The 72,089-nt window shown below is 45.5% G+C and overlaps 1 protein-coding gene and 1 long non-coding RNA gene across 2 annotated transcripts; one reads left to right on the top strand and one right to left on the bottom strand.

Moving 5' to 3' along the window:
- Positions 1 to 2,816: 2,816 nt before the first annotated feature.
- On the bottom strand, positions 2,817 to 21,200 carry LOC116971318. The gene is made up of 3 exons (XR_004411469.1): positions 21,191 to 21,200; positions 20,381 to 20,383; positions 2,817 to 2,865 (listed from the first exon to the last, which is right to left on the bottom strand). It is a non-coding gene; the product is annotated as an uncharacterized LOC116971318 (long non-coding RNA).
- Positions 21,201 to 33,890: 12,690 nt separating this feature from the next.
- Positions 33,891 to 58,709, top strand: LOC116971577. The gene is made up of 5 exons (XM_033018812.1): positions 33,891 to 34,146; positions 39,431 to 39,820; positions 48,373 to 48,741; positions 51,710 to 51,875; positions 58,628 to 58,709. The coding sequence occupies exons 1-5, from the start codon at positions 33,993 to 33,995 to the stop codon at positions 58,707 to 58,709; spliced, it is 1,161 nt and encodes a 386-aa protein (XP_032874703.1). The 5' UTR covers positions 33,891 to 33,992.
- Positions 58,710 to 72,089: the final 13,380 nt, after the last annotated feature.

Here is a 72,089-nt window from a genome sequence, read left to right on the forward strand (position 1 = left end):
CCTTGGCCCGCTCCACCAAGGTGTATAAAACATTTGACATAGTGGCGTTATTACAAAACCTACCATCAGTGGCGCTGTTTCCACGCTGCAGACTCCAACTCCCCTGTGTTTGACAGCGCTGGGTCCTAGTGCTAGGCCCCCCAACACTGTTAACCTCAGTGGCTGTTCCACTGGGTCTTCCCCATTCTCCTCAAACCATGTGACCCCAGCTCTTCCCCACCCACACTACAGTCCTCATACCCCCCCCACCCTCCCCCATGGTGTTGGATAGACTGATGGGACTGACGGCTGATAAATCCCCAGGGCCTGATGGTCTGCTGCCCAGGGGGTACTTAAGGAAGTGGCTCTAGAAATCGTGGATGTATTGGTGACAATTTTCCAATGTTAGATAGACTCAGGATCAGTTCCTGTGGATTGGAGGGTAGCTAATGTTATCCCACCTTTTAAGAAAGGCGGGAGAGAGAAAACAGGGAATTATAGACCAGTTAGCCTGACATCGATGGTGGGGAAGATGCTGGAGTCAATTATAAAAGATGAGATAGCCGAACATTTGGGTAGCAGTAACAGGATTGGTCCGAGTCAGCATGGATTTACGTAGGGGAAATCATGCTTAACTAATCTACTAGAATTTTTTGAAGATGTAACTGGGAAAATGGACAAGGGGGAGCCAGTGGATGTAGTGTACCTGGACTTTCAGAAAGCATTTGATAAGGTCCCACATAGGAGATTAGTGGGCAAAATTAGGGCACATGGTATTGGGGGTAGAGTGCTGACATGGTTAGAGAAGTGGTTGGCAGACAGGAAATAAAGAGTAGGGATTAACGGGTCCCTTTCACAATGGCAGGCAGTGTCTAGTGGGGTACCGCAAGGCTCGTTGCTGGGACCGCAGCTATTTACAATATACAGCAATGATTTGGATGAAGGGATTCAAAGTAACATTAGCAAATTTGCAGGTGACACAAAGCTGGGTGGCAGTGTGAACTGTGAGGAGGATGCTATGAGAATGCAGGGTAACTCGGACAGGTTGGGGGAGTGGGCAGATGCATGGCAGAAGAAGTTTAATGCGGATACATGTGAGGTTATCCACTTTGGTAGCAAAAACAGGGAGGCAGATTACTATCTAAATGGCATCAAGTTGGGAAAAGGGGCAGTACAACGGGATCTGGGGGTCCATGTACATCAGTCTACGAAAGTAAGCATGCAGGTACAGTAGGCAGTGAAGAAAGTGAATGGCATGTTGGCCTTTATAACAAGAGGAATCGAATATAGGAGCAAAGAGGTCCTTCTGCAGTTGTACAGAGCCCTAGTGAGACCATACCTGGAATATTATGTGCAGTTTTTGTCCCCTAATCTGAGGAATTACATTCTTGTTATTGAGGGAGTGCAACGTAGGTTGACAAGGTTAATTCCCGGTCTGGCAGGACTGTCATATGCTGAGCGAATGGAGCAGCTGGGCTTGTACACTCTGGAGTTTAGAAGGATGAGAGGGGATCTCATTGAAACATATAAGATTGTTAAGGGTTTGGACATGCTAGAGGCAGGAAACATGTTCCCGATGTTGGGGGAGTCCAGAACCAGTGGCCACAGTTTAAGAATAAGGAGTGAGCCATTTAGAACGGAGACGAGGAAACACTTTTTCTCACAAAGAGTGGTGAGTCTGTGGAATTCACTGCCTCAGAGGGCGGTGGAGGCAGGTTCTCTGCATGCTTTCAAGAGAGAGCTAGATAGGGCTCTTAAAAATAGTGGAGTCAGGGGATATGGGGAGAAGGCAGGAACGGGGTACTGATTGGGGATGATCAGCCATGATCACATTGAATGGCGGTGCTGGCTCGAAGGGCCGAATGGCCTACTCCTGCACCTATTGTCAATTGTCTATTGTCTACCCCCTGACCACCCACCACCCGCCCACCAGACATCGCCTCGGCCTCAGTCCACTCACCTGCCTTCCTCCGGCCCCAACCCCCATCCCTGCCGTGTGTTCACCATCCCCCCTGACCTCCCCCCTCAGATACTGAACGGTCTGTCCTCAGCAGAGGCCTCACCTTTGTCCCCTTCCATCCCCACCTCAATGAGTTCCACGCCCGCCGCGATTTGGAGCTCTTCTTCCGTCGCCTCCGCCTCACACCCTTCTTCCATGGGAATGAGTCCTCGCCCCCATTGATGATCCCTTTTCCCGTCTCCAACGGACCCCCTCCTCTTGGAACCCCCCCCTCATGGCCATCTTCCAGCTTTAGACCATTTTATTTTCCTTTTTAAATATTTTCATTATTTTATACAATTTTTTAACAAAACAGAACAAAACAAAAAAAGAGAAAGAAAATAAAAAAAATAAAATAAAAAAAAAAGACAACAGGAAAAAAATAAAATAAAAAGCCGCCAGACATAACAGTATTGGTGCAATCCACATGGTGCTACACAGTCAGGCATTGCAAGAGCAGAAGTAAAGGTCACAGGACTACATCACTGCAGATAATATGAAATTATGAAATTATTGGTCTTTGAGATGGTTGATAAATGTTCCCCAAACACTTAAAAAGTTGTTTGGTACCTTGGAGTTGTAGAAGCGTATCCTTTCCATCTGTATGATTATTATCATTTCATTGAGACATTTTTTGAAGCAAGGGGGTGTGGATGATTTCCAGTTTGTTAGGATCATTTTCTTGGCTGCCACCATACCAAGCATCAGTGCTTGTTGTTCTTCAGACGTGAAGTACAAAGAAGTCTCTGAGCATCCAAAAAGTGCCAGTTCTGGATCAGGGAGAATATCTTTTCCATAGACCCTGGAAAACCACTTAAATATTTCGGACCACTATCTTTGTATATGAGGACAGAGCCAGAAAATATGTGTTAAAGAACCATCTGCACCTTTGCATCTGTCACAAAAAGGAGAAATAGCTGGTAGATTCGATGTAATTTGGTCTTTGAGTAATAGAGTCTATGGATGACTTTAAACTGGATCAGTTTATACCTGACATTGATCGGACAAGTTTGGATTCTGGTCAGACCTTCATTCCAAATGTCGTCAGACACCTCGAAATTCAGCTCAGTAGACCAGGCTTCTTTCAGATCGTTAGTGGATACAGAGGTGGTAAATAGACGCACAAAGCGGGATATTAGAGTCCGGAGGAAGCTGCAGGAGCTCATAGAGTGGGCAACTGTCAGGCATGGTTTGAAAATTTGTATTTTGATCTTTAACATAGTGCCTAATTTGGAGATAGTGAAAAAAATGAGAGTTGGAAAGGTTAAATTTTGATTTCAGCTGATTAAACGAAGCAAACTTTTTGTCAATATATAGATCTCTGAGGGTTGCAAGGCCCTTGTCCCTCCAGACAGCAAACACCCCATCTGTCTGTGATGGCAAAAAGGAGTGGTTGTGACATATGGGGGTGTAAATAGAGACGTTTGACAATGTACTGAAACTTCTTATCTGATTTAAAATTCAAATAGAATTTCTTAAAATAAAGTTCTCACCAACCAACTTATGTGGGGATTCTGTTTTGGGAAAAAGCAAAGTACAGAGGGAGGAATTTTTCACTGCTGTGTTTTCAATGTTTGGCCACAAAGGGGCATTATTATTATTATTCAAAGGTTCATCTGGGAATCCCCATTGCCAGTAAATCAGAGCTCTAGCATTGGCTGCCCAATAGAAGTGCCTAAATATAGGAAGGCCCATGCCTCCCTCATTTTTTGGCTTTTGAAGATGTGCCTTTGATATACGGTGGGCTTTATAGCCCCAAATGAATGGAAGGATAATGGAGTCCAGTTTTTTTTTAAATGATGAAGTAAGAAAAATTGGAAGAATTTGGAATAAATATAAGAATCTAGGAAGAGACACCATCTTGATAACGTTAATACGCCTCACTATAGACAAGGGTAAAATCCTCCATTTCTCGTTGAATTTTCCCAGTTTTGCTAGCCCTGACACCCCCCCCCACCCCCCTATCAGACTGAAGAAGGGTTTCGGCCCGAAACGTCGCCTATTTCCTTCGCTCCATAGATGCTGCTGCACCCGCTGAGTTTCTCCAGCATTCTTGTGTACCTCCATTTCTCTATGTTCAGTTTTAACTTTGTAATCATATCAGCGTAGTTGAGTTTGAATATAAGTTTGGGGTTTAGGGGTATTTTGAGTCCTAGATATGTAAAATGGTCATATACTATCTTAAATGGTAGAGCCTCAAGAAAACCTGAATCTATATTGTCTGATAAAGGCATAAACTTGCTCTTACTCCAGTTGACTGTGTATCCAGAAAGCTTGCCAAATGATTTAATAAAATCTAACAAGGGAAGAACAGAGGCTTCTGGATAGGAGAGATATAATAATAATAATAATAATAATGCATTTTATTTGCTGGCGCCTTTCTGGACACCCAAGGACACCTTACAGGACATAAAATCACAATACATTTATCAATATTAAAATCAAGTTGATTAAAAACAAAAAACAAAAAATACACAAAACATTTTAAGTCATTAAAATCAGGGTGAACATGGTGGAAGTTATGTCGAGTATGCTAATCTAAACAGGTGTTTTGAGTTGTGATTTGAATTGATCGATAGTGTCCAGGTGACGGATGGGAGGTGGGAGAGTGTTCCAGAGACGTGGGGCAGAGCAGCTGAAGGCTCTGGCACCCATGGTGCTGAGTCTAAATGTGGGGACAGTTAAAATTGCAGCTGAGGAGGAACGAAGTGACCGGGAAGGAGTGTATGGTAGCAACAGGTCAGAGAGGTATTGGGGAGCAAGGTGGTGTAGGGCTTTGAAGGTCAGCAGTAAAATCTTGTAGTTAATCCGGTGGTGCACAGGGAGCCAGTGGAGCTGAGTGAGGATGGGTGTGATGTGGTCTGATGATCTGGTGCGGGTGATGATCCGGGCTGCAGAGTTCTGAATGCATTGGAGGCGATAAAGAAGTTTATTGGAGGTGCAAGTGAGGAGGGCGTTGCAGTAATCGATGCGGGATGTGACCAGAGCGTGGATGAGGACTTTTGTATTGTCTTTGGAGAGGGAGGGGCGGAGTCTGGAGATGTTGCGGAGGTGAAAGTATGCAGAGCGTGTGATATTGCTGATATGAGGGCCAAAGGAAAGTGTACTGTCCAGAATGACGCCGAGACTTTTGACATGGGAGGAGGTGGGTATGGGTGAGCCATCAACTGAAATGGTGAACGGGTGGGTTTTGGAGAGTGTGGACTTTGAGCCAATTATCATGATTTCTGTTTTATTTCCTTTGAGTTTTAGAAGGTTGAGTGACATCCAGTTGCTGATAGCTTGAAGACAGGTGGTGAGGGCAGTTGGGGGAAGGGAGGTGTTTGGTTTTGTGGAGATGTAAAGTTGTGTATCATCGGCGTAGCAGTGAAAATTGATTCCAAAATGACGGAGAATATTGCCAAGAGGTTGAATATAGATGATAAAAAGCAGTGGCCCCAGCACCGATCCCTGAGGAACACCATGGGTGACTGTGACAGTTGTGGATGTGACTTTATTTCCCTGGATGAACTGTTTTCTGTCGTGTAGATAGGACCTGAACCAAAGTAGTGCATTGTTGTTGATGCCGGTGGCAGATAGACGTTCCAGAAGAATTGGGTGGGAGATGGTGTCAAAGGCTGCTGTGAGGTCGAGGAGGATCAGGATGGATAAGTGGCCGGTGTCAGCTGCGAGAAGGAGATCATTTGTAATTTTTACCAAGGCTGTTTCAGTGCTGTGATTGTGGCGAAAACCGGACTGAAATGGTTCATAGAGGTTATTGTTTTGAAGGTGGACTTGAAGTTGTGTCGCTACTGTCCTTTCCAGAAGTTTAGTGATGAATGGGAGGTTGGAGATGGGGCGGTAGTTATTTGGATTGTTTGGATCAGAACCTGTTTTTTTTAGAATCGGGGTGACAGAAGCTGTTTTGAGAGATGTAGGGACAGTAGCAGTTGATAGGGAGGAGTTAATTATGGACGTTATGATGGGTGAGATAGGGGGCAGACAGGATTTAACCAGGACAGTAGGGATGGGATCAAGCAAGCAGGAGGAGTTCTTGGACTTGGTGATGAGTTTAGTTATTTCTTCGACTGTTGGAAGCTGGAAAGTAGATAGGGTGGAGAGTGGGGAGTCCAGTGTGGAAGTCCAGGGTGGGCTGTTGTGAGCAGAAGCTGAGAAAGAGTTCAATTGGTGATGAATGCTGGTGATTTTGGTACTGAAGAAGTCCAAAAACGTATTACACTGAGCAGTGGAGGTGAGGTGATTCGAGGTTTCAGGAGGCTTAAGTAGTTTGTTGACAGTGGAGAATTAAGTCCGAGTGTTATTTTCACTGTTGTTGATGATGTTGGAGTAGTAGGAGGATTTAGCAGCAGTCAGGGCATTTTTATATGAGAGAAGATGATCTGTATGCATTTGGTGGTGAATAGTTAGTCCAGTTTTCTTTGTAAGTCTCTCCAGACGCCAGCCCACCATTTTCATATGGCGGAGTTCAGGAGTGTACCACGGAGATGACCTGCTAAAAGAGACTGTACGGGTTTTCAGAGGAGCCAAGGAGTTTAATGAGTGGGATAAACATTCATTGTAGTGATCAACCAGGTTAGCAATGCAGAGTGGGGGGGAAGTAGGATGATGAGAGTTACTGATTAGTCTGTTGAGTTCCACTTGATTAATGTTTTTCACATTACGGAAGGATATGGTGCGCTTCAGATTGCGTTTAGGGAGTGGCAGATTAATATCAAAAAGGACAGTTTTATGGTCTGAAATGGGAAGCTCTGTAGATTTAAGATTGTATGGTGTCACTCCAGAGCAACAGACTAAATCTAAAATATGGCCTTTATTATGGGTTGGGAAATCAATGTACTGAGTGAGGCCAAAACTATCCAGAACAGAAATAAATCTTTAGTAAAGATGTCAGTATGTTTATCTAAATCAATATTGAAACCACCCATTAATATGACATTGGGACCCATGGCACATAGGTCAGATAAAATAGCAGTGAGTTCGCTAATAAAAACTGTAGAAGGCTTTGGAGGACGATAGATAGACACCATGAGGGTGGGTGTACACCCATGTAGTTGAGCAGTCAGGATTTCGAACGAGGATGGCTCTGTGACTGAGACTGATGTGATCTTGAGATTCTCGCGACGAGCAGTGCAAGACCCCCTCCTCTCCCGGAAGCGCAGGGTTTGCAGATGTAAACAAACTCAGGCTTGGTTGAGGTGGAGGTAATCATCAGGCTGTTGCCAAGTCTCAGTAAGACACAGAAAGTCAAGTTTTGAATCCGAAATGAAGTCCAAGATGAGAGGGGCTTTGTTGGAGAGAGATCTGACGTTGAAGAGTGCAAATTTGGATCCATTTGAGGGAACGGCGGGGTCAGCTAACAGAGGAGCTAACACACTGTGGTCAGCAGCTCGACCCGTGTTGTGTGGTTTCCGAGGACCTGTGGACCAAAAGGAGCTGATGGAGTTGGAGTTATTGTTGGAGAAGTTCCTGCGGGATCCACGGTGATTGTATCTTGGTCGATGGAGAATGTCTCGATGGCTGAGGAGGCAGGAAGGAAGCCCAGAGCGGAATCGACGCTGGTGGAGTTCTGCTGTCGAATAGGACAGCGTGGGGTGGCTGTCACTGCGGTGAAAAGCAGGACAATCCAAAGCAGCATTTTGCACGTCCACATCTTGCAGCTCCGGTGGTGCTGTGGGCTCGACTAAATCCGACAGCAGGCTGTGAGACGCCGGCTACCACAGCTGACACAGGTGCTATCAGCAGCAGCAGGGTAAGCCAAACGTGATGCCGAAAAGAATCAACAAATGCCACAGGGCAACGGCCGAGGATAATCAGTCCAACAAGTTCAAGAAAAAAATTTGGTCGAACAATAATAGTGCACACAGTTAGTAGGCTGTGTAAAATTAGCTAACAGACAAAACAGCAGCAGCAGGGTAAGCCAAACGTGATGTCGAAAAGAATCAACAAATGCCACAAGGGCAACGGCAGAGTATAATCAGTCCAACAATTTCAAGAAAAACATTTCGTAGAACAGTAATAGCGCACACAGTTAGTAGGCTGTGTAAAATTAGCTAACAGACAAAACAAAACAAAACAAAACAAAACAAAAAGTCCGGTGAGCAGCGGCAGCCAGCTGCGCCAGCGTTCACTCGACCGGAACCGGATATAGTAATGTGTCATTGGCGTAAAGCCCCACACGACTTTCCACGTTCCCCATCTTTATACCTCTGATGTTTGGGTGACTCCTGATACCTATTGCGAGGGGCTCCAGAGCAATATCAAAGAGTAAGGGGGACAGAGGATCTCCCTGTCTGACCCCACGTTGTAAGTCAAAAGGTCCAGATTTATCATTATTAGTGAGGATGGATGATGTCGGACAAAGATACACCATTTAGACCATTTTATTTTAAACTGCCGGCGGGACATCAACCGCCTCAACAGTATATAATACCATGTAATTCTGTGTTCAGGGAAGTGGAGAGAGGACAGCCAAGTGTCCGTGTTGCTGACTTGGCTGGGGCTTGTTTCCCTTGCCATCTCCGTCGGACGATAATTGGTAAAGTTTTGAATTGGTCTACCAAACTGCTTTGTGATTTGTCTGTTTCTTAAGACGTGAACCTGTTTGTTTAGTTATAAGTTAGCCTTTTTCAAGCAGATTTGATTCAGATTTGAATCAGGTTTTGCAATATAATTGTCAATAAGGAACAATTCCTTAAGAAATAGTTCCCAACGTGAAGCACATGTAAAAGCCACAGAAGCTATTTTGGAAAGTTACAGCGCTATCACTGATGCCCTCAATCATTTGTACTCCGATGTTAATGTGAAGGTGATACCAGGCTTCAAGCTAACAATCTTTTGCAGAAAATGGAAGAACTGGAATTTGTGTTTATGCTGCATTTTTGGACACGTCTGCTAGGTCATTTCCACAAGGTCAACAAAGCCATTCAGAAATCCAAACAAGTTATTGAGTACTTGTGCAAGTTTGTACAGTTCAGGATTTTGTACGCAAAATTAGAGAAGATTTTGATGAGCTTGAGCAACAAGCAAAGGCCACCTTGCCAGATGTTAATTCCAGAACTGTCACAGGGAGACAAAGAGTAATGGGGCTTTTTCACGGGGCGAGTTGACGCAAGATGTCACCAGAGTGAAGTGGTCGTGGTCCAGCACGAGTCTCGCACGATATAACGGGGGTAGATAAAGAGTTCCCACGGCACTCGGCATTTCTGTTATTTGTGCGAGTGACTTGTCCGTCTCCCGAGCTTTCGCGTTAAATCTTGAATGAACATCGTGAACTACACGTGACACAAATGATGTAACTTTTTTTTTCACACACTATAAATATCCTCCCTTGGTTGAATTGGCTCATTTGGAGACATGTTTTACTGTGTATGTGGGAGACACAGATGGACTGAGCACAGTACCTCGGTCTTACTGTGTGTGGGAGAGGGGGAGAAAGAGACGTACACTCACAGAGGCAGAGTCTCTCAGCCTGTGTAAGAGGGAGGGAGAGAGAGAGAGAGGCACACACAAGGTGGATGTGAAATCTCACCTGCCTGTTTCAGTGACAGACACCCGCTGCCAGTAAATGAAGACACCCCCATCTGTCTCCCCCTCCTCTCCCTGGACTATAATCTTTAAAAGGGACTTTAAAAGGGACTTTACTGAAAGGTTACGCATTTATCGACCACAGGCAGCATATCAGAAGGGTCTCGATATCTCTGGAGAAAAAGAATAGGTGGCGATTCGAATCGGAACCCTTCTTCAGACATCCTAATCGGAATTGAGTCTGAAGATGTGTCTCGTCCCGAAACATCAGCTATTTTTCTCCAGAGATGCTGCTTGACTCGCTGAGTTACTCCAGCGTTTTGTGTCTGCCTTCGGTTTAAACCAGCATGTGCAGTTCACTCCTTACACGGGTCTCTGGAGAACATTGATTGGTAGCGTTCCGGACCCTGCTTCGGAAAGGCATCGATCGCTAGTCGGCGAGGACTCCGAGCTGTATCTCTCAAAGAAGTACATGTGAAAAATTTCTCACGGACCATAAAAATGCGTAACCTTTCAGTAAAGTCCCTTTTAAAGTCCCTTTTAAAGATGAGTTATTTTCTTGAATCTCATTAACATAACTCATGAATAAGTTGATGTCCATATGCGGATGCAAATCTTTATTTTTATTTATTTTAAAAATTCAATCCCACAGAAGACAATTTTTACTCACCTTCTGTCCCCTCTGTCCAGCTTCCGGGTTCACCATTCGCAGGAGTTCCCACGGTACCCGCAAGAGTTATTACGGATATCGCACTGGCCACTATGTTCATACAATGTTGCAATGTTCAACCACAAGTGTACAAGTCACTCTTGGAGAAATTCAAACTTTCTTGAATTTTCTCCCGAGTGACCAAGATACACGATTACCTGCCGTTAGCGCTACGGTGGTCCACGGTGGTCCACGAATGCCGTACTGTTATCGCACGAGGTTCCCACGATGTTAAACTCTGGTTAACTCTTGCGTCAAGTCGCCCCGTGAAAAGGCCGCTTAAGGAAGTGGCAAGGAAATGATGGAAGTGCACTTGGTTCTGATGCTTTAGATAACTCTCTTCAAGAGATAAGTTTAGGAAAAAATCCTTTATCCCTATGCGAGATGCACTTGAAACCAATTTAAAAAGAAGAGATACTGTGTAAAGTGAAGTTGCACAACAGTTTTCCTTTCTTGCTAATCTGACTGCATCTAAGCAAGAAATTCAGCAAGGTGTTGAACTGTTGATGGAAGCATACCCAGAAGATGTTGACCTGAAACTTACTGATGAACTTTTGCACTTTCACTCGTACATGAGACAAAGCCATAGGCATACAGAAGAGCACTCTCTGTCTCATACAGACCTTTATCAAATAATATACAAGGAAACAATTCAGATGGCCTTCCCTAATGTGGAAGCAATCTTGCGGCTGTTTCTTAGCTTAATAGTCACCAACTGCTCGGGAGAGAGGTCTTTTTCAAGACTCAAAAGAATTAAAAATGAATTAAGGTCCACAATGTATCAAGAGAGGTTGTCTGCAATGAGCATTCTGTGCATTGAGAGTGACAAACTTAGACAAACAGATCTTGGTGAACTCCTGGATGATTTTGCTATGAAGAAGGCGAGAAAAAAACATTGTTACTCTTAGTGTATTTGTAGTTTCTATATTTCTTAATATTCAAGATTCAATTCAAGAGACACTTATTGTCACATGCATCAATTGGTGCAATGAAATTTGTGGGTCACCATCCGACGTCGGAACGGGAGAACATTCTCAGTGGCTTGGACTTCCACATCGGCCACTTCCTACCGGAGATTGAGCGGCTGAGCTGGGCGGAGATTCATGCTGGCGCCCCTCGGCAAAGGGATGTTGAAATCAGCGCGGCCCGAGGCTGGGAGCTCCGCAAACCACAGCTCCATGATGTTGAAGCAGCAGGCCCAACACGCCAGAGCTTCAAACGGCGATCCAGGTAAGTCATCGCACGCACCGCGGTGAATCCAACATGTATTTTAAAACCAACTGTTTAATGACAACATACAGTAGGATCTAAAAGTGTCACACTGTCACTGTCGGGTAGTCATGGTCCTCTAGTCGTGGGGGTGGGGGATTGGGAGGGGTGGGGGGGCCGCACAAGTGAAATAGCTTAGGGCCTCTCTTCATCTAAACCGGCACTGCCATCATGCCTCTTATTCTATAATGTGGACATGGTAAATTTAAAGTCAGTCAAAGTTATTCGTCACATGCACCAACTAAGGCACAGTGAAATGAATTTACCAGCAGCGATACAGTTGAAAAAAAGAGCACACAATACACAATAGAATTTAACACAAACATCCACCACAGCATTCTTCACTGTGGTGGAAGGCAACAAAATTCAGTCAGTCCTCCTCCCTTTGTTCATCCGTGGTCGGGGCCATAAAACCTCCGCAGTCGCCGCTACGGATGGCCGGATGTACAGGCCCTCTCGTTGGGATGATCAAAACACCGACGTCAGGACGGTCAAATACACTCCGCAGCTTGGAGTGCCGGAATCTGCCACTCTCCCACCGGAGACCACGGCTTCAAGATGTTATAAGCCGCAGGCCGGGGACCTTATCCAGCGTTCCCCGGCAAAGGATCCCAGACTCCGGTTGTAAGTCCACGCCATGCACGCGGCTAGAAGCTCCGCAGACCACAGCCCTCACGATGCCAAAGTCACCAGGCCAGCGATCGGACCACTCCGTTCTGTCAACCACCGGCAAGGGCTCACCCTGCTCCGCGATGGAAAAGTCCACGTTGCGTCCGCTGCTGAAGTTTTGGGCACGACTCCAGGAAAGGCCGCTTCAATCCAAGCTGTCAGGCCGTGAGAGGGGAGGCAGAGAAGCAACGTGGAAAAGTCACCTCTCCGTCGAGGAAGCGACTGAAAAACAGTTTCCCTCTTTCCCCACCCCCCCACCCCCCACACAAGATACACCGAGAGACACACAAAACAAACACTTAGACATACCAAAAAAAACAATAATGTCTCAATAACGAACATGCTGCTGGCAGGGCAGCCGACTCCCAGCGCCCCTAACCGCCCCTAAACGACGGTGGACCTGCAGACCCGCCCAGAAGGCCTGGATCGACCGCCTTGGATCGAGGACCCACGGGAACCCACCTGGAGGGCCGGTAAGCAGACCAGCTGTGGGAAGCAGCGCACGGACCCGGCGGGGGTGTGGGCCGTTGGAGGCCTTGCAACTGCCTGGAGCTCGGCTGGTCTGGGCACCGCTCCAAGAGGCCGAGCACGTGGACTGGATGCGGCCTGCAGAGGTGGAACAGCAGCGGAAGACACCATGGCAAAGCTTGGCCAGGCCGACCCTGCAACGCTGACAGGACAACAGACCGTCATGGTCAGGTCAAGATCCCTGCACTTACAACAACTTGAAAATGGCACCAAACTGGCGACTCTGTACACTGTATTGATGTACTACTGCTATACATTTGAGCTGCATCTGAGATGCTTATCTAATATGTATGCAAGTGCTTAAGTATAGTGATGCTTGTATTGAACTGTATACAAAAATGAATTTCGCTGTACCTCGGTACATGACAATTAAAGTACCACAAAGAGTGAGGATAATAATAATTTTACTTCGGAGTCACATGAGTGACTACGTGAAGACCCCGTCCAGCACGCATGCGCGACATAGCGTCTCACGCAGTGCACAGCGATGGACGGGAGTACGAGCTGTCTCACAACAATTTGAAAACGGACCTTCAGGTAAGCAAACTTACTCTGAGGACATGGTGTTTTGGAAACCTTGTTCTGTTTTAATTTTAAATAGGAACATGAACAGGGAAAACACCAAGGAAGGTCATTCCCGTCGGACTACAATGGACCAGGAGGGTTCCAGCAGTGGGGGGCGAACGGTGGCAGCTGGACCGCACACGCTGCGGTCCACAGTCACCAACAGCATTCCGAGCCGAGCCCATCGCCGCTAGCACAGCTCAAACAACCGCAGTGGGCTGGATGTAAGGCACAACGGAAGTCGGACCGGCTGGTTCACTCAGACGAGCCCGGCACGGTAGACTCACCGCCCGAGAGCGACAAAAGGTGACCGTTTCAAGCCTTATGGAAAGGCTCATGGAGCGAATGCTCCAGCGAGACTTGCTCCGGGTGATGGGGCAAGCTCGCCAAGGGAGCACAAACACTACCGCTCCAGTGCACAAGCACTGGCCATCGCATCTCCCTCAACAGAGGGGAGCGTTGGCGACCAGGACTGGGCTGGTCAAGAACAGGAGTCACTGGCTGAAGAAACCGGAAGTATGCTTGAGGTACATGATCAGGAAGAGCTGCTGGGTGTGGTGAACCGCTACGTGGCGACACCACGAGCGGGACGGCCGTTGCAGCCTAAACTGGTGGCCAGCTTATTACCTGTCCTTTAAACCTCTCCAAGACAGCTAGTCAATGAGGCGCTGGAACTTATTACGCCTCCCCAAAATTGCATTTGCTCAATGTGCCTGCCGTTACTGGGGGTACATTGAGCAGGGTATCAAAACCCAAAAACTTAAATTGCAAAAAATGTTGATACTTCTGACGTCGGCAGTCACTTCATATGCTCATTCCATGGACAGGGTTGACATGACAAAACACCCTGGCTCTACTGTGCAACACAGTATGTGATTAACAACCTCTGGAAGGAGGTCATAAGACCTGCCCTCAACCTCAAAAATTTGCAGGACTGTGTAGAACGCCGGTCTCAGAACCATAGATCCTGCTATTTGGCGAAGAATTACCAAAACAAGCCAAAAAATCTGGACGAAGAATCCAAGGCATTTGGCCTCATGAGGGCAGGACCTGGAACGAGCAAACCACGCAAACCCAGACGGCAGTACCTCTACCCAACCACCAGTAGGCGTCTACTTCATGATACTGGTGAAAGCTCGGGGGCCGCATACCATCCCCGCAAGTCTTTCGGGACAGGGCCCAGAACGGGCCCCATGGAAAATGCGCCACCACCCAACAGCACCACCAACAGACAAGGAACCAGAAACCGAAGAAATGAACACACCACCAAACAACAGTGCAGGTAGGTGGGTCTGGTTCCTACCATCACATAAAAGGTGGGGGGATTGTGCTAACAGGGGGGAGACAACACCTGTTTTTGGAAGCATGAAGATCTATCACACTTGGTAGTTATATACCAAAAAGTATTCAAGGATAAAAATTGAATTCATTCAAGAAAACTTGTCACCAGTTCAGCATGCACCCCAAAGGGGTTTTACCCTCTCACCAAAAAGAAAACATGAGGGACAAGCTGAACTGGAGAAGTTACATACAAAGGGATCATAGAGAAATCTAAACATGAACCTTTGGAATTCATATTAAATTTACTAAAACCATTTAAAAAAAGATGGTGAATGTCGCATCATCATTGACTTAACCACATTGAATACTTTCGTCAGGTATACACACTTTAATGGAAAGCATTTGTAACTGCCAAACAATGGATTTCCTAAGGATGCTTTATGGCAGGCATCGACTTAAAAGATGCATACTATTCAGTACCCATTCATAAAGATCATCGGAGATACCTAAAAATTTACCTGGATGGGGTAACTATGGCAGTACAAATTATTGACTAATGTGCTAACATGAGCCAAAACTGTTTACCAAGATATTAAAACCAGCCCTGACACTATTAAGGAAACATATTGTCATGGCATATCTCGATGATATTTTAATAACAGACAAACCATGGAATTAGCTAATTCAGCAGCATTAGCTACTAAAAACTATTTAACCTTGGGCTTTGTCATACATCCAGATAAATCTACGTTTACACCATCCACAACTATGGACTATCTGGTATTCACAATTAACTCAGTCCACGCGTCTATAACATTGCCAAAAGAAAAGTCAGCAGAATTGGCACAAACCTGTAACAAATTAATGGTTAACAATCGACCAACCATTCGACAAGTGGCAAGAGTAATTGGGAAATTAGTAGCAGCATTACCAGCTACCTAGCTTGAACCTTTGCATTAGAGCAAAGGTGCTAGCGTTTTAAACAACATGCATGTCACTTTGACTGAACCATGAAATTGCCTATTTCAGACTTATAATGATGGAAAGAGAACATTTGGCATTGTTCCAGTCCCATCATTTATCAATAACCCATATCCAGAACTGGTGGTAGATGGACTAATCTACAAGTTCAAAAGTTCACCATTTGCATGTTCGTTTACAATTTGACAATACCACAGTGGTGGCCTATATTAACCACATGGGCGGGATAAAATCGATATCATGTGATAATTTGATCAACACAATCTGGTAATGGTGTGTCGACAAACATATTTGGCTATCAGCAACTTACCTACCAGGTAAGCTAAATACTGTGGCAGACATGTTAAACCCCAAAGTATTTGCTGAAATTACAAAGCAATATGGAACACCAGATATCGATTTCTTTGCATCCTGACTGAATCACCACGTACCGATGTATGTCGCTTGGGAACCAGACCTTGAGGCAGTGGCGATGGATACATTTTCGCTGAACTGGGGGGAATTAATCTCTATGTTTTTCCCCCCTTTTCTGCCTCATCAGTCAGGTACTACGCAAAATACAGATGAACTTTGCTTCGGGCTTTTTGGTAGTACCCGACTGGCCTACAGCCATGGTTCCCAGTGGTCCTTGACAGGGTCATTGAAACCCATGACCATTCTCAGCGGACCAGATCTACTGATCCACCCTGTATCAGGTGAAAGTCACCCATGCCATGACAGAATAAGCCTACTGGGTTGCAGATTCCAAAAAGACCTTTTGATGGACCTGGGATTGTCAAATAGGACCATGGATACGATGACAGCATCTCACCGACTTTCCACCAAGAAACAATATCTCTCCAGTATTAGAAAAAGGGAAACATACTGCTCGAGAACAGAGACAACCTACTAATGAACCACCATATCTATGTACCGGAGTTCCTGGCCAGCCTTCACCACGATGTAGGTCTGAACTATAGCACTATCAAATGTGCTAGAAGTGCACTGTCAGTCTATCTAAGACAGGCACCAAGGGAAACAGGCCATAGGGTCTCATCCACTGGAGGCCAAATTAATGAGAGGTACCTTCTATTCATAACCCCCTAGACCTAGATATACCAATATCTGGGATGTCAGCGTTGTCCTGACATACCTAAGGGATGGCCACCAGCCAGATCCCTTACTCTGAAAACAGCGACCCTGTATACGGCCATGCTGATGGCTTAGTCTCAGCATAAGGGTCCATTCCTTTTACCTACTCAGACTGGACAATATGGTCGTAACATCAGACCAAATAACATTCACCATTCAGGAGCTGGTAAAACAGATTAGACCAGGAACTTCTGGACTCATTATGGAATTCCGGGCGTACCCACATGAACCCCGTTATGTGTCATGACTCACCTTCTACAATATATCAACGCAACCTAAAATTCCCGAGGGAGACAGAAAGCACGGTGGGTCAGTCACAAAAAAGCCACTGGGTCAGGGTACCGAGCCAACCCATCTCTAGATGGCTCAAACAGGTATTGGGAGCTGCTGGAGTGGATACCGATATTTACACATCTCACTCCACCAGGGCAGCATCCACGTTGGCGGCTAACAGAATGGACGTGCCATTGGACCTACCCTGGTAACAGCGGGGTGGTCCATGGAAAGAAGTTTTCAAACATTCTACAACAAGCCATCAATAAAACCTGTTTCACTTGCAGAGAGAATTTTAGACGCTGCAAAAAATATAAAATTTAAGCCCGGGGGAGCATTAATTTCTTTGTTATTATTTTCAAATAATACCATTATTATTTTACAAACAGATTCATGTTTGATTACGATAACATACTTCCTCCCTTGGATGACTTCGGCAGCGAGTGAAGTATGGACTGTTACACGGTTTGAAATCACAGAGCTTTAAAATCTTCACGTAGTCACTCACGTGACTCCGAAGTAAAATAGTAAGATTAAACGAGAACTTACCAGTTTGAAGTTTGATCTGTATTTTATGAGGAGTTACGATGAGGGATTACGTGCCCTCCGCTCACACCCTCAATTATAGAGATCAACTGGTATCTTAGTTCTCCTTACCTTTACTATGTTTATTTCAATTATTGTGTTTTCTGTGATTCCACACCGCTGCTTTGAAGTATGTCCCGCATGCGTGCTGGACGGGGTCTTCACGTAATCCCTCATCGTAACTCCTCATAAAATACAGATCAAACTTCAAACTGGTAAGTTCTTGTTTAATCTTACTATTTTATCCAAACTGATAAATGCAGGGTTAGAAAGGATGGGCAGGCACCAGGTGGAATTTAAAATTGAACAATGATATGTTTGGTCAGAAATTTGAATGAGAGGGCACCATTCTCTAGCAGTAGAAAGGAAATTAGGTTTGGTAGTCTTGTACATTGTTCCTTGAAAGTGGCCGCACAGTCTAGCAATGTTACAAAATTTTGAGATTTTAAAAATCAAGTCTGTAATTTATCCCATCAGATAAAGCATAAAAATAAGTTTAATTTGACACCTAATTCACTTTCATATCTCAAGTATTTAAAAAGTTATGGCCATTTTCATACTCGGAAATGAGCATCTTGTTCCCTATTGATTTTCTATGGACATAACAAAAAAGCTGTGATCTTGAACAGTCAAAAGCCCATAACTTTCTTAAAAATTAAGAAAACTGAATGAAATTTTCAGTTATCATAGATTGAAGCATTCTGAAACAAATATAAAATAATCTTACTTGGATGACCTGAAATTAAAGCATATAATTAGTTAGTTACCTAATTGTAGCTAATTTCAGACTTCAATTACTAGATCTAAACATCTATCCATTTCTTAATAAATGATTAACATTTTTAAATAGCCTAAATGTCCAAATAATATTCACAAATAATTCACAATAAAACATGATTTTTAAATCTCATTTACATTAATTTATAGGCCAAATGGAAGGAATTTAGTGTTCAATTGCTGTAAATAAATGCCCATTTAAATCAGCTTTCCAGTGGGTCCCTGTGGAACGCGCTGGTTTAGAACGTTCACATTGCGGTAGATTTGTGCCCCAAATGCCCAGAAAAATACTGCGCGATATAATGGGCCCAAATTGAGCTACTCGCAATATTAAACTTTGTATAAAGGGTTCTTTAGAAGCCCTTTTTAATGTAAATATATACAGCCTAACTTCAGCTGTTTGCTTTATGAGACTCTGCGGTTGCTGACGGTCGCGGGTATAGAGATTGATTTTTAAACTACTATAACTATTTTACGAGGCCTTTAAAACTAATAATAGCTTTTGCGACGGGGTCTTCCAGCGATTTTTCGTTAATAATTAACTAGGCTGAACATCTTCGATTTGAACAGCCTAGAGAAAATCGCGTTTTAAACCCGCCCCCTCTAAACGGCGCCAAAATCGCGCACACCCGTAGCGGCAGATTTTCAAAGACGCTTCAGGTAGGCTTTGCAACATACCTACACAGTCTGAGCAAGTGCTTTTTTTAAACATACGTGCTTCCGGGTTGCATATGCATCTGCAAAGAGTATAAGAATAAGGGAGTCTTGATGAATCTTTCATAAATGTCTGCCCGCCAATACTTTAGGAAAGATAGGGAATATAGCAAAGTGATTTATCTAAAATGCCTCCAGAGATGAGAAAGATCAGTTATGTGGATTGACGGCAGGCTGTTCAATCTGAACTGAGTTCTGCTAAGTGATTCTCTGAGACAGCAGCTAACTGAGTTAATAGTGGAATGAGGGAAAGTCATTACTTTTGTGAGAGAAGGGGACAGAGGTGTGTCTGTGTGTGCCTGGAATGGAATGTGGGAGTGACAAATAGCATTCACACAAGAATTCACAATCTAACATGATTTTTAAATCGCATTGTCATGAATTTATAAGCCAAATGGAAGGAATTTAGTGTTTAATTTCCGTAAATTAATGGCCATTTAAATCATCTTGCGAGTGAGATTTTGTGGAACGCGATCGATTGGAACGTTGCATTTGCGGTGAATTTAAACCCCATATCGGCAGGAAAAACACTGCCGGTTCGTATGGGGCCTAAATCACCTTTTCGCAATGTGAAATTTTGATTAAATGCATCCCAAGAAGCACGTTTATATGTACTTTTGTGAGAGAAGGGGACAGCGGTGTGGCTTGTGTGTGCCTGGAGTTCATGGAATGTGGGAATGTCGGAATAATCGTCATGGTGTTTCATATTAATGGAGTGGAAATATGCAAAGGATTACATATTGCAGAGGACTCTCCTTTTCATGTCCAACCAGGGTGTGGTGATTCTTGAGGTATTGCCATATCTTCGGCTCAATCACTTTAAGTTGCTTTATAAATAATCCTCTTTCCATCATCAGCTCACAAAATGGAAATGATAATTGATTTCACACTGTGTACTTCCCCAGCAAATAATGCAGCCCAGGCCTGCACAGAGCAAAATGATGTAGTCATGAGTGCCATGCAAATACTGCGCCTATTAGAGCAAGTATTTTATTTCTAAATTACTGGAGAAAGTTGTTTATGCTCAGCTAAAGCTATTCCTGGATGGGCATAATATACGGGAGGTCTTTCAGTCTGGGTTTAAAACTATGCACAGCACAGAGTCAGCATTGCTAAGGGTTTTTAATGACATCTTCCTAGCTAATGATTCTGGTGATTGTGTGGTTCTTGTCCTGCTGGACTTATCTGCCGCCTTTGATACAGAGGACCATAATATCTTATTATCTCGGCTACAGCAGTTAGTGGGCATCTGCGGCAGTGCCCTGGGATGGTTCAGGTCCTATCTGGCAGACAGAACCATGTGTGTTAGCCTTGCTGGTTTTGAATCCTCTTCCGCGGCCCTGTCATATGGGGTTCCGCAGGGTTCGATTCTGGGGCCCCTGCTTTTCTCGCTGTACATACTTCCTCTGGGTTCCATCCTTAGAAAGCATGGCATCTCTTTCCATTGTTATGCAGATGATACCCAACTTTATTTGCCGCTGCGGAAGGAAGACGCCTTTTCTGTAAATTCACTTCTGTCTTGTCTTGAGGACATTAAGTCCTGGATGGCCCTAAACTTTCTATGATTTAATGAAAAGAAGACAGAGGTGATTTTGTTTGATCCCAATGGCTGCCGTGAACCTCCATTTGTTGATTTAGGTCCATTGTCACGGTACGTGAAGCCAACAGTTTTGAATCTGGGTTTTAGGATGGACAGTGACTTTAAATTAGATCGCCAAATAGGCGCGGTGGTTAAGTCCAGCTTCTTTCACTTAAGGAAGCTGGCAAAGGTGGAACCCATTCTCGAGCGGCAGCATTTTGAGACAGTAATCCATGCCTTTATTACATCTAGGCTGGATTACTGTAACGCACCCTATTTTGGAGTTGCCCGTTCTTCACTGGCTCGTCTCCAGTTGGTTCAGAATGCTGCTGCTCGCCTTTTAACTGGAACTCGAAAGAGGGAGCACATAACACCAGTTCTGGCCTCCCTCCACTGGCTCCCGGTGCTCTCTCAAGTTCATTTTAAAATTCTGTTATTTGTTTTTAAATCTCTGAATGGGCTCGCCCCGCCTTACCTCTCTGAGCTGCTCCACCCATACGCTCCTGCCCGGTCCCTCAGGTCAGCTGATCAGATGCTCCTGGAGGTACCGAGGTCTATGCGGAATCTCAGAGGGGATAGAGCCTTCTCTGTTGCTGCTCCGGCACTCTGGAACGCTCTGCCGTTGCACGTCAGGCAGGCCCCCTCACTGTCCATCTTCAAATCCAGTATTAAAACACATTTATACTCCCTGGCTTTTGACCATGCATGAGACTTTGCTCCTGCTTGTAGTGTTTTTAATATTTCTTTATTTTGAATATCTTTACTTACTCCATCTTTTAACAGTTATTATTGGTGTGTATTAACTTTTTTGTCAATGATTAGTGATGTACAGCACTTTGTTGCAACTATGTTTGTTTTTAAAGTGCTCTATAAATAAAATTATTATTATTATTATTATTATTATTAAGTCAGTCTGAGGCAATTTGTCTCCTGCCGACACTCGTCATCTACACAGCACAAGCCAGGAGTGTGATGAAGAACTTTCATTTACTTGGATGAGAACAGCATTCAACAACTCAACATTAAGAAGAAGAAAGCAGCTGCTTTGATTGGGACCTCAACTGCCAACCAGTCTACAATAATACCCATTTCCTCCAGTGTTGGGCCTTGGCTGCAGTGTGTACCGATCTCCAAAGTATAGTGCAGTTACTCATGCACCCTGCTCCATCAAAATCCATGACCTCCACCAGGCACGGAAATCTCTATCAAAATATGGAGGGGACTGGGGGACAGGTGGGGCCACCATTTCTTGGCGGCCGCACGCCCATGAGCACACTCATACACACATGCAAGGCTTCGGAGGCTCAATCCAGCACTAAATACACCTCAACTCTGCCTGCCCTGCCTGGACTGACGGGACACCAGCGCTGCTTCTCCACGCTGGCTGTACACATGGGCCATATTTCAGGCAGGTCCGTAGGTTAACCCGGCGGGACAGGCTGAGTTGAGCTGGGTTTAGCGCTGCTTCTGTAGGCCTGGGGACACCGCTCTCTGGCTCTCTGGCCAACCTCGGGCGTGGGGGGGGGGGGCACTCAGGACAGCGCCGAAGAGCCGGGATCGATCCGTCCAGTGCTGCTGAGAGTGTTTTGGCACGTCTCCCTCCTCCAATCGCCGCGTTCTATCTTCAGTCCCACCATCCCCCCCCCCCCCCACTTCCACATCTGACCGACACCTCCCTCCTCCAATGATCATGCTGAATCGCCACCATTGCTTGCTGACCGACGTCTCTCTCATCCAATCGGTGCCCTCGATCAGCAGTCCCACCCCCACTCTCACGGAAAGCAGAAGTTTCACCGGGCTTTAAAATCCGGATTATAAAAAATGGGGGTAATCGTATCCCACCTCTCAAAACAGGGGGGGAGACGTGTCCCCCCTGCCCCCCCCCCCCCCCCCGGGATTTCTGCCCCTCACCTCAACCATGAAGGACAAGTGCAGCAGGTGCATGGTAACATCACCAGCAGATTTTACCATTCGCACACTACCCTGATCTAGAAATATCTTCAGGTCTCTGAAATCCTCTATTGCGGAGATTGGATCATAGGAGATATTTAATGAGTAGATTGATAAATCTATGAAAGATTATGATCAAAGTGAAAGGGATTCTGAATGGATACTCCGATTTATTATGCCTTCTTTCATCTTCACTGAGTCTGTATCCTGCAACTCACTTCCCAACAGCTTAGTGGGTGCTACGTCACTGCAGTGGTTGAAGAATGTTCTCACCATCACCTCCTTGTGAATAGTGAGGGGTGGGCAAACATTCTGAAAAAATATTTCAAAAGGTAAATGAAATGATTCAGAAAAGTTGTTCAAGATATGTCAGAATGAGCTGATCCCACTCACACTCGCGTTCAACTGGCATTCTAACACCTCCAAGTATTGATTAATCTTTTACCCAACGCACACCCCAGTAAATATCAACCAAATCCTGGAATTCAAACCCCTTCATGCTGCAAAGTAGTCACAAGTCAAACAAACAACAGTCAGACTACTCCTATAGATAAAAGATAAATTATACCAAATATGATTACAATCAAGTCATACACAAGTGTAACACGTAATGCAAAGAGAAGAAGTACCAGAGTGTTGAATATAGTATTATGGCATTCTAGTGTTACAATTATGGAGAATGTGCAAGGTCTGCATTTGAGTTAGTTTGGAACATTGGGACTACACCGTGGCCCATCGGAGGACCATTTAGATCTGATAACTGCAAGGGAGAAGCTGTTCTTCAAATCTGGTGGAACATGCTTTCAAGCTTTTGTATCTCCTGCCCAATGGAAGAGGGAAGAGAATGACCAGAGTGAAACTGGACTTTGATTATATTGACTGCTTTCCTGAAGCAATGTGAAGTGCAGATGAAAGCGATGGTGGGGAAGGTAGTCTGTGCGATGGACTGGGCTACATCCACAACTGGAATGTCTTGCAGTCTTGGGTAGAGCAGTACCCAAACTAAGCTGTGATGTAATTAATGGTGTAACATTCCTCCATAACACAGAAAAACAAAACAAAAACAATCATCAATACAGTGAGTGGTTTCTATGTCTATTAACAAGGATCTCCAGAATGTAGCATTTTGTTCCAGCATGATTTGTCACTCGTAGTTCACTGTTCTGTTGATAAACATCCGCTTGAGGTCAGGCTGGGACCACAATCAGCCATCACTACTCAAAATGGAAGAATTCTTCAAGTTACTGGTTTTAAAAATTGCAGACCGATTTTTCTTTCCTTTTACAAACATAAGAAATAGTCATGAGTCAAACTAATAGCCAGACAACTCAAACCTGCTTCACCCCTGATGAAAACATAGCTGATATTCCATTGTCCTGCACTATTCTCAAATCCACATCTGGAGCTGTTCTCTTTCCTTCTATTCTCAACAGGGGAAAGGGATGAGAAATATCTTCTTGAAAGACAGCACAGTAGTTCATCTGGTGGAGCTACTGCTTCACAGCCCAAGAGAACCTGGTTCAATCCTGAACTCGGATTCTGTCTGTGTAGAGTTTGCACGTTCTCCCTATGACCATGTGGATTTCCTCCCACATCCCAAAGACAAACGGTTTGTAGGTTAAATTGTCCTCTGTAAATTGCCCCAAGTGTGTAGGGGAGTGGATGTAAAAGCGGGATAACATAAAACTTGTGTGAATGGATGTTCGATGGTTAGCATGGACTCAGTGAGCCGAAGGGTCTGTTTCCATGCAATATCTTTAAAATAATCACGTTGGATTCTGGTTCAGGCCATGGAGAGCCGTACCCATGACAGTCTTGAATATTATCTCAGCAATCATCATGTCAGCCTGGCCCAGGAATTCAAGGCAGTGACTCAACAATGACCTGATCCAGTGGGAACTGGCTGCTACAGGGAGAAGCCGAGCTGAAACAGGGAGAGCCAGTGGATGTAGTGTACCTGGACTTTCAGAAAGCATTTGATGCCCCACATAGGAGATTAGTGGGCAAAATGAAAGCATATGGTATTGGTGGTAGGGTGCTGACATGGATGGAAAATTGGTTGGCAGACAGGAAACAAAGGAAGGGGATTAACGGGACCCTTTCGGAATGGCAGGCGGTGACTAGTGGGGTACCACAAGGCTCGGTGCTGGGACCGCAGCTATTTACAATATATATTAATGATTTGGGTGAAGGGATTAAAAGTAACATTAGCAAATTTGCACATGACTCAAAGCTGAGTGGCAGTGTGAACTATGAGGAGGATGCTATGAGAATGCAGGGTCATGGACAGGTTGGGTGAGTGGGCAGATGCATGGCAGATGCAGTTTAATGTGGATAAGTGTGAGGTTATCCACTTCGGTGGCAAAAACAGTAAGGCAGATTATTATCTAAATGGAGTCAAGTTGGGAAAAGGGGAGGTACAACGGAATCTGGGGGTCCTTGTTCATCAATCAATGAAAGTAAGCATGCAGGTACAGCAGGCAGTGAAGAAAGCAAATGGCATGTTGGCCTTCATAACAAGAGGAGTTGAGTATAGGAGCAAAGCGGTCCTTCTGCAGTTGCACAGGGCCCTAGTGAGACCACACATGGACCACTCAATGACATTCTTGCTATTGAGGGAGTGTACTGTAGGTTCACCAGGTTAATTCCCGGGATGGCAGGACTGTCATCTATATTACTAAAAGTCTGTTCTTGACCGGTTTGGCCATCTGTGCTGCGATTTCCGAGAGAACGCCGCCACCTACGGCCGTCATTTTTGGCCACCTTGCTCAGAGCCCCCCTCCGCCATATGTGTGCCGAGGATTTTTCCCGTAGATGAAAAATTACAGAGATATCAATGATTTTACAAAATTCCCCATTCTCTCTGCTGCCCCTGCTGGCGGCAGGGGGGGGGACTATAAAACCAGGAAGTGGTGTGCCTCAATCAGTGTCTGCAAGCTGGAGGAAGGCAGAGGGTCACTTTTCTCTGAGTTGTGAATACTGAACACATGTCTACTCAAATGTAAGTGCCCTTAGTGGTTCTAAAACGCTTGCAGAATGTGTCTATTGGTTCTAAAATGTTTGCAAAAAGTGTTTATTGGTTCTAAAATGTTTGCAAAAAGTGTCTCTTTTGGTTCTACAATGCTTGCAGAATGTGTCTTTTTTGGTCCTAAAATGTTTTTTTAGGTTCTCCCCCCCCCCTCCTCTCCCGCCCCCTCCACCTCTCCTCCTCCCCCCTCTCCTCTCCCCCTCTCTCTTCTCCCCCCTCTCTCTTCTCCCCCCCTCTACTCTCACCCCCTCTCCTCTCCCCCCTCTCCTCTCCCCCCTCCCTCTCCTCTCCCCCCCTCTCCTCTCCCCCCCGCTCTCCTCACCCCCCCTCTCCTCCTCCCCCCTCTCCTCTCACCTCCTCTCCTCTCCCCTCCCCCCCCTCTCCTCCCCCCCCTCTCCTCTCCCCCCCTCTCCTCTCCCCCCTCTCCTCTACCCCTCCTCTCCTCTCCCCCCTCCCCCATCTCCCCCCCCTCTCCCCCCCCTCTCCCCCCTTCTCCCCTCCTCTCCTCTCCCATCCCTGCCCTCCTCTCCCCTCCTCTCCTCTACCCACCTCACCCCTCCTCTCCCCCCCTCTCCTCCTCCTCTCCTCCCCCCTCTCCTCCCATCTCCTCTCCCTCCTCTCCTCTCCCCCTCTCCTCTCCTCTCCCCCTCTCCTCCACCTCTCCTCCCCCCTCTCTCCACCCACCTCTCCTCTCCCCCCTCTCCTCTCCCCTCTCTCCTCTCCCCCCTCTCCTCTCCCCCTCTCTCTCCCCTCTTTTCTCCCCCCCTATCCCCTCCTCCCCTCCCCACCCTTCCTCCCTCCACCCCCTCCCCTCGCACACAGCCCCTCCCCCCTTCCTCCACCTCCCTCCCCCTCCGTGGCTCCCACATCTCCCCCTCCCCTCTTCAGCCATACCCTCTCTCTCTCCCCCTCTCTCTCCCCCCTCTCTCTCCCCTCTTTCACTTCCCTCTCTCTCCTTCCTCCCTCTCTCTCTCTCCCCCTCTCTCTCTCCTCTCTCCCACTCTCTCTCTCCCCCCCCTCTCTCTCTCCCCCCTCTCTCCTCCCCGCCTCTCTCTCCCTCGTCTCTCTCCCCTCTCTCTCTCTCCCCCCTCTCTCTCTCCCCCGCTCTCTCTCCCCTCTCTCCCTTTCTCTCCCCCCTTTCTCCTCCTCCCCCTCTCTCCCCTCCATCCCCCCTCTCTCCCCTCCATCCCCTCCCCCACCCTTCCTCCCTCCCCCCAACCCCCTAAACCCTCCCCTCCACACCCCCTACCCTCTTCCCTCCACCCTCCCCCCTCCCTCCCCCTCCCTGCTTCCCACCTCACCCCCTCTCAGCACCCTATCTCTCTCCCCCTCAATCTCACCCTCTCTCTCTCCTCCCCTCCTCCCCCACCTTGCCCCCCTCACCCACCCTCCCTCTTATCCTCCTCTCCACCCCCCTATCCCTCTTGCCCCTCTCTCTGTGTTTCTGTCTCTCTCTCTGTGTCCCTGCCCCTTCTCTCTCTGCTCTCACTCTCTAACCCCCCCCCCCTCTAGATGTGACTGCAAGTTGGGGGCTATGCGTCAGTAGATAGGGTGGTTATGGGGTAAAAGGAGCAAATTAATAATATTAATAAAATATCAAGGGGGTAATTAGCATGAGTGCGAGGGGGGGGATAGTTAGTGTGTGTGACGCTGTATGCCGCCTCCCCGCCCCCCCCACAACCGCACGTTGGGGGAACAGACCCAATGAGTCTGCACTTGGTCTAGTCTATATTACTAAATCTCTGTTCTTCACCGCTTTTGGCCTTCTGTGCTGCGATTTCCGAGAGAACACCACCACCTACGGCCGTCATTTTTGGCCTCCTTGCTCGGAGCCCCCCTCCGCCGCATGTGTGCCAAGGATTTATCCCGTCGATGAAAAATGACGGAGATATTAATGTTTTTACAAAATCCCCCATTCTCTCTGCTGCCCCTGCTGGAGGGAGTGGGAGGGACTATAAAACCAGGAAGTGGTGTGCCTCAATCAGTCTCTCATCAAGATGGAGCTCTGTCAATTAGTTTCTGTCACTCTGAGCTCTGAATGACACTGAACAAATTTCTTCACACCTGTGAGTAAGTACCCTTAATGTGGTTTGAAAATGAAAATATGGTTAGTTTGAAATAAAAAAGCATTGCCTGCAAATGGTTGTTTGGGGGGTTTGGGTTGAAGTTAAAAGGAACTTTCTTTCTCTCTCCCCACCTCTCTCTCCCCACCTCTCTCTCTCTCACTATCCCTCGCTCTTTCTCTCTCTCTCTCCCCCCTGTCTCATTCCCTGTCTCCCTCTCTCTCTCCCCTCCTATCTCTCCCCACCTCTCTCCCCATCCCCCCATCCCCCCCTCTCCCCATCCCCCCCTCTCCCCATCCCCCCTCTCCTCTTCCCCTCTCATTTCCCCCTCTCCTCTCCCCCTCTCCTCTCCCCCTCTCCTCTCCCCCCTCTTCTCCCCCCGCTTCTCTCCTCTCCCCCCCTCCTTTCCTCTCCCCCGCCTCTCCTCTCCCCTCTCCTCTTCTCTCCCACCTCTCCTCTCCTCTCCCCCCCTCTCTCTCCACCTCTCTCCTCCGCCCTCTCTCCTCCCCCCTCTCTCCCCCTCCTCCCCTCCATCCCCTTCCCCTCTTCTCCCCCCCTCTCCTCTCCTCTCCTCTCCCCCCCCTCTCCTCCCCCTCTCCTCTCCCCCCTCTCCTCTCCCCCCCTCCTCTCCCCCTCTCCTCTCGCCCCCCTCGTCCTCTCATCCCCCTCATCCTCTCCCCCTCTCTCTCTATCCCCTTCTTTTTCTCCCCCTCCTCCGCTCCATCCCCTCCCCCACCCTCCCTCCCCTAAACCCCCCCCCCTCCACACACCCTTACCCCTTTCCCTCCACCCCCCTCTCAGCACACCCTCTCTCTCCCCCTCCCTCACCTCACCCCCCTCAGCCACAGCCCTCTCTCTCCCTCTCACCCCCTCTCTCTCCCCCCTCCCCCTCTCTCCTCCCCTCTTCTCCTCCCCCCTCCCCTCTCTCCCTCTCCCTCTCTCTCCCCTCCTCCCCCCCATCCCCTCCCCCACCCTCCCTCCCCTAAACCCCCTCCCCTCCACACCCCCTACCCTCTTCCCTCCACCCTCCCCCTCCCCCCTCCCTCCCCCTCCCTGCTCCCCACCTCTCCCCTCTCAGCACCCCCTCTCAGCACCCCCTCTCTCTCCCCCTCACTCTCACCCTCTCCCTCTCCTCTCCTCCTCCCCCACCTTTCCCCCGTCACCCACCCTTCCTCTTCTCCTCCTCTCCACTCCCCTCTCTCTCTTGACCCTCTCTCTGTGTTTCTGTCTCTCTCTCTGTCTCTGTCCCTTCTCTCTCTGCCCTCACTCTCTACCCCAGCCCCCCCCCCCCCCCCTCTCTCTAGATGTGACTGCAAGTTGGGGGCTATGCGTCAGTAGATAGTGTGGTTATGGGGTAAAAGGAGCAAATTAATAATATTAATATAATATCAAGGGGGGTAATTAGCGTGAGTGGGGGGGGGGGATAGTTAGTGTGTGTGACGCTGCATGCCGCCTCCCCCCCCCCCCCCCACAACCGCACGTTGGGGGAACAGACCCAACGGGTCTGCACTTGGTCTAGTATGTTGATAGAATGGAGCAGCTGGGCTTGTATACTCTGGAATTTAGAAGGATGAGAGGGTTGCATTTATATTGAAATATAAGTTTATTAAAAGTCTGGACATGCTAGAGGCAGGAAACATGTTCCTGATTTTGGGGGAGACCAGAACCATGGGCCACAGTTTAAGAATAAGGGGTAAACCATTTGGAACGGAGATGAGGAAAAGCTTTTTCACCCAGAGAGTTGTGAGTCTGTGGAATTCTCTGCCTCATAGGGTGGTGGAGGATGGTTCTCTGGATACTTTCAAGAGAGAACTAGACAGAGCTCTTAAAGATAGAGAAGTCAAGGAATATGGAGAGAAGGCAGGAACGGGGTACTGTTTGTGGATGATCAGCCATGATCACATTGAATGGCGGTGCTGGCTTGAAGAGCCAAATGGCCTTCGCCTGCACCTATTGCCTATTGTCTAAACACGGAACTGTGTTTTAGAAGAGGAATGAACAAAGGGAAGAGAGGATGCAAGGATACTGTGATGGATTGAAATGAAGTGGGTGGCATGGTGGCACAGCGATAGTTGCTGCCTGACAGCACTTACAGCACCAGAGAACGGGTTCGATCCCAACTACAGGTGCTGTCTGTATGGAGTTTGTAAGTTCTCCCCACACACTTCAAAAACGTACAGGTTTGTAGGTTAATTGGCTTGGTGTCAGTGTAAATTGTCCCTGGTGTGTGTAGGATAGTGTTAATGTGCGGGGATCACTGGTCGGTGCAGACTCAGTGGGCCGAAGGGCTTGTTTCCTTGCTGTACCTCTAAAACTAAAAAAATATATAAAGAGCAATGAGAGGAGGCTTGACAGAGCAGAATCCTCAGCTGGGCCGATAGCCCCATTGAACCAGGGCAAGGAAATGATCCAATTGGTATCTAATTGGTTTGACATGGGAAAAGAGCAGAAATGGAGAATGGGAACTGTATGTAAACACAGGGACTAAAGTACAACAGAATGAGGAAGGATAAACATTTCCTTCCCCAAGATACAGACATCTGTTTGTTTACAACACTGTTTGTTTGAGGGTCGATGTTACAGATCCAACTCAGGTCTCCATCCATGGATAGGAACCAGATCCCAGAAGGGCCACAGAAAGTGTAGCTGCTCACATAACAGTGTCATGGTCCAGTCAACTGACTTCCAGTTGTATCCTGACTGTGGGTGACTGGAGTCCCTGGGCTAAAAGGTGCAAAAATTAGTTTCTCAAACTCCGACAGATTTACTGAATGTGCAGAATCCTGTCCCACCGTCGGTGTATTCCAAAGCGCTTTGCAAACAATGAAGCACGGTGAAGCACTGTAATTGTGATGTTGGGGAAAGCAGAAACTAGTGCACAAATAACTTTCCACAAACAGCAATGACCAGGCTAGGAAGAACCGTACCATCCAATCAGTGTTCTTGGTAAGCAGCAACCTGGCACATGTCACCAGAGGATTTATCCCTGACCTCAGTAAAATCCACTGGACAAACTAATCCCACCTAGACACCAGAAATCATGGATTTGTTTTTGTTTCTAGTTGTGTTTTGCTCGGATGTATCGATTTCGCTTTATTACATTTTGATTGTCTTGCAGAATTTGTGTGATTTATGTATCATTTGTTTATGTGTCTGAGTCTATGTACCTCTCATGCTGCTGCAAGCAAGATTTTCATTGTACTCGTACCTCACTATACATGCGCATATGTGACAATAAACCGCAACAATAAAATGTGAAATTCAGACATTTCTAGTGGTGGGGTGACTGTGAAAATCCCTGCAAAGGGAAATATTGATCTGATGTGAATGTGTCCTTTAGGACAGGACAGGATGTGTCTCCAGGACCGGACAATGTTTCCCCCTCTACACTCAAGCTCTGTGCCGAACAACTGGCACCGGTCTACACAGACATTTTTAACCAGTCCCTGCACACCTGTATAGTCCCTGCCTGTTTCAAAGTCTCCGCTATTGTCCCTGTACCCAAAAAGGCAAGGATTACTGGTCTTAACGACTACAGGCTTGTCGCACTGACCTCTGTAGTCATGAAGACCCTTGAAAGGGTTGTGCTGGCCAAGCTGAAAAATATCACAATCCCCCTGCTGGACCCTCTGCAGTTTGCATATCGGGCCAATAGATCAGTGGGTGACGCAGTCAACCTAAGCCTGCACTTCATCCTCCAGCACCTAGACAGCCTAGACTCATTGTGCCAGAGCTACTATACTCCAAACTTTCCGAGTTGTCTGTGCCTGAACCCCTCTGTCGGTGGATCACCAGCTTTCTAACAGACAGGAAGCAGCATGTGAGTCTGGGAAAGCACATCTTGGACCCTCAGCAGAGGAGCACGGCAAGGCTGCATACTCTCCCCTCCCCTCTACTCTCTCTACACCAATAACTGCACCTCCACAGACACCTCTGTCAAGCTTCTCAAGTTTGCGGACAATGCAACCCTGATTGGACTGATCCAGGATGGGGAGGAATCTGCCTACAGACAGGAACTGTCACAGCTGGCGTCCTGGTGCCAACGCAACAACCTGGAGCTCAATGCTCTTAAGACAGTGGAATTGATTGTAGACTTTAGGAGAGTTCCCCCTCCCCTCACCCCACTCACCATCAACAATACCACAGTCACATCTGTGGAGTCTTTTCAGTTCCTGGGAACCATCATCTCCAAGGACCTTAAATGGGGGGCAACCATCGAATCCACAGTCAAAAAAGCACAACAGGGGATGTACTTCCAAAGGCAGCTGAGGAAGCACAATGTGCCACAGGCAATGATGGTCCATTTCTATATGGCGATCGTAGAGTCTGTCCTCACCTTCTCCATCATGGTCTGGTTTGGCTCAGCTACCAAGTACGACAATACAATACAATACAATACAATACAATACAATACAATACGGTTTTATACGTCACATTGCTCATAAAGTGCAAGTGAAATGAATTTGCCAGCAGCGGTACAATGATAAAGAACACACAAAAACACAATAAAAATGTAACACAAACATCCACCACAGCATTCATCACTGTGGTGGAAGGCACAAAGATTGTCCAGTCCTCCTCCATTTTCCCCTGTGGTCGGGTCCTCAACCCTCCGCAGCCGTCGCTGCGGGCGTCCAGATGTACAGACCAGATAAAAAGTCCAGGTAAGTCGTGAATCGGTGCCACCCTACCGGAGACCGCGGCTTCAAGATGGTGTAGACCGCAGGCCGGCGGTCGAAGATTTAAAGTTCCCGCCACGCCGCAGCCAGAAGCACCACAGACTGCAGGGCCGGCGGTCTGGAGCTCCCCTACAGGGTTCCCCGGCTTGGGACCCCGCTCCTGATGGTAAGTAAGTCCACGCTGCGCCCGCGGTAGTAGTTGGCCGCGGGCCCGTAGTTGGAGCTCTTCTACCCCCGGGTCCCCCACGAGGGATCCCGGGCTGCAGACGCCGCGCCAGCTGGAACTCTGCAGGCCGGGGCTTCAGGCTGCCGGCTGCCGCGGACCAGCGAAACGGAGCGCTCCCCCTCAGGCGAGCCCTTGCTCCACTCCGAGAACCCGCACTGCGCCCACCGCTGAGCCCCGGGCGCGTCTCTGGGAAAAGCCGCCCAACCCTCGCTGTTTGAACACGGGGGAGGTGACCTGGAAAAAGTCGCCTCTCTGTGGAGGAGGTGACCGAAGCGGTTTCCCCCTTACACCCCCACACAAAACGCACAGAGGAACATTAAAAACATACATTAAAAGATATTAAAATAACAAAAAAATTTGAAAAAAATCCGGAGGTTGCAGAGAATCGTCCGATCAGTTAAGAAGGTTATTGGCTGCAACCTTTCCTCCATTGACAAACTGTACACTGCAGAGGCTAAGAAGCGGGCGGATAAGATCATCTCTGACCCCTCTCACCCTGGCCACAAACCCTTTGAATCACGTCCCTCTGGAAGGCGACTCCGGACTGACAAAGCTGCCACAGCCAGACATAAAAACAGCTTTTTTTCCATGACTATTAGCTCTACTCAACAGCCAACAATCTGTAGCCTCCTTCTGCTCTGGTATTTTATTTAATTCACATGTTTGATCAATGTGTTTTATTATTAATGTTTAGTGTTTTATGTATCATTCGTAACTGTCATTGTATGTCATGTTGTCACTTGTGGGCAGATCACCAAGGCAAATTCCTTGTTTGTGAATACTTGGCCAATAACCTTATTCATTCATTCATTCATTCATTCATTCATTCATTCATTCATTCATTCATTCATTCGTTAAGAATTATGCACGGTATCACATATCAAATATTTGGTGATGCATTGAGGGATGATGCAGAGTCTTGACCTGAAACGTCAACGATTACTCTGCCTCCACAGATGCAACCTAACGCAATGAGGACCTCCTGCAATTTGTTTTTCTGCATGTCAAATATTTGGTTAAATGGGGTACAACTGTAATTAACAAGAACCTGATTACTATCAGGTATGGTTTCTTACATTTGTGACAAATTTATCCATGGCATAATCAAAGCTATAAAATTATAAAAAACTTGATAACATATAATTTCATCATCACCCAGCACAAATGCATTTTGCAATCCTTTTCATATTTTGCTTCAGGTTATAAACAAGGAACAATCTTGCTTCTTACTTCCTGGTCAACTTTCTGAGAATTCTGCAAGCTCTTTCTAATCAAGTTAAAAGTGAAGTGCGGTGTGGACTTGAAATATTGCTGGCGTACCACCGACAGCAGCCAGAGGGTGAAGCCCTTGTTGCTGCTGTCAGTTCCACTCAGATTCTGCTGGACAAGGACTGTTTGATTGAAATGCAATGTGTCAAAATTGACTTCTCCATTTGAAGCTGTATGACAATTCTTGCAAAGTCTCTTGAGCCCTTTTACATTCTATGTTAAATGTAAAATTCAGAAAACTACAGAAAACTGCAGGAGTCTCGGTTCTACTCGTCCAGTGGGTAGACTTACGGCATTTGAAAGCTCAACGAGAGAAGAGAATGCTGTTCATTTTGCTTTGTGCCTTTGCACTGCCTGTCACCGCTGATCGTAAGTATCCTTTAATAAGGAACAGCAGTTGCTTTTCTGGCTGTTTCACTGTGAGTGAAATGATTAACTGTATGAGATAGACTTGTGTGTCCGTGGAAACAGAGCAGGATCAGTCTTTTGATGCTGTACTTAAGGTGACAGGCAGTCTTCCAGAAAGGGAATATGTATGTGTGTGAAGACCTTTAATACAAACATTTTACAATACAGTAAATGATCGGTTTGAGATTATAAGGCTGGAGTCAGAGCAGCTGGGGAGATTGTGTTTAGTTGTCGACCCCACACTTCTGGATGAAGATATTAGCCCTTGAGAGGGGGTGAAGGGCGTTGTGTCCTTGGCATAGTTTAAAAGTGAAGATGATGAGAAATATCTTCACTGAGAGTAATGCACCTATAGAATTATCGAATTAAAAGTAGTTCAAGCCAAGCCACCTCTTGTCTTCAGCAAGGAGCTGAATATATTCCCAGGCTAAAGAAATCAAGGGGAATGGGGACAAAGTTCAATTCTGTATTGATTAGCGATTAAGAGCCATAATCATATTGACTGTTGACCAGGCTTGAACAGCCGAATGGCTTCCTGTGTTGCACTGAATGTCTTTGCTCTCATTGTTGAATCTGATCCTAATCAAATTGGTTTTGGTTTATTATTGTCACATGTACTGAGGTACAGTGAACACCTGCACCTGGGATAATACTTTCTCAAAATAACATCTCATGCGAAGAATGAATCCCCGATCTTCCAATATACCTTGTTGTGGCCACAAACATTTTTATTAAACGACACTTCCTCTGTAGGTGCAATGCTATATTCTTTACTCTGTTTGTTTTCTCTAATGCACTACGTGATGTAATCATGAATGGTACGATTTAGCCGGATAACACACAAAATAATTTTTCGCCTATCTCAGTATACATGAAAATAATAAACCAATACTAATTTTCCTCAATCAGTATTACCGCCCATCTAAAATGTCCCTTCCCTCTCCATTATCAACACCTTGTAGCCAGAACCATTAAATGTCTGGTCCTGCCCCAACTCTGCATCATTTTTCCATATAGATATTTCTACCTATGAATAACCAGGCTCACTCACATATTTACTATTTTCGTAATATCTGACACTTGCAATCTTGGTGCACCTTATTTCTCTTTTCTGTTGCCACACACTAGTAATAGATACTGATCCATTACTTTGTCTGTTCGGCTCAAACTCTTCCTCGTGCACCAATAAATCTCCCTACTACGACATTGTCCCAGTGTGGCTGAGGTGCAACCCATTGATCTTGGAGAGGTCTTTCCTGCTGCAGAACTGGTCCAATGCCCCTAGAATTTAGAGCAGAAACGAGAAAGTCACGAAAATTAGTGCAGTAATTAAAATGTCCTGAGCATTGGAGCAGTAATCAGAATTCTCGTGGATTAGCACAGCAATTAGAATATCACAAGAATTGAGCAGTAATTCAGCTCAAAAATCAATCCATAGCTCCCCAGCCCCAGTTTCTACCACTCACCGAAACACTGAGGGCAACATAGTCTGTTAATTAACGATGCGCATCAATTTGAGAAGGAGAAGGTTAAAGTGTCAGTGATGCAGTTGAACAAAGGGGACTATGAAGGCATGAGAGAGGAGCAGGCCAAGGTAGACTGGAAAGGGATCTTAACAGAAATGACGATGGAACAGGAATGGCAGGAATTTCTGCGCATAATCCGGAAGATGCAGGATCATTTCATTCCAAAAAGGATGAAAGATTCTAAGTAGGAGGCAACCGTGGATGACAAGAGAAGTTAGGGATAGAATAAAACTAAAAGATGTATAACACAGAAAAGCGTAGTCGGAAGCCAGAGGATTGGGAAACTTTCATAGGACAACAGATGGAAACAAAACGGGCAATACGGGCTGAAAAGATGAAGTATGAGGGGCAGCTGGCCAGGAATATAAGGAAGGACAGTAAAAGCTGTTTTAGATATGTTATGGGAAAAAGAGTAGCAAAGTCAAATGTGGGTCCCTTGAATGCAGACACGGGTAAAATTATAATGGGGACAAGGAAATGGCAGAAAAGTTGGTACTTCGGATCTGTCTTCACTAAGGAAGACACAAACAATCTCCCAGATGTACTGGAGGACAGAGGATCTAAGGGGATAAAGGAACTGAAAGAACATTTTATTAGGCGAGAAATAGTATTGGGTAGTCTAATGGGACTGAAGGATGATAAATCCCCTGGGCCTGATGGTCTGCATCCCAGGGTCCTCAGGGAGGTGGCTCTAAAAATAGTGGACGCATTGGTGATCATTTTCCAATGTTCAATAGATTCAGGATCAGTTCCTGTGGATTGGAGGATAGCTAATATTATCCCACTTTTCAAGAAAGGAGCGAGAGAGAAAACGGGGAATTACAGACCTGTTAGCCTGACTTAGATGCTGGAGTCAAAGGAACCGCTTGGAGGTAGTGATCATAATATGATTAATTTTAATCTGCAATTCGAGAAGGAGAACGTTAAATCGGAAGTGGCAGTGATGCAGTTGAACAAAGGGGAATATGAAGGCATGAGAGGGGAGCTGGCCAAAATAGACTGGAAAGGGATCCTAGCAGGAATGACGGTGGAACAGCAATGGCAGGAGTTTCTGGGCATAATCCAGGAGACGCAGGATCATTTCATTCCAAAAAGGAAGAAAGATTCTTAGGGGAGTAGGAGGCAACCGTGGCTAACAAGAGAAGTTAGGGATAGAATAAAACTAAACGAAAAGATTTAAGCAAACAGTAGCCAGAAGCCAGAGGATTGGGAAACTTTCATAGGAGAACAGAAGGAAACAAAACGGGCAATACGGGCTGAAAAGATGAAGTACGAGGGGAAGCTGGCCAAGAATATAGAAGGACAGTAAAAGCTTCTTTAGATATGTTAAGGGAAAAAGAGTAGCAAAGTTAAATGTGGGTCCCTTGAAGGCAGACACGGGTGAAATTATTATGGGCAACGAGGAAATGGCAGAAGAGTTGAATAGGTACTTCGGATCTGTCTTTAATAAGGAAGACACAAACAATCTCCCAGGAGGACAGAGGTTCTAAGGGGGTGAGGAACTGAAATAAATTTTCATTTGGCGAGAAATAGTATTGGGCAGGCTAATGGGACTGAAGGATGATAAATTCTCGGGGCCTGATGGCCTGCATCCCAGGGTCCACAGGAAGGTGGCTCTCGAAATAGTGGACGCATTGGTGATCATTTTCTAATGTTCAATAGATTCAGGATCAGTTCCTGTGGATTGGAGGATTGCTAATGTTATCCCATTTTTCAAGAAAGGAGCGAGAGAGAAAACTGGGAATTGCAGACCAGTTAGCCTGACTTCGGTGGTGGGAAAGATGCTGGAGTCAATTATTAAAGAGGTAATAATGGGGCATTTGGATAGCAGTAAAAGGATTAATCCAAGTCAACATGGATTTATGAAAGGGAAATCATGCTTGACTAATCTTCTGGAATATTTTGAGGATATGACAAGTAAATGGATGAAGGGGAGCCAGTGGATGCAGTGTATCTAGACATTTAGATAGCCTTAGATAAGGTCCCGCATGGGAGACTGGTGACTAAAATTAGAGCACATGGTATTGGGGGTAGGGTGTTGACATGAATAGAAAATTGGTTGGCAAACAGGAAGCAAAGAGTATGAGTGAACGGGTCCTTTTCAGAATGGCAGGCAGTGGCGAGTGGAGTGCCGCAAGGCTTGGTGTTGGGGCCGCAACTATTTACCATATATATTAATGATTTGGAAGAGGGAATTAGGAGCTACACTAGCAAGTTTGCGGATGACACAAAGCTGGGTGGCAGTGTGAACTGTGAAGAGGATGTTAGGAGGTTGCAGGGTGACCTGGACAGGTTGAGTGATTGGGCAGATGAGTGGCAGATGCAGTAGAATATAGATAAATGTGAGGTTATCCACTTTGGCGGCAAAAACAAGAGGGTAGATTATTATCTCAATTGGGTTAGGTTAGGTAAGGGGGAGGTGCAGCGAGACCTGGGTGGCCTTGTACACCAGTCACTGAAAGTTGGCTTACAGGTACAGCAGGCAGTGAAGAAAGCTAATGGAATGTTAGGCTTCATAACAAGAGGATTTCAGTATCGGAGTAAAGAGGTTCTTCTGCAGTTGTATGGGGCCCTGGTAAGACCACATCTGCAGTATTGTGTACAGTTTTGGTCTCCTAATTTGAGGAAGGACGTTCTTGTGATTGAGGCAGTGCAGCGTAGGTTCACGAGATTGATCCCTGGGATGGCGGGACTGTCATATCAGGAAAGATTGAAAAGACTAGGCTGGAGTTTAGAAGGATGAGGGGGCATCTTATAGAAACATAAAATTATAAAAGGACTGAACAAGCTAGATACAGAAAATTGTTCCCAATGTTGGGCGAGTCCAGAACCAGGGGCCACAGTCTTAGAATAAAGGGGAGGCCATTTAAGACTGACGTGAGAAAAAAATCTTTTCACCCAAAGAGTTGTGAATTTGTATAATTCCCTGCCACAGAGGGCAGTGGAGGCCAAATTACTGGATGGATTTAAGAGAGAGTTAGATAGAGCTCTAGGGGCTAGTGGAATCAAGGGATATGAGGCGAAGGCAGGCACGGGTTATTGATTGGGGACGATCAGCCATGATCACAATGGATGGCGGTGCTGGCTAGAAGGGCCATATGGCCTCCTCCTGCACCTATTTTATATGTTTCTATGTTTCTATCTTAGGGATGTTCTAAACAAACTAAGAAAGAGAAACCCATGCAGTTATAAATGGAAAGTGCAAACTGTACACAGCATCTGAGGTCAGGATTAAACTCTGAGTCCCTAGAGTTGTGAGTTAGCAGCTCCACTAGCTGCTCCACTGTGCCAGCTGTGTACATCCTCGATTAGTGGTCAGGTACTTCCTTAGTGGGATCTTGCTGTGCACTACTTGCCTGTTGCAATCCCATCGCTACTTCACCGCCAACACTTCAACCCTGTGAAGCTCTGTGGACCACCCCCTAACTGTGAGGGAAGTGATGTAAATGCAAGGTCTCTCCCGGACAGCAGCTTATAGCTGTGAGAGATGTGGCTCCCGTGAAGAGCCGGCACAGCTCGGAGGAGGGGAACCACTGTTAGTGTCACAGTCCCACCTCCCCATTTCTCACAGCTCACCACATGGTGAGGGTGACAAACAGCACAGCAGCATCGCAGTTCAACCGCCTTCCACAAGGGCAGGGACCCAGGGTGGGCGCAGCCTCCTACAGTGACTGTGGCCCTCAGTTCAGTCTTAACGTTACATCTCTGTGTCTTCACAGGCTTCAGTGTCAATGGTTGGACCATGGAGACACCGGACATGGTGATGGGGAGGGAGGGGAAGCTCGTGGTTCTGTACTGCAAGTTCATTCACCCTCACCCTCAATACAAAGGCAACATCAGCATCATCTGGAAAGAGAAGTGGTCCAAGGAGCCCACGAAGACCTTTTTCAAATACACAAATTATCTATCGAGCGGCAAGTATAAAAATGAGATCGTGGATAATGTAGGAGCTCGCTACAGACCAATGGGGGACCCTCGGAAGAACGATGCTTCCATAATCATTAATCAGCTGATAACGACGGATACAAACAAGGGCCTCAACTGTCGTGTTGAGCTCACACAAGCAGGAGCAAAGTTTCAAAGGCCACATGGGCGAATCACAGCATCAGGTGAGGAATTACTGTGCTGCAAACAAACAATTTGTCTTCCTTCCTGCTTCCTGTGATTCCGATGTTACTGCCATGGCTGGCAATTGTTCAAGCTGCTGACTTGTTGGCTACATCACTGGGAGATCATGCCCTGGTTTGACTGCCTAAAATACAACACGTTGCACTAAACTGAATTTAACTCTATTAACCAACCCTCAACCCACTTGCCCCGCTGATCAAAATCCTCCTGTACGTTTGATAACCATCTTCACTCATACTCCTCATTTCTGCCTTGACCATGATGTACAGTCACTGTGGAATGGGGTGATGTCATTGCCACATCTGGGCTGCTGTTATAGTCACATATATCTCTTCCAGTTAAGTTTCAGATATTGGTATTGGTTTATTATTGTCTAGTGCACTGAGATACAGTGAAATTTTTCCGAGTGCTATCCAGTCAAATGATACCATTGAGGCACTAGAAACTGCAGATGCTGGAACCATGAGCAAAACACAAAGTGCTGAAGACACAGTGGGTCAAGCAGCATCGGTGAAGGAAATGGACAGGCAATTATCCGGGTCGGTTCCCTTCAAACTGATGGAGTAGTAGGGAGAAAGATGGGAACGGGGCAAAGCTTGCCCAATGATAGGTGGATGGAGGTGGAGGGGGGGGGGGGGGGGCACTTGGGAGATGCTTATCAGATGGGTGGAGACAGTGATAATGGCGAGAGGTGAAAAGTGGTAAAAGGTGTCAGACAAGGAAACAAAATGTAAAGGCGGAGGCAAATGGATGGAATGGGCCAGGGGAGATGGGCAGGTGAAAGACTTGTGATTGAAGGAACTATGGGATTCGAGGATGGGAGATGAATACGGGAGAAGAAAGGAGCAGTGTGACAGGGATAATGGGAGCAATGTGTGCACAGTGGGCTGGTGGAGGGGGCGGGGGGGGAGGTATTACTTGAACTTTGAGAGTTCAGTGTTCATACGGTTGGGTTATAAGTTACACAAGTTGACCATAAGGTGCTGTTCTTCCTGTTTGCGTGTGTTCTCACACTGATAATACACAAGGCCAGCAACAGATCGGTGTGAGAACAGAAAGAGTAGTTAAAAAGCTTGGTAACCAGGAGCTCCAGCAGGCCCTGGCAGACTGAACACAAGTATTCGTCACATTGGGGACACAGAATGCAATAGATGAGGTTGGAAGAATCATACCTTAGATGTGTGCATCAGGCACTGTAAAATAGAAAATAAACAAAGTGGAGAATGTAGTATGGCAGCTATAGTGAAAGTGCTACTAAAGAGTAGTGCAAGCGTTTAACGTGGTAGATTGGAAGATCGGGTAATTCAACCCTAGCATTTGTGAGGTCCATTCAAGACACTAACAATAGGTAAGAAGTTGTTCTTCCATCTGGTGGCATCTACTTTCAAATTTTGTATCTACTGGTATGAGAATGTTAGAGTATTAGTTGTCCTTGATAATGCTGGATACTTTCTCGAGGCAGCATTAAGTATAGAATGGTGAAACAGAGAATCAAAATTGACCCTGGCAGATTGGAGAGAAAGCATTTGTTCAGGCAGTGTTAGTGAACAGGTAGGGGTAGTCCCTGGTTTTTAAAACAATGCTTAGACTATTACGTGAAATGGGAGAAGGAGTCAGAACACAGATGCTCGAACCAACTCTCATCCATAAAATCATGGCTAATTCTGGACCTTGTTCATTCACTGAGAGATCCCCAGAGTGATCTCCATGAGACCCAGAAAAACTGTGGACCTTTGGTTTGAACTTACTCAACTACTTTTTATCCACAGCTTCTGCATAATGTGGATTGCTTGATTGTAATCATGTATAGTCTTTTCGTTGACTGGTTAGCATGCAATAAAAGCTTTTCACCGTACCTTGGTACAGGTGACAATAAACTAAACTCTGGGATGGAAAATTCAGAAGGTTCACAAACATTCTTGGAGGGAATTTCTTGACCTCTGTCATAAATGTCAGACCGCTTTTTTCCTGATCTGCGGTTTTTGAATCATAAGCAGGAGGAAAGAAACTTTCCACAAGTATTTGTGAAATCCATCTATTCCCCAGAGCCCTCTGTCCATAGACATCCATCAGTCCCAGTCCCCCATCCTTTCCCCACAATCCTCCAAATTACTCCAGTCAGGTGTGTTTAATATTCATATGCACTGGGATTAGAACCATACAATTATTAATTGCTGCAACTTTGCAGGCACATTGATGCAACATAATAGTAGGATTAAACGAGAACTTACCAGTTTGAAATTTGATCTGTATTTTATGAGGAGTTACGATGAGGGATTACGTGAAGAGCCCGCTCAGCACGCATGCGCGGTATACTTCAAAGCAGCTGTGTGGAATCACAGATAGACACAATTATTGAAATAAACATAGTAAAGAAAAGGAGACATCAGTTATCAGTTTGACCCATATTATTGAGGGTGGGAGCGGAGGGCATGTAATCCCTCATCGTAACTCCTCATAAAATACAGATCAAACTTCAAACTGGTAAGTTCTCGTTTAATCTTACTATTTTACTTCGGAGTCACGTGAGTGACTACGTGAAGATTTTAAAGCTCTGTGATTTCAAACCGTGTAACAGTTATTACTTCACTCACTGCCGAAGTCCTTGAGGGAGGAAGTGTGTTATCGTAATCAACCAATGAATTTGTTTGTAGGAAAACACAATGGTATTTTTTAACAATAACAACAAAGAAATTAAATTGCTCCCCTGGGCTTAAATTAAATATTTGCAGTCTGTAAAAAGATTTCTGCAAATAAAGCAGGTTTTGCCAACGGCTTATTATAAAACAATTCTGAACGGTCTTTCCCCCGACCATCCTGCTGTAGCCATATAGGCACGTCCATTCTTTTGGCCGTCGACGTGGATGCTGCCCTGGTGGAGTGAGATTTGTACATGTTAGTGTTTATCCCAGCAGCTTTTAGTACCTGCTTGAGCCATCTCGAAATGGTTTGGCTCGTCACCCGACCATAAGGTTTTTTATGACTGACCCACAAGGCTTTTCCACTCCCTTGAATATTTTTGGTTGTGTCTATGTAGGACAGTAGGTGGGTCATGGCACATAACCGTGGTTCTGGCGGGTAAGCCCGGAATTCCACGACTGGATTAGGTGTTCCTGGTCTGCTCTGTTTGATCAGTCCCTGGATAATGACAGAGATCTGGTCTGGAGCTGTGAGCATGCTGTCCAGTCGCAATAGGTGTAGTGACTGGACCCTCTGTGCAGATACAAGTGCCATCAACATGAGTGTTTTGAGCATAGATTGTTCCAGGTTGAGGGATCTGGCTGGTGGCCATCCCCTGAGGTATGTCAGGACCACACTGACATCCCATATATGGGTGTACCTTGGTCTAGGGGGTTAGAGTCGTAAATACCCTTCATTAGCTTGACCACCAGCGGGTGGGACCCCATGGCCTGTTGTCCTGGAGCTTGTTTTAAATAGACAGACAGTGCACTTCTGACTGTGTTGATGGCTCTGTAGCTGATTCCTTCATCGTGGTGAAGGTTCGCCAGGAATTCAAGTACGTTGGTAACTGTAGCGGTTGAGTAGGTGGTCCCTGTATCCAAGCAGTACTTCTCCCATTTTTTTGATGCTGGACAAGTACTGTTTTTTAGTGGATGTTCGGAGGGATGCTGACATGGTGTCGATGGTTTGTTCTGATAATCCCAGTCCCAGAAGTGGTCTGTGCAGAATCTGCAACCCAGGAGTTTGATTATTTCATGGCACGGGTGGCTTATGTCCGACACTGGGTGTTAATAACTCTGGGTCACTGGGGAATACCATCGGAGTTTCAACAACCATGTCATGGAGTATTGGGAACCATGGTAGTAGGCCAGTCGGGTACTATCAAAATACCTGAAGCAGAGTCCATTTGTATTTTGCGTAGTACCCAACTGATGAGTCAGAAGGGAGGAAATGCATAGAAGAAGAATTTCCCCAATCCAGCGCGAACGCATCGACCGCTGCTGCCTCAGGGTCTGGTTCCCAAGCGACATAAATAGGTACCTGGTGATTTAGCCTTGATGCAAATAAATCGATATCTGGCGTGCCATATTGTTTGATAACTTTTGCAAATTCTTTGGGGTTTAACATCCATTCGATGTTGTCATTAAATTTACGTGACCTGGTGTCTGCCACTGTAATTAGCTTACCTGGCAGGTAAGTTGCTGATAGTCAAATATGTCTTTCGACACACCATTGCCAAATTGTGTTGACCAACTTGTCGCATGATAACGATTTTATGCCGCCCATATGGTTAATGTAAGCCACCACCGTAGTATTATCTATTTGTAACCGTACATGCAAGTGATGCATATTTGATGCATATGCTTTTAAACCATAAAAGGCACCCAACATCTCTAGATAATTAATGCCCAGTGTAAGTAGTAATGATGACTCTGGGTTAGTCCATCTACCACCTGTGCTGGATATGGAGTTAGTTGCTCCCCAGCCTTGAGCACTGGCATCTGTTTGGATAACTAACGTAGGGTTAGTGATGATAATAGGGCTGAAACTATGCCAAACGTTTTTTGCCCACCACTGTAGTTCTGATATTGCTTCAGTGGGTAACTTCATGACACGATCATAATGACCTGCATGTCGTTTTGGTGCCTGTACCTTTGCTCTTTGTAAGTTTTGATAGTGCAAAGGTCCGAATTGTGTAGCCGGAAATGCTGCTATCATTTTCCCAATTACTCTGCTACTTGTCGAATAGTTGGTCGTTCGTTGACCATAAATTGTTGCATGCTTGTGCCAATTCAACTGTTTTGTCTCTTGGCAATGTTACAGTCACGTAGACTGAATTAATTGTGAAGCCCAAGTAGTCCATGATTGTGGATGGCTTCAACTTAGATTTATCTGGATGTAAGACAATCCCAGGGTTTCGAACAACTGTTTGGTAGCTGATACAGCTGACATAGTCAATTCCATGGTCTTGCCTACTATTAAGATATCATCAAGATATGCCATGACAATATGTTTTTGTCTTCTTAATATTGCCAGAGCTGGTTTTAGTATCTTGGTGAATATTCTTAGGGCTGATGTGAATCCATTGGGTAACGCTTTAAACTGCCATTGCTGCCCCATCCACGTAAATTTCAGGTATCTGCAATGATCCTTGTGAATGGTACTGAATAGTAAGCATCTTTAAGATCAATGCTTGCCATGAAGTATCCTTTGGAAATTAGTTGTTTGGCAGTAACAAACGTTTCCATTTTGAAATGTATATACTTAACAAACATATTTAGTGAAGTTAAGTCAATGATGATGTGACATCCACCATCTTTTTTGGGTTTAGTGAATATATTTGATACGAATTCCAAGGGTTCATGTTTTGTTTTTTCAATGATACCCTTTGTAATTAGTCTCACCAGTTCAGATTGTCCCTCTCGTTTTTCTTTAACTGAGAGGGAAAATACCCTCTGGGGTGAATGTTGAACTGGTGGCAATTATTTTAGTATGAATTGCATTTTGTATATACTAATGCCATTGAGTATATACTGATCACTCGTGATAGACTCCCGTGCTTCTTTAAACAGGTGTAATCTCCTCCCTGTTAGTATAAAGCCCCTACTTTCTATACGCTGGTAGGAACCAGACCCACCTACCTCCATGGTTATGGGTATTTCTTCTGTTTCTCCTGGTCCAACGAGTCTTGCACGTTGTCTGACGTGGCGGTGATGTTGGGGGGTGGCGCATTTTCCATGTGGTCTGCTCTGGGCCCTGGTCTAAAGAAGACTTCCGGTGATAGAATGCGGACCCCGAGCTTTCACCAGTCCCATATGGTAGACGTCGACTGGTGGACGCGATGGGGTGCTGCCGCTTGGGAATTATTGTTTTTGGCTTGCTCGTCCCGGGGCCTACCCTCATGAGACCAAAAGTTTTTGAGGCCTCTTCCATACCCTTCATTTGCTTTGTGAGGTTTTTGCCAAAGAGCAGTGGGTCTGGCTCAGTGGCTGGGGTTTTGCACAACCCCGTAAATTTAGGATTTATGGCAGGTCTTATGATTTGTTTACGAAGGTCGTGGTCATCTCCGTATTGTCCACGGAACGAGCAAATGATGTGATTGCTGACGTCAGGAGCCTGAGGATCCTCTGCAGTTTTAGCTCCTGGTTCCGAATATTTGCCCCAACGTGCCCCCAGTTTTGGCTGTTTACAGCCGGCACTTTAAGGGACTCACAGTTCTCTGGAGCTGTATACGTTTCTAAGGCCTCATTGACCACCTGCTCCTGTAGGGGCCTGTTGGAGAGGTGGTTAATGCTGGCCGCTAGTTTGGCCTTTAACGGCCTTCCTGCACGTGGGGCTGCCACGTAGCGGTCCACCACACCCAGCAACTCTTCCTGTTCCTACACCCCTTGCATACTCCCGACATCATCAGCCAGCATCCCCTCTTCTTGACCAGCCCAGTCCTGGTCACCAAAGCTACCCTCGGGTAAGGAGGAAGCAATGGCCAGTGCACAAGACACTGTGGAGGGAGTGCCTGAACTTCCCCTGCGAGAGCGCCCCTCACGAAGCGCGTCTCGCTGGAGCTCCTGCTCCAGGAGCCGCTCCATGCGGCTCATGCGGCTGTCTCTCCCCCGTGCGGGTGGAGAGACGTCCCCGTCCAACAAGTTGGAAGCCACCGGCCGGACGCTACTTCGGTAGCTTTACATCCAGCCCGCTGCTCAGGCGCTAGCGGGACTGGGCTCGGCACGGTGTCGGGGATGGCGGAGATCCCGGTAAGCGGTCCTACCGCCTTGTTGCTGCCCCCCCCAGATGGAACGCTCCTCCGTTGGAGTCGAGCGGGTGACATGTTTGATCAAGAGCCTTTCTCTGCCTGAAATAAAGCAGCAGTGCAACAGCGGCCGCATCGGGAGTCAGGCACTCCCGCTACAGGGTGAAAGAACGGACCGTCAGGTAAGTACCCTGAGGTCGGGTTTTCTTTCAGAGGAGGGAGATCTTTAGTGAAATCAAAACAACCTGTTAAATGGCAAGATTGTCTTCTTGAACCTTCTTGAGGTAAAGGTTCACATTTCCTGTACCTTCTACCTGGCAGTAGCAACAAGAGGAGATCAAGCCATGTGATACTGTGATATTGGCTGACCTCTATATTTACTCTTATTCACTTACCAATCGTAATCTTGTACTTCATACTTTCATCATTGAGCCCAGCGTCTCGCACTTCACTAACCATTGCCTCAATGTGTCACATTTGTTTTAGTTAACTGTGTCTCAGAAGGAGTTTTCCACATGTTCCTTGGGCATTGTTCTGTTTAACTATCTTATCTCTCATTTCTGTGTAGGTATTATCACTCGGTGCGTGTCTCTGTTAATTTTTATCTAACACACCTTCTCCACCTCTTCATATTCCATCTGCAATCTTCCTATAATTCGATGGAAAATGACCATGTAGTAGAACATGCAATAGAAAATGTAGTAGAGGTATACTACATCGACTGGATCCTTCCTTATCAATCCTGTTAGATATATTGTCCACCCTAACCCTAAACTCCACTTAAATTGTCAACAGAACTTCCCCTTCATCAAGAATTAAAACATAAATTGCTGTAAAATTAATCAGGTCTGAATGCAAGTCAACTGGAGGGGCGACAATATCCATGTAGGACCAGTCTGAAGAAGGGTTTCGGCCCGAAACGTCGCCTATTTCCTTCGCTCCATAGATGCTGCTGCACCCGCTGAGTTTCTCCAGCATTTTTGCGTACCTTCCATGTAGGACGTTGTGTTGCTGCTACTCAGGAGGGTTTAATCTAGTTTGTCAGAAGGTTGGGAACTGGAGCAGGTGGAGGGATTGAATGGGATGTAGACATCAATTTAAGACTGATCAGAAGGGCTGGCGGGGCCAGGTTAATGAACGCAGTGGAACTGATGGGCTGAAGTGTGTTTATTTCAATGCTATGCATATTATGTGTAAGGCAGATGAATGTAGAGTTTGGATTAATGCATGGAACTATGATGTTGTGGGTCATTAGAGTTTTGGTTGAGCGAGGGGCAGGACTGACACCACAATGTTCCAGGGTTTTAGGCGTGATTTAGCAGCATTGTAGGTTATATAAAAATGCAATCAGGCCACCTGCAATTACTCTATTCAATTTGATTTGAGAATTCTGCATATTATTTATAAAGAAGATGAAGTTACATTTACAGTTACATTTCACTGCTCTAGAGCAGCACAGGAGGGTCAGGGACAGATGGGTCAGAGTGGGAGTGGGATGGAGAAACATGGTCACAGATGTGTAGGAAGGAACTGCAGATGCTGATTTATACCGAAGATAGACACAAAATGCTGGAGTAACACAACGTGCCAGGCATCATCTATGGAGAAATGGAATAGATTCTTCTTCAGGTCTGAAGAAGGCCTCCATTCGCAAACATTACCTACTACTTTACTCCAGAGTTGCCGCCTGATCTGCTGAGTTACTCCAGCATTTTGTGTCTATCAACATGGTCACAGACACAGGTGAAGTATTGATAAAATAAATGTGGGGAATGCATCCGACCAATGAATAATGTCCATATTTTAAATCTTTCTCTATCCGAGGTGATGTCAGCGCATCTATGGTGATCGGGAAGAGAGGAGGTGGTGCCACACTGAACTGCAACTTCAAACACTCGAGTGCAAATCGCAGGGTGATCACTATCCTCTGGATGAAGGGGACTCCATGGGAAGAGTCCGTTGTCTTTAAACATACCCGCTCCTACGCCACAAGTGGTCCCGGCACTGACAATGTAAATAGAGGAGGTCGATATGAGCTGGTGGGAAACCTAGACAAGGGAGATGCCTCCATCAGAGTGAGGGGACTCACGTTGAATGACACCAACAACTATTTCTGTCATGTTTGGACCTGGAATTCCCCTCTGAAGAAAAATATTCAGGTGACTCAGGATGAGACGGGACTACAGGTTTTGGGTAAGGAAACAGTCAGTGTTGAGGAGTAAATGATAAAATCACATTGAACAACGGTAAGAAGAATGAGCTTCGTTCTGTTTCCTCTCTGAAAATTTCATTCCATTCTCCCGCTGGGTCTCTTTCAAATCTTCACCCCTTCCTGGTTCTCCCCCTGCACCAATGAATAACAGTGACTTTTATCCCTCTCTAGGCTTCAGCCACCATCTTGGAGCGATGGTGATAATGTATCTGGAGATACCTGTGTGTGCGGGAGGGAATTGACAGGTTGATCATTTCAGCTGCCATTTTTTGTGTCTACTTTCTTGTGATTGGCTTCACTTTCTAGTGGTTAAACATAGATAAACATCATGCCTAATCTCCATTGCTGGTGTTCATGGGAGAATCATGGGACCTCCAGTGACATTGTTGTCAGCCTCTGGTTCTGGTAATGGGGGAGGGGAGAAGAGAGAGTAACTCGGGTGTGAGTGATCCTTCATTATGTTGGCTGCTTTCCCAAGGAATAAATGCAGTTGATGGGCGGGGGAACGAGGGAAACCCTTTTATTCAATCTACATGGTTAATCCTGAGCTTTCTGGTGCTTGTAATCTTAATCATCCATGCAATTCCCCCTCTGACTATTTTTTGTGACTTCCTTATAACCAGTCTAATGCAATTTGAAGAACAGGGCTCACTGCATCATTGCAGACTCCATTGAATTCAAGAATTTTGGATGATACTTTTTCTCTCTTTTATCAGAACTAACCAGTTCTACTGAAGCTAAGCAAAATGGAATATTAATCAGTTATTCTCTGAACAATTATTGCAACTTAAAATAAGTTAGCTGAAGTTGCAGAGGTTGTATAGAGGGGTGGATCGGAAATAGGAAATATCTCTGAAAGGGTGAGTCTAGGTTTGCTGTTGATGAAATTATCTGGTTGATAAATTAAGGAAGGAAACTGGAGACAGAGAACACAAACAAAGATATAAACAGAACTGCAAAATGCACGTCAGCTGCAAGAAACACGCTGCAGATCAGGCAGTGTCAGTGGAGAGAGGAGAACTGAGTCAGTATCGCAGATGGATAACCTGCTGCAGAACTTCTGATACAAACAGCGAGAAAGTTACCAGAAATTGTTGCATTCAATGTTGACTCAATGGTTCAATGGGTCAACCGTGAATAGAACAATTTCTGGTGACTTGCTCGCTGTTTGTATCAGAACTGGCGAGTTCTACAGCATCTGCGATACTGACTCAGTTCTCCTGAAGAAGAGTCACGACCCGAAACGTCACCGATTCATTCTATCCAGAGATGCTGCCTGCCCGCTGAATTACTCCAGCATTTTGTGTCTATTTTCGGTTCAATGGTTTCTTTATTATCACATGTAGCAAGTACAGTGAAATACTTTTTTGCATACAGATCAGTAAGAATATCACCGTACATCAATAAGCACAATCCCCCCAGGTTAGTACATAATGTACAGAAGAACCCACTGAGTCTGGGCAACAGTTGCCATTTTGCACCATTTTACAGTCCTCGATGCAGTGGCCACAGAGGCCCCATTGCAGCCGCCGCCTCCATTCCAGTTGTCCTGGAATGTTGACCCTCACCTTGCACAGCCCTCTTCAGCCTTTCTTCCCCAGGGGTGGTGTGCGGTGGGGGGGCTCCTCACGCAGATGAGATTAGGGAGCGGAAGTTAAAAACCCCTCCACCCCTCCTGATTCGGTTAACCAGGCATTTTCTGGTTGGCTGCCAGTTACTAGCAGAGTTCCGCAGGGCTCGGTGCTGGGGCCGCTGCTCTTCACGTTGTATATTAATGATTTGGATGAGGGGATTGAAGGCTTTGTGGTCAAGTTTGCGGATTATACAAAAATAGGTGGATGGGCAGGTAGTGCAGAGAAAGCAGGGACTCTGCAGAAGAACTTGGATAGGTTGGGAGAGTGGGCAGAGAAGTGGCAGATGGAAAGGTGTGGAAAAGTGTGGAGTCATGTATTTTGGTAATAGGATAAAAGCCGTTGATATTTTCTAAATGGGGAGAGAATCCAGAAATCGGAGGTGCAAGGTGACTTGGGAATGCTGGTGCAGGATTCACAAAAAGTTAATCTGCAAGTCAAACCAGTTGTAAAGAAAGCAAACGCAATGCTAGCATTTATTTCAAGAGGGTTTATATGCAAAAGTTGGGATGTAATGCTGAGACTCTTTCAGGCGCTAGTCAGGCCACATTTGGAATATTGTGAGCAATTTTAGGCACCATATCTGAGGAAGGATGTGCTGGCTCTGGAGAGGGTCCAGAGGAGGTTCACCAGAATGATCCCAGGAATGAGTAGGATAACATCAGATGAATATTTGACAGCACTGGGCCTATGTTCGCTGGAGTTTAGAAGAATGAGGGGGGACCTCATTGAAACAGACAGAATAGTGAAAGGCTTGGATGTGGAGAAGATGCTTCCGCTAGTGGGAGAGTCGAAGACGAGAGGTTTAAGCCTCAGAATTAAAGGACGTTCTTTTAGGAAGGAGATGAGGATGAATTTCTTTGGTAGGAGGGTGGTGAATCTATGGAATTCATTGCCACAGATGGCTGTGGAGGCAAAGTCAGTGGATATATTTAAGGCAGAGATAAGTAGATTCCTGATTAGTGCAGATGTCAGAGGTAATGAGAAATGCTTAGGGGGCAGAACCAAAGAACCCCCCCCCCCCTCTCTCCCTCCCCCCCCCCCCCCCCCCCACCTAATTCAGTCACCCTCCATCCTCCTCTCCGGTTCCCGGTCTTCAAGGTCAAGGCTCCATCTTGGCCAGACTGAAACTGAGATGTCTTTACTTGAGATTGGCCCTTATTAGAATAGTGCAGGAGGTCAGGAACAGGTGGATCAGAGTGGGAATGGGATGGAGAATCCAAGTCACAAGTATGGATGAACTATTGATAAAGACCGTGTGGTTATTGTATTCAAATACTAAATCATATTCACACTTTAAAACTCTTCTCTATGCAAGTTGATAATGACAGAGCATCCATGGTGATTGGGAGGAAGGGTGCGACTGCCACACTGCCCTGCTCCTTCAGTCCCTCGATCAGGAATCCCAGCTCCATCACCATCAGCTGGATAAAGTGGAATCCACCAAAATGGTCTGTTGTCTTTCGTGACACCTTTCTAAAAATGTAAATAAAGGAAATCGATATGAGCTGGTGGGAAATCTTACACAGGGAGACGCATCCATCAGAGTGAAGGGACTCAAACTGGATGACGCCAGTGATTAAACCTGTCACGTTTATGTCAGGAAATCAACATTGACAACTGTGACTCAGGATGAGATGAAACTGCAGGTTGTGGGTAAGGAAACGTATGTTATGCTGTAAACGATAATATCATATTGAACAACCTTAAGAGGAATGAGCTCCCACTGACAGTGTAGACCAGCACAGGAACAGGCCCTTTGGCCCGCAATATCTGTACCGAAAATGATGCTACGTTAATCTCATCTACCTGCAGGTGATGCATTTCTTCCATTACCTGCATTTCAAAAAGTCTCTAAAGCTCCACTATCGTAGCTGCCTCCACCTCCACCCCTAGCAGTATTTTCCTAGCACCCACCACCCTCTGTGTAAACAATAACTTTCCCCACATATCTCCTTTAATCTTTTCCCCTCTGTCCTTATCACAATGCCGTCTATTCAGTGACATTTCCGCCATAGGCAAAAGGTTCTGACTCTATCTATGTCTTTAATATTTTTATAAACTTTCAACAGTCCAGAGAAACAGTTCAAGTATGTCTGACCTTTTCTTATAACTAATACCCTCTAATCCAGGCAGCATTCTGCTAAACCTCTTCTGAACCCTTTCCAAAGTCTCCACATCCTTCCTGTAATGGGTGAGAATAGTAAGATTAAACGAGAACTTACCAGTTTGAAGTTTGATCTTTATTTTATGAGGAGTTACGATGAGGGATTACGTGAAGAGCCCACCAGCCCACATGCGCGTCAATCTTCAAAGCAGCGGTGTGAAATCACAGATAACAGTTGATGAACTGAATATAGTAAGATTCGAGAAACTAGAACTACCAGCTGACTTTTATGAGGAGAGGTTGGGAGCGGAGGGCACGTAATCCCTCATCGTAACTCCTCATAAAATAAAGATCAAACTGGTAAATTATGGTTTAATCTCACTATTTTACTTCGGAGTCACGTGAGTGACTACGTGATGATTTCAAAGCTCTGTGACTTCATGCTGTGGAACGAGTCCATGCATCACACACTACATCAGTTGACCAAGGATGAGTGAACATAATCCTGCATTCAGACATGACATAGATATAGACATGCTGATGCTATTTTATGAACAAGTAATAACAATAGTAACCCCTGTCATCTGGGAGGAAACTATAGACAGAACTTAAAATAGAGTTGGCAAATACCCCCGGTCTGGCAATGGGATTGTTATAAAATGTATGGAAAGTTCGTTCGTTTGACCATCCTGCAGATGCTAGGATGTGGTACAGCGGAACGTCCATAACCCTGCCGCTGAACTGTTACAGCCCTGTTGGAGTGAGATTTAAAATGTCAGAGTCACTCCTGCACAAGCCAGAACCCATTTAACCACCTGGAGATGGTCTGTACTGATACCTTCTTATGAGGTTTATGTAACTAACAAACACTGCATAAACACGTGGTACTCCAACTGCAACTGCTCAGACAGGAAGGCTCTGCAGAGGGTAGTGAGGGGAGCAGAGAGGATCATTGGCGTCTCCCTACACTCGGTACAAGAACTGTTCCAGAGCCGCTGTCTGAAAAAAGCTCTGAGAATAGCTACGGACAAACTGCACCCCCTCCACACACACCTGGGTATCCTGCCATCAGGCAAGAAACACCGTAGCATCAAAGCCCGGACTACAAGACTGCTGAACAGCTTCCAGCCACAGGCTGTGAGGCTGCTAAACAGTCACTCTGTACTCACAGTCACCTTATTCTGCGACTTTGCAATGACATTTTAATACCTCTAGCACTGGTCACTCAAATCAGCTGCCCTGGACATTTTAATGATTGTTTTTACTGTATTTTAATGTTGCTGTTTTACCTGCTTTTAACTATTTATACTGTTTCATCAGGGACTGGATTGTTATTATTGTTATTATGTATGAAATGTTTTAAGTTTCATGTGCGATGCTCCGGTATTCCCTGGGAAACGTCTTCTCATTTTGCACTGTACAACTGTTGCTTTGCAAGATGACAATCAAGGTTAGAAACATAGAAACATAGAAATTAGGTGCAGGAGTAGGCCATTCGGCCCTTCGAGCCTGCACCGCCATTCAATATGATCATGGCTGATCATCCAACTCAGTATCCCGTACCTGCCTTCTCTCCATACCCTCTGATCCCCTTAGCCACAAGGGCCACATCTAACTCCCTCTTAAATATAGCCAATGAACTGGCCTCGACTACCCTCTGTGGCAGGGAGTTCCAGAGATTCACCACTCTCTGGGTGAAAAAAGTTCTTCTCATCTCGGTTTTAAAGGATATCCCCCTTATCCTTAAGCTGTGACCCCTTGTCCTGGACTTCCCCAACATCGGGAGCAATCTTCCTGCATCTAGCCTGTCCAACCCCTTAAGAATTTTGTAAGTTTCTATAAGATCCCCTCTCAATCTCCTAAATTCTAGAGAGTATAAACCAAGTCTATCCAGTCTTTCTTCATAAGACAGTCCTGACATCCCAGGAATCAGTCTGGTGAACCTTCTCTGTACTCCCTCTATGGCAATAATGCCCTTCCTCAGATTTGGAGACCAAAACTGTACGCAATACTCCAGGTGTGGTCTCACCAAGACCCTGTACAACTGCAGTAGAACCTCCCTGCTCCTATACTCAAATCCTTTTGCTATGAAAGCTAACATACCATTCGCTTTCTTCACTGCCTGCTGCACCTGCATGCCCACTTTCAATGACTGGTGTACCATGACACCCAGGTCTCGCTGCATCTCCCCTTTTCCTAGTCGGCCACCATTTAGATAATAGTCTGCTTTCCTGTTTTTGCCACCAAAATGGATAACCTCACATTTATCCACATTATACTGCATCTGCCAAACATTTGCCCACTCACCCAGCCTATCCAAGTCACCTTGCAGTCTCCTAGCATCCTCCTCACAGCTAACACTGCCCCCCAGCTTAGTGTCATCCGCAAACTTAGAGATATTGCCTTCAATTCCCTCATCCAGATCATTAATATATATTGTAAATAGCTGGGGTCCCAGCACTGAGCCTTGCGGTACCCCACTAGTCACTGCCTGCCATTGTGAAAAGGACCCGTTTACTCCTACTCTTTGCTTCCTGTTTGCCAGCCAGTTCTCTATCCACATCAATACTGAATCCCCAATGCCGTGTGCTTTAAGTTTGTAAACTAATCTCTTATGTGGGACCTTGTCGAAAGCCTTCTGGAAGTCCAGATACACCACATCCACTGGTTCTCCCCTATCCACGCTACTAGTTACATCCTCGAAAAATTCTATAAGATTCGTCAGACATGATTTACCTTTTGTAAATCCATGCTGACTTTGTCCAATGATTTCACCACTTTCCAAATGTGCTGCTATCCCATCTTTAATAACTGACTCTAGCAGTTTCCCCACTACCGATGTTAGACTAACTGGTCTGTAATTCCCCGTTTTCTCTCTCCCTCCCTTCTTAAAAGTGGGGTTACGTTTGCTACCCGCCAATCCTCAGGAACTACTCCAGAATCTAAAGAGTTTTGAAAGATTATTACTAATGCATCCACTATTTCTGGAGCTACTTCCTTAAGTACTCTGGGATGCAGCCTATCTGGCCCTGGGGATTTATCGGCCTTTAATCCATTTAATTTACCCAACACCACTTCCCGGCTAACCTGGATTTCACTCAATTCCTCCAACTCCTTTGACCCGCGGTCCCCTGCTATTTCCGGCAGATTATTTATGTCTTCCTTAGTGAAGACGGAACCAAAGTAGTTATTCAATTGGTCCGCCATATCCTTGTTCCCCATGATCAACTCACCTGTTTCTGACTGCAAGGGACCTACATTTGTTTTAACTAATCTCTTTCTTTTCACATATCTATAAAAACTTTTGCAGTCAGTTTTTATGTTCCCTGCCAGTTTTCTTTCATAATCTATTTTTCCTTTCCTAATTAAGCCCTTTGTCCTCCTCTGCTGGTCTCTGAATTTCTCCCAGTCCTCCGGTATGCTGCTTTTTCTGGCTAATTTGTACGCATCATCCTTCACTTTGATACTATCCCTGATTTCCCTTGTTATCCACGGATGCACTACCTTCCCTGATTTATTCTTTTGCCAAACTGGGATGAACAATTTTTGTAGTTCATCCATGCAGTCTTTAAATGTCTTCCATTGCATATCCACCGTCAACCCTTTTAGAATTAATTGCCAGTCAATCTTGGCCAATTCACGTCTCATACCCTCAAAGTTACCTTTCTTTAAGTTCAGAACCATTGTTTCTGAATTAACAATGTCACTCTCCATCCTAATGAAGAACTCAACCATATTATGGTCACTCTTGCCCAAGGGGGCACGTACAACAAGACTGCTAACTAACCCTTCCTCATTACTCAATACCCAGTCTAAAATAGCCTGCTCTCTCGTTGGTTCCTCTACATGTTGATTTAGATAACTATCCCGCATACATTCCAAGAAATCCTCTTCCTCAGCACCCCTGCCAATTTGATTCACCCAATCTATATGTAGATTGAAGTCACCCATTATAACGGTTTTGGCCTTTGTCGCACGCATTTCTAATTTCCTGTTTGATACCATCTCCAACTTCACTATTACTGTTAGGTGGCCTGTACACAACACCCACCAGCGTTTTCTGCCCCTTAGTATTTCGCAGCTCTACCCATACCGATTCCACATCCTCCAAACTAATGTCCTTCCTTTCCATTGCGTTAATCTCCTCTCTAATCAACAACGCTATCCCCACCTCCTTTTCCTTTCTCTCTTTCCATCCTGAATATTGAATATCCCTGGATGTTCAGCTCCCAGCCTTGGTCATCCTGGAGCCATGTCTCCGTGATCCCAACTATAGCATAGTCATTAATAGCTATCTGCACATTCAACTCATCCACCTTATTACGAATGCTCCTTGCATTGAGACACAAAGCCTTCAGGCTTGTTTTTACAACACTCTTACCCCTTATACAATTATGTTGAAAAGTGGCCCTTTTTGATTTTTGCCCTGGTTTTGTCTGCCTGCCACTTTTACTTTTCACCTTGCTACCTATTGCTTCTACCCTCATTTTACACCCCTCTGTCTCTACGCTCACACATTTAAGAAACCCTTTCCCTTTAACTCCATCCTCCACTATCACATTCGACACCCCGCCCCTCCTTATTCAGTTTAAAACCACCCGTGTAGCAGTGGCAAACCTGCCTGCCAGAATGCTGGTCCCACACCTGTTAAGATGCAATCCGTCCCTTTTGTACAGTTCCCCCTTACCCCAAAACAGATCCCAGTGATCTAAGAATCTAAATCCCTGCCCCGTGCACCAGTTCCTCAGCCACACGTTCAGGTCCCGTATCTCCCTGTTCCTGCTCTCGCCAGCACGAGGAACTGGAAGCAAACCGGAGATAACAACCCTGGAGGTCCTGCTTTTCAGCATTTTTCCGAGCTCTCTAAAGTCACGCTGCAGAATATTCATCCCCTTCTTTCCGACATCGTTTGTGCCGACATGCACTACCACTTCCGGATGTTCACCTTCGTCCTTGAGGATTTTCTGCACTCTGGCCGTGACATCCTGGATCCTGGCACCAGGAAGGCAGCACACCATCCTCGCATCCCGTCTGTTGCCGCAGAAACCCCTGTCCGTACCTCTCACAATGGAGTCTCCCACTACAATGGCGTTGCCTGCCTTAGGCCTTTTTGGTTTTGGCTCAACAGCCCTATTCGCATCACAAGCCAGTCCGCCGCCCAGTGTAAACACCTCTTCTGTCCCGACAGCTTCTAAGTGGGTGAACCTGTTCACAAGAGGTACAACACCCGGGGAAGTTGGCATTCCATGCTTCCCTCCCGTTCTCACTGTCTCCCACCTTCTCTCTTCCAGTACCTTAGGTGTAACAATCGTACTGTAGGACTTGTCGAGGAACGACTCCGTTTCTCGGACGAACCGGAGGTCATCCACTTGCTTCTCAAGTTCCCCAACATGGCCCTCTACCTCAGGAGCTCTACCTGGATGCACTTCTCGCATTTGTAGCAGCCAGAGGCACCGGCGGTGTCCTTGACCTCCCACATACTGCAAGCATCACACTGAATCAGCTTGCCTGACATCTCCTTCTTTCGTCTCCTCTCCGAAGACTCTCCAGCCAAAGACTCACATTTTTCTCACAGGGCACTTCCCTCACAAGGCCGCTCACTCACTGCCGCTCGCTAAGAACAGTCTTGCTTAAATTGACTGATAAATTGCCTGATTTACCAATTTACAAACCAAATTCCTCAGTTTTCAACTGTTTTCCCAGCACTGACTCACTTCTCTCCTCCCACTTGGGCTAGAGCCTATCAGTCTCATCTCTTGCAAAACTCCTGCTGCTGTTGTTGCTCCCAAAACTACAGCAGTTCTGAATCAAGTCTGCCTGTCCTTGACCTGTACTTTAACTGTTTTCACTTCTCTCCTCCCACTTGGGCTAGAGCCAATCAGTCGTATCTCTTGCAAAAACTCCTGCTGCTGTTGTTGCTCCCAAATCAACAGCAGTTCTGAGTTTGATTGATTGATTGATTGATTGATTGCTAGATCAGTGCCCCTGAGGCTCTAAGTGACCTTAACGTATAGTAGTAGACCACACACAACCGAAGGTCCATGGGGTTAGCCCAAATTCAGTTAGACCTGATGCCCCTGGTCTGCTCTGCTTGACTAAGCCATGAACATAAATTGTTATTGCCTGCAGATGTAACTATGCTATCCAGTTGCGCTATGCAATGACTGGACCCATTGCACTGACCCAGTGCCATGAGCAAAACCACTTGTAAGTGAGTTTGACCAAGGACAGGGATGTAGCCTGAGCCCACATGCGAAGCGGCATCAGCACAATGTTAACATCCCATATCTCTGCATACCTGGGCCTGGGAGGTTTGAGTTGAATATACCCCTCATGAATCTGGATATCAGAGGGTGAGACCCAACAGAGTGGGTCCCGCTCCTAGCAGAATATGATGAGAAGGCACTATGGCCCAGTTAATGGTACTATAACTTATTTTTTGTCAAAGACCCATCGCAAAAGCTATTATTAGTTTTAAAGGCCTTGAATAATAGTTATAGTAGTTTAAAAATCAATCTATAAACCCGCGACCACCAGCAACCGCAGGGTCTCATAAAGCAGACAATTGAAGTTAGGCTGTATATTTTTACATTAAAAAGGGCTTCTTAAGATCCCTTTATACAAAGTTTAATATTGCGAGAAGCTCATTTTGGGCCCATTATATCCCGCAGTATTTTTCTGGGCATTTGGGGGCACAAATCTACCGCAATGTGAACGTTCTAAACCAGCGCATTCCACAGGGACCCACTAGAAAGCTGATTTTAAATGGGCATTTATTTACAGCAATTGAACACTGAATTCCTTCCATTTGGCCTATAAATTAATGTAAATGAGATTTAAAAATCATGTTTTATTGTGAATTATTTGTGAATATTATTTGGACATTTAGGCTATTTAAAAATGTTAATCATTTATTAAGAAATGGATAGATGTTTAGATCTAGTAATTGAAGTCTGAAATTAGCTACAATTAGGTAACTAACTAATTATATGCTTTAATGCTCAGGTCATCCAAGTAAGATTATTTTATATTTGTTTCAGAATGCTTCAATCTATGATAACTGAAAATTTCATTCAGTTCTCTTAATTTTTAAGAAAGTTATGGGCTTTTGACTGTTCACGATCACAGCTTTTTTGTTATGTCCATAGAAAATCAATAGGGAACAAGATGCTCATTTCCGAGTATGAAAATGGCCATAACTTTTTAAATACTTGAGATATGAAAGTGAATTAGGTGTCAAATTAAACTTATTTTTATGCTTTATCTGATGGGATAAATTGCAGACTTGATTTTTAAAATCTCAAAATTTTGTAACATTGCTAGTATTAATAATTTCACATCTTTAAGCACTCGCATCAGTTTGTAATATAACTGAAGATTTACTGACAAAAAGTTAGTGGAGCAATGCTGAATACTGTTCATCCACCATAGTGACTTTCATGGAGGTAAATAACGAGACCTACTTACCAGCGTCTCTAACTCCAGGTCCCTTACCTTTGCTGGAGTTCCAGCGAAATTTAATTCGCAGACTCTGTCCATGTTGTCATTCCCATTAGTTTGCTGATGCTGCTGGCCAACTTCTCTTGTAGTGGCTAGTCCGTCCCCGACGGAGCAGCAATTTTAGAGGCAAAGCACCGATTTCCCTCATGCTACCTTCGTGCATTATGCATTAAGCATGGGACCCCGGCACAGTCATATTCAGGTTCCTGTTTGGAGTTAATCCATACTAACCTTAGACACTCTTTTTAGAATGGGAGTAATTGCACCTGAACCAGGTGTCTGTGCATGCCTGTGTACCAAGCATGTTTTGCGACTCTATCTCCCATGGTCTTATAATATATATGGCTCCATCGTCATCCTTTATACATCCGAATGGGAGGACTTTTTTTTTTTTATTATTAAGTACAATACAGTGGTACCTTTTTTCAGGTGCCAAATATATGTTGGCATGTTACATTCTATGTACAACTTCATTGAAGAGGTTACTAGGGAAATTGATGAGGGTAAAGCAGTGGATGGTGTCTATATGGACTTTAGTAAGGCCTTTGACAAGGTTCCTCATGGAAGGTTGGTTAAGAAGGTTCAATTGTTGGGTATAAATGCAGGAGTAGCAAGATTGATTCAACAGTGGCTGAATGGGAGATGCCAGAGAGTAATGGTGGATGGCTGTTTGTCAGGTTGGAGGCAGGTGACTAGTGGGGTGCCTCAGGGATCTATGTTGGGTCCACTGTTGTTTGTCATGTACATCAATGATCTGGATGAAGGTATAGTAAATTGAATTAGTAAGTATGCAGATGATACTAAGATAGGTGGTGTTGTGGATAATGAAGTAGATTTCCAAAGTCTACAGAGAGATTTAGGCCATTTGGAAGAATTGGCTGAAAGATGGCAGATGGAGTTTAATTCTGATAAGTGTGAGGTGCTACATCTTGGCAGGACAAATCAAAATAGGACGTACATGGTAAATGGTAGCGAATTGAGGAATGCAGTTGAACAGAGGGATCTAAGAATAACTGTGCATAGTTCCCTGAAGGTGGAATCTCATGTAGATAGGGTGGTAAAGAAAGCTTTTGGTGTGCTGGCCTTTATAAATCAGAGCATTGAGTATAGAAGTTGGGATGTAATGTTAAAATTGTACAAGGCATTGGTGAGCCCAATTATAGGAAGGATGTGAACAAAATAGAGAGAGTACAGAGGAGATTTACTAGAATGTTGCCTGGGTTTCAGCAACTAAGTTACAGAGAAAGGTTGAATAAGTTAGGTCTTTATTCCCTGGAGTGCAGAAGGTTAAGGGGGGACTTGATAGAGGTCTTTAAAATGATGAGAGGGATAGACAGAGTTGAAGTGGACAAGCTTTTCCCATTGAGAGTAGGGAAGATTCAAACAAGAGGACATGACTTCAGAATTAAGGGACAGAAGTTTAGATGAGGGGGAACTTCTTTACTCAGAGAGTGGTAGCTGTGTGGAATGAGCTTCCAGTGGAAGTGGTGGAGGCAGGTTCGATTTTATCATTTAAAAATAAATTGGATAGGTATATGGATGGGAAAGGAATGGAGGGTTATGGTCTGAGTGCAGGTAGATGGGACTAGGGGAAAATAATTGTTTGGCACGGACTTGTAGGGATGGCCTGATTCCTTGCTGTAATTGTTTTATGGTTATATGGTTTATATGGTATATATATCAAATACTTTTCCCATGTTTCTTTTGTGATTTTTATCATTAGTTCTCGTTCCCAATCTTCTCTAAGTGCCTCTATTGATGGTAGTTCTCTATTTAAGATACTATTATATAGATATGATATTAATTTCTGTGAGTCAGTCTTAATATTCATTGCTTCTTCCAGTGGGTCTAAAATTATAGTTTGATGTCTTTGTATATATTTCTTCATAAAATCACAGATCTGGAGATATTTAAAGTATTGGTTGTCATTCAGCTTAAATTTTAATTTTAATTGTTGGAATGATAATAGGTTTCCCATTTCATACATGTCACCTATCCTTTTAATTCCCATTCTTTCCCATTGGTTTTATGTTTTATCAATAAGAGATGGATTAAATGAAGGATTATTCATTATTGACATTAACACTGATAGGTTTCTTAATTTTTAAGTTAATTTTATTTGTTTCCAAATTCTTATTGTATTATGGATAATTGGGTTATTCTTGTATATTGTGTTATTCAATTTTATCGGGGAGAAGTGGACCGCTCCTATATCACAGGGAGAACAATCCTCTTTCTCCATTCTTATCCATTCTGTCTGTTGGGAAAGGCTATCCAGACAATAAATTATATTCTTAATATGCACTGTCCAATAATAATACAAAAAGTTAGAAAGTGAAAGTCCCCCAGCATCTTTGGGTTTACACAGGTGTTTTCTTTGAATTCTATGTGTTCTATAGTCCCAAATAAAGTTGGTAATATTAGAATCTAGTTATTTTAAAAAGTGTTTTTGTATATATATTGTTATAGATTGAAATAGGTATAATATTTATGGTGAAAAAAATCATTTTTATAGCGTTTATTCTGCCTATTAATGACAACGGGAGCGTTTTCCAGAATTTAATCAACGCGTTCAATTTATTTAATAATGGCATAAAATTAACGTTAAATAATGATTTGTATCTTCTAGTAATTTGAATACCCAAATACTTAAATTTTTCTGTTGCAATTTTAAGGGGGAATTTTAATAAGTGAGTCGCTTCTTGATGCTTTAATGACATAATTTCACTTTTATCCCAATTTATTCTGTATCCTGAAAAAGACCCAAATTCCTGTATTAAATTTAATAAGGTTGGAATACTCGTTTGTGAATTTGTAATATATAAAAGTATATCAGCTGCATATAATGAGATTTTATTATTTGAGTCTTTAGTATTATATCCCTGAATTTTCGGTGGAATTCTTATCTTTTCAGCCAAAGGTTCTATCATAAGGGCAAATAGCAGGGGTGATAATACACATCCCTGCCTATTGCCCCTCGATAATTGGAATTTTGGAGATAACATATTATTAGTTAATATTCTTGCCGTCGGTTTATCATATAATAATTTTACCCATACAATAACATTTTCTCCCATATTAAATTTTTGAAGTACTTTGTATAAGTACTGCCACTCTACCTGATCAAATGCTTTCTCTGCGTCCAGAGAGACCTATCTTCTTTTTCCGTTTTATGTCAGTACATTATATTAAACAGGCCTCAAATTATTAAATTATTGTCTTTTAGGTATAAACCCCGTTTGGTCTGGATTTATCAATTTATTAATATATTTACTCAATCTTCTTGCTAAGGTCTTAGCTAAGATTTTCTGATCTGAATTGAAAAATGATATGGCTCTGTATGAGCCCGGTTCTTCTAAATCTTTATCTTTTTTTGGTATAAGCGTATTAGTTGATTCTGCTAATGTTTCCGGTAATTTATTTTCGTTGAAGCGTGAGTATATAATTTAAGTAAGCGTGGGACTGTTATCTCTTGAAATCTTTTATAAAATTCATTACTAAAGCCATCTGGTGAATGGGAGGACTTATGCAACCTGAACCAGGAGCTGCCTCAGGCATGTGTGCATGTATTTTAGGACCATCTCCATCACTGCGCTCAACCGAGTGGGAGGAATGGCAACCATGAACCAGGCGTTGCTTCAGGCACATGTACATACTCCTGTAGCACTCTCTCTACCACTCCGTCATTTGAGTGGGAGGAAATTTGCAACCCTGAACCAGGAGCTGCTGCCTGACATGCCTTTAGATGGAGCGTTCTTTGACTGTGACGAATCACAATCTTGTCTGACATAGATGCCCAAGACTTGGCACTCACTCTGAATTGGGGCTGTCAGGTTGCTTCCTTCAGCAGCCGCCAGGACTAGCTGTGGAAATCGATGCTCTGTTGGTATCTCATTCCCCAAACAGGCTGCACATGCTAGTGACTCCGAATCCTGCTCCTTTCTGATGCCAATGCAGTATACAGGGAAGGACTGGAGTGCCTCTGGTCCCCGTACGTCAGACATAGTGGGTGAAATGCTGGAACAAAACCTGCCAGTTATTTGTCATGGGCAAAGACGTTTACATGAATGAAGACGCCCATCCCAGTTAAATCAGAGATTTGATTACTTTATTGATTATGAATAAGTCGGCGTTTTGGGGAAGAATCTTCCACAGGCCCTTAATGAGCAGAAGTACCATGACGCCACCATGTCTAGTTCGCCCAGGTGACTGATAAGTATAGCTCAACGAGGCTTTCCAAGCCAGTGATCAAGACCGCCATGGCAGATCCGATTCTACCACACAATTTGTTGGTGTAAGTGAAAATAAAATTTCTCTAGGTTATGCTAGTCACAACGTGACCTAGTGGCAACTAAATAAATGCCCACCCTGTATAGCCATACTATAAAAGAATACACTATAACTAGACCACACAACCCATGCCTTGGAACCCAGACTCACGTACCTGCATAGATACCAGTGGTCTTGAGGTAAGCCCAAAGGCCCCTGATGTAGATCCCATTCCCGTCCTTAATTTGGGGGGTAGAACTGCCGAGGTGCGTGGATAGTATATTATCCCTGAAGGCCAGCTTGGGCCTGGGCCTGGGCCTGAAGACCTCTGCCCACAGAATCAGTACCAGCTTTAGAAAAACGACTGCCATAGGAGACGCAAGGGTGATGTTGCCGTTAGTAACGTGAGGGGAACTCTGGTCGCCCCCCCCCCCGGGTATTCTGAATCTAATTCACAATATAGAACGTGCCCTGAACACACTTCCGGGGTAGGGGTCAGACACACACTGACCCCTTGCACCCCTCTCCACTGAGGGGAGATTAGTAAGCAGCCCTGAACACAGGCGCTGCCGTAGTCCCCCGAGGACCTGCGCTGATATGGCCCTGCTCCATGGACCATATCAGGATGGGTAGAACGCTCGAGAACGTACCGTAATGACGGAGGGGAACCCTCCTGGCCAGCCTCGTCCAGCCCAGGCCTCTCTGACTCCGTTTAGTTGCATTCCTTTTGGGCTGCCGAAGTCGGGGTCGCTGAACGTACTGTCAGCGAGTCAGGTAGTAAACCCGACGACCACCGGCTACTCGCTCTACCGCGGACCCCGAATTTAAAGCGCCCCGCGGCCCGAATTTAAAATTCCTCGGGAGTCACTGACCGCACTGTCAACGACTCGAGCAGCAACCCCGACGGCCACCCACTACCCGCATTTCCGCGGTCTGTAGACGGCATCCCCGCGGTCCAATTGGTTTCCCCGCGGCCTGACCGGGTTACCGTATGCAATATCCCACAGGAAACTCTGTGAGAAGAGTTTCCTGCAACAAAGGACAACCTGAAAAGTAAGTTTAAAACTTACCTGTAGGATTTTTAAACTTACCGCTGGAGGAGCAGCGCACCTGCCAGCCAGTCGCTGCGCCATGCGCTAGACATAATGATGCGCATGCGGGCTGGCGGGTTCTTCACGTAGTCACTCACGTGACTCCGAAGTAAAACTGCACATAAAACTGAATGCAATAATCCCAGTGTCGTAACTAAAGTTGTATAGAGCTACAACATGACTTCCTGACTCTTGTATTCAGTAGATAGACACTAAAAGCTGGAGTAACTCACCAGGACAGGCAGCATCTCTGGAGAGAAGGAATGGATGACGTTTCAGGTCAAGTATCTTCTTCTTGACCTGAAACGTGACCCATCCTTTCTCTGCAGAGATGCTGCCTGTACCGCTGAGTTACTCCAGCTTTTTGTGTCCATCTTCGGTTTTAACCAGCATCTGCAGTTCCTTCCTACACATCTTGTATTCAGTACCTTGACCAATGAAAGCAAGAATACTGTACACGTTTTTAACGTGTTGCCATTTTCAGGGAGTTATGGAATTGGATCCCAATATTTTTCTCTACATCAGTGGTTTTAAGGGTCTTGCCCTTGTATATTTTCCACTTGCATTCAACATCCCAAAGTCAACACTTCACACATGTTCGGATCAAACTCCATCTGCCATTTCTCTGCCTATATCTGTATTAGATAAACATTTGTAGTATCTTTCGACAGTTGTATGTTCATCTGCCTTCCTCATGATACTCTTGCATTTTCAATAAGCACACTACAGCCCATGAGTGGGTTTGATGTCAAGTCAAGTCAAGCTTATTTGTCACATACACATACGAAATGTGCAGTGAAATGAAAGTGGCAATGCTCGTGGACTTTTGTGCAAAAGACAAACAACCAAACAACCAAACAAATTATAAACACAATCATAACACACATATTCTTTTACATAATAAATAATGGAAGGAAAAACGTTCAGTAGAGTTAGTCCCTGGTGAGATAGGCGTTTACAGTCCGAATGGCCTCTGGGAAGAAACTCCTTCTCAACCTCTCCGTTCTCACCGCATGGCAACGGAGGCGTTTGCCTGACCGTAGCAGCTGGAACAGTCCATTGCAGGGGTGGAAGGGATCTCCCATGATTTTATTGGCTCTGGAGTTGCACCTCCTGTTGTATAGTTCCTGCAGGGGGGCGAGTGAAGTTCCCATAGTGGGTTCGGCCGAACGCACTACTCTCTGCAGAGCCTTCTTGTCCTTGGCAGAGCAATTCCCAAACCAGATGGTAATATTTCCAGACAAGATGCTTTCCACTGCCGCTGCGTAGAAGCACTGGAGGATCCTCGGAGACACTCCGAATTTCCTCAATTGCCTGAGGTGGTAAAGGCGCTGCCTTGCCTTCCTCACGAGTGCTGAGGCGTGTGATGCCCATGTCATATCCTCGGAGATGTGGACGCCCAGATATTTAAAACAGTTCACCCTATCCACAGGATCCCCATTTATCCTCAATGGAGTGTACGTCCTCGGATGATGTGCCCTCCTAAAGTCCATGATCAGCTCCTTCGTTTTTTTGATGTTCAAGAGGAGGCTGTTATCCTGGCACCAGAGTGCTAGATCAGCCACCTCCTCCCGGTAGGCCTTCTCGTCGTTGTCTGAGATCAGGCCCACCACAACAGTGTCATCAGCAAACTTAATTATTGAGTTGGAGCTGAACCTAGCCACACAGTCATGTGTGTACAGGGAGTACAATAGGGGGCTGAGGACGCAACCCTGGGGCGATCCTGTGCTCAGGGTAAGGGATTTCGATGTATCCCTCCCATCTTGACTACCTGGGGCCTGGTGGTGAGAAAGTCCAGGACCCAGGCACACAGGGAGGTGTTGAGCCCCAATTCCATTAGCTTCCCGGCCAGTCTGGTGGGGACTATCGTATTGAAGGCTGAACTGTAGTCTATGACCAGCATCCTCACGTAGCCCCCCTTCTGGCTGTCCAGATGGGAGAGAGCGGTGTGCAAGACCTGGGAGACCGCATCGTCCATGGATCTGTTCGGACGGTATGCAAACTGCAACAGGTCCATGTTCCGAGGGAGGAAGGCGCAGATGTGATTCTTCACCAGCCTCTCAAAGCATTTCATGACTACCGAGGTAAGGGCCAACGGTAGTCAATCAGACAGGCTGGGGAGGCATTTTTTGGGGTGCCACTTATGTGGACTGCACTCTTACGATTGGCTTCACTTTCTCATGTTTGAACAGAGGTGAACGCCACTGTCTCATCTCCAATGTTGGTGTTGACGGGAGTCTTGTGGCATCTCCAGTGATATTGTCATCAGCCTGTAGCTATGGTGGTATGGGTCAGGTAATATTGACTTTTGAGGCAGTTCTGGCCAGTTCTTATACTTAACAATAAAGGGCCTGTCCCACTTAGGTGATTTTTTAGGCAACTGCCGGTGACTGTCATGGTCGTAGCAGGTTGCCGAAAAAACGGCGACTGGACCCCCCCTACGACAATGTCTATGACAACCTACCACCTAGTCGACGTTAAGCCATGACAACCGGCGACTCAATCGTCACGACTTAGGACGTCCACCTACGACCACACCTAGACAACCTACGACCACACAGGTGACAACCTACGATAACTCAAGTCAACCGACCTCCCACCGCGACAAGCTACGACAAACTACGACCCTGTCGGTGACAATTGAAGACTTCTCTTGACGCCGGTAGCTGTCGCTGGTTGACGCAGGTTGACGTAGGTCGTCCCCAAATGAATTAATCGAAGTCAGCACCAGCGACAACATACATCATCCTGGCAACAACCTATGTTATCCTGGCGACAACTTACGACAGCACCTACGTCAGGAGAAGACAAGCTACGACAAGCCCAAGATCGCTGAGTGTCGCCGAAAAGATTTGAACATTTCAAAATCCAGCGGCAACCAGAAAAACGCTACGGATCTTTGGGCGACTTGAGGAGACGACTCACGACCCTACATGCGACACCCGGCAACCGTGCGGCGACCGTCTAGTCGCCTGTTGTCGCCTAATAATCGCGTAAGTTGGATAGGCCCTTAAGCAAGTTATTGAAATTGTTGTATTAAATGTTAACACAAAAGCTTCATGCTGCCCAGACAGAAGATGAGGTGCTGTTGCTTGAGATTGGGTCTCGTTAGTTCAGTGCAGGAGGTCTGAGACAGACAGATCAGAGCGGGAGTGGGATGGAGAATCAATGTCACAGGCATGGATTATATATTTTTATAAACCATGTGGACTAGATTGTTAAATACAACTTTTCTCTATACAAGATGGAATGAAGAAGACATCCATGGTGATTGGGAAGAGAAGAGATTCAGCCACACTGCCCTGCTCCTTCAGCCCCTTGAACAATAATCCCAGCCCCATCATTGTCCGCTGGATGAAGGGGAATCCACGGGAAGAGTCCACAGTCTTTAAAGCACCTACTTTCTATGTTTCTATGTTTCTATGTTTAATCACACCCACCTCCACTCTGTGAACCCTCCCTCCACTGTCACTGTAAAGGGAGGAGGTCGATATGAGTTGGTGGGAAAACTAGACCAGGGAGACGCCTCTATCAGCGTGAAGGAGCTCAGACTGAACGACAGCAGTGACTATTTCTGTTACGTTTGGGTCAGGAATTCCACACAGGAGACGGTGACTCAGGATGAGACTAAACTGGAGGTTGTGGGTTAGGAAAGATCTGTCTGTGTTGTGCTGTGAACGATAAAATCACATTAACAACTGTAAGAGGACATGAGATCCACTGACAGCTGGAGCCGAGATCGGCCCAATCCATTGTAGGTTCCATTCCTTGCCCTGGGCTTCCCTTGCTCAGCACTGCCCCTAGTGGTTTGGAAACAGTGCTGATTCCAGCCAAGATACATGGAGCTCCTTGTAGCAGGATCAGAGATTCAGAACCACATTCACTTGCTGAACCTCCAGTCCCTGTGTCTGTGACATGGTCTGTGTTACAAAGATCCACAGACTGCCCTGGGGTATCATCCATCTCTTTCATTCACATCGACTCCGGGATCCTGTATGTTCTCTCACTGATTATTACATAGAACAGTACAGCACAGCACCAGGCCCTTTGGCCCGCAATATCTGTGCAGAACATAATGGTTCTGTAAGTTAAACTAATATCATCTGCCGACACATGATCCATATCCCTCCATTCCCTGTAGATCCATGTGCTTCTCAAAGACACTATCATATCTGCAAATATTTCGCTGCAGTCTCCTAGATGTGTCCTTCCAATCCCCATTCAGATGGAGTTTATCCACACACACCGACAGTGATTAATTCAATGAATTTAATACATTTCTTCCTTCTTCTAGTCCCAGCCACCATCCTGGAGCTGTTCGTTGTGAGCGACAATGTAACTGGAGAACCCACCCTCGTGTGCAGGGCTGAAGGGAAGCCCCCTGCAAACATCACATGGATCGGCCCAGGGAACAGCTCACTGCCCGTGACCAGTAGTGAGATGATAGTCACACATGATCCAGAGAAACTACTGACTGTGGGAGTGCTGCTTCACCGCAGGCTGCCAGGGAATTACACGTGTGTGGCTGAGAATGAACACCAGAGAGACACGCGTGAGATCCGCCTATTCGAGGATGGGGGATGGTTGAACCTAGGCGTCTATATTGGATTATCCATATTGGCTATTGGCCTGATGGTATTTGCTCTCATATCTTTGAAAAAATGTGAGTTTGCCAATAACAACTACATTGTGGGCTATTGTGGGTGTTCTTGGGACTGGTGGCTTTTTCAAATATTATAGGCCGGAAATGTGAACAGGAGGCCAGTCATCCCTGGTTAGGCCACATTTGGAGTATTTTGTTCAGTTCTGGTCACCACATTTCAGGAAGGATTTGGACACTTTGGAGAGGGTGCAGAGGGTTACAGAATAATGCCTGGATTAGAAGATTTTAGCTATAAGGAGAGGTTGGATTGTTTTTCTCTGGAACATTTGATGCTGAGGGGCGAACTGATCAAAGAATGTAAAATTCTGAGACATATAGAAAGAATAGTTAGTCTTTTTTCCCCAGGGTTGAGATGTCAAAAACTAGAGAGCATGGGTTAAGGTGAGAGTAGGAATGTTTGTAACGGAGATTTAAGAAGTGCCATTTGTTCAGAATGGTTGGTGCCTGGAACGTGCAACCAGGGGAGGTGTGGAAGCTGACACGCTAGCAATGTTTAAAGAGCATTTATACATGTAAATATACTTGGAATGGAAAGAGATCAACCATGTGCAGAGAGATACGATTAGTTTAATTTGGCATTATGGTCGGCACAGACGTCGTGTGCCAAGGTTAAATCTTCAGTTCTAGTGGACTGGGGCTGTACCCCTTGAAGGGTCAAGTCTGCCCTCACCATTGCTACCCTGACAGACCTTGTCCATAGACTTGGGTATAACAGGGTCAGAATTTCCTGTTCTTAATAATACAGTCCTGAGATAAGGTATTCATTGCCCTTGCCCTCAGATGAATTTGTGGGAAGGTCCGGCTGTGATTCTGTCCTTAGATCCTCGCTGTTCTTCAAATGCTTGGGTATCATTTGAAAAAGGTTCTGAGCTTTCCGATTCAATCATGGACCAGTTTGCAGATGATGTGAAACTGAGTGGGAATGTGATGGCTCAAGGTTTGAAGAGAATATATCGACCAGCCAAGTGCGTTGGGAAACAACATGGGAATGTGAGAAAATGTGAGATAATCCACTTCAGGAAAAAAAGCTGTCAAACTTCAATGCTGTTCCAGCGGTTACAGATTGGGGAATACCGATGTTCACAGATAACTCACTTTATGTATCAAACGTCTGGATTTCGGAAAACAAATGTAATGTTGGCCTTTAATGCAAGAAGATACGAACTCAGGTATAAATGTATAGGTCCTTGGTCTCTATGCTATCAAAAGGACATGTGGGCATGGAGAGAATGTTACCAGCAGTGAGAGGGTCCAGAACCAGAGGGCACAGTCTCAGAATAAAAGGATGAACCTTTAGAATGGAGATGAGGAAGTTTTTATTTTTTTAGCCAGAGACTGATGAATCAGTGGAATTCAATGCCACAGGCAACAGTGGAGGTCTAGTCAGTGGAAAATTTAAAGTGTAGATTGATAGGTTCTTGATTAGGTCCTTAGATTTGTACAACAGCAACAAATGCTTGCATTCATGTATTAATTTATTATTATAGTCACTTCTACTGTGATACAGTGAAAATCTTTGTTTGCATGTTATTTGGTTGAATCTAATCATACCATACATGAGTACAATCAATCCATATACAAGTACAACAGGCAGGGTGAAGAGAAAAATACCAGAGTACATAATATTGTGTTTTAGACTTTAGTAGAGATACAGCGTGGAAACAGGTTCTTTGGCCCACCATGTCTGTGCCGACCAGCGAGCACCCTGTATCATTAATTCTTATGTCTGTCGTGTGCGGGAGGAAACCAGAGCACTCAGAGAAAACCTAAGTGGCTACAGGGAGAACATACAAACTCCATACAGACAGCTCCCATAGTCAGGATCGAACCCAGGTCTCTGGTGCAGTAAGGCAGCAACTCTACCGCTGTGCCACTGAGCCATCTGTAGTTCCTTCATTACAGTGTTACAGCTCCAGAAAAAGTTCAGATAAAAAGAGAAAAAATGCATGGGTCACACTGATGTAAGTTGGAAGATCGGGACTACACCTTAGTTTGTGGGAGGACCGTTCAGTAGTCTGACAAAAGTGGGGGAAGAAGCTGTTCCTGAATCTGGTGGATTGAGTCTTTA

Source organism: Amblyraja radiata, chromosome 3, assembly GCF_010909765.2.
Source record: "Amblyraja radiata isolate CabotCenter1 chromosome 3, sAmbRad1.1.pri, whole genome shotgun sequence".
NCBI classification, from domain to species: domain Eukaryota; kingdom Metazoa; phylum Chordata; class Chondrichthyes; order Rajiformes; family Rajidae; genus Amblyraja; species Amblyraja radiata.

Bases quoted from the DNA above. Each gene is read 5' to 3' on its own strand.
- LOC116971577 (XM_033018812.1), top strand. From the start codon at position 33,993: ATGTTAAATGTAAAATTCAGAAAACTACAGAAAACTGCAGGAGTCTCG. The intron at 34,147-39,430 runs GTAAGTATCCTT...GTGTCTTCACAG, and splicing joins ACTGCCTGTCACCGCTGATC to GCTTCAGTGTCAATGGTTGG. The intron at 51,876-58,627 runs GTAAATAAAGGA...TATTGCCTGCAG, and splicing joins CGTGACACCTTTCTAAAAAT to ATGTAACTATGCTATCCAGT.